General features: G+C 37.4%; 4 protein-coding genes and 1 long non-coding RNA gene across 7 annotated transcripts in view; 2 read left to right on the forward strand and 3 right to left on the reverse strand.

The window, feature by feature from the left end:
- The first annotated feature begins 14,580 nt into the window (after window positions 1-14,580).
- On the forward strand, window positions 14,581-16,480 carry LOC104228785 (uncharacterized). Its single transcript, XM_009781322.2, has 3 exons — window positions 14,581-15,016; window positions 15,647-15,834; window positions 16,037-16,480. Exons 1-3 carry the CDS (start codon window positions 14,581-14,583, stop codon window positions 16,478-16,480), a joined length of 1,068 nt encoding a protein of 355 aa, XP_009779624.2.
- A 15,268-nt stretch (window positions 16,481-31,748) lies between these two features.
- Window positions 31,749-32,495, reverse strand: LOC138876988 (uncharacterized). The gene has a single exon (XM_070156323.1). It carries the CDS (start codon window positions 32,493-32,495, stop codon window positions 31,749-31,751), a length of 747 nt encoding a protein of 248 aa, XP_070012424.1.
- A 74-nt stretch (window positions 32,496-32,569) lies between these two features.
- Window positions 32,570-33,859, reverse strand: LOC104246291 (uncharacterized). The gene has a single exon (XM_070156330.1). The coding sequence runs from the start codon at window positions 33,857-33,859 to the stop codon at window positions 32,570-32,572; it is 1,290 nt and encodes a 429-aa protein (XP_070012431.1).
- A 1,080-nt stretch (window positions 33,860-34,939) lies between these two features.
- On the reverse strand, window positions 34,940-42,977 carry LOC104236132 (serine/threonine-protein kinase PBL35-like). Of its 3 annotated transcripts, none has more exons than XR_011403359.1 (3): window positions 35,985-36,854; window positions 35,808-35,916; window positions 34,940-35,714 (listed from the first exon to the last, which is right to left on the reverse strand). XR_011403359.1 is itself a non-coding variant. In XM_009790019.2 (3 exons), the coding sequence occupies exons 2-3, from the start codon at window positions 35,920-35,922 to the stop codon at window positions 35,323-35,325; spliced, it is 507 nt and encodes a 168-aa protein (XP_009788321.1). In that variant the 5' UTR covers window positions 35,923-36,108; window positions 42,736-42,977; the 3' UTR covers window positions 34,940-35,322. The 3 variants fall into 3 exon arrangements, 2 of the variants coding, with proteins under 2 accessions (XP_009788321.1, XP_070017042.1); XM_009790019.2 differs by adding an exon at window positions 42,736-42,977 and having other exon boundaries at window positions 35,808-36,108; XM_070160941.1 differs by having other exon boundaries at window positions 35,808-36,854.
- Window positions 42,978-71,665: 28,688 nt separating this feature from the next.
- LOC138880773 (uncharacterized) overlaps window positions 71,666-72,089 on the forward strand; it is a 1,104-nt gene continuing 680 nt past the window's right edge. The window contains exon 1 of the long non-coding RNA XR_011403360.1: window positions 71,666-72,089. This exon is cut by the window's right edge and continues 294 nt beyond it. This is a non-coding gene — a long non-coding RNA (uncharacterized lncRNA).

Here is a 72,089-nt window from a genome sequence, read left to right on the forward strand (position 1 = left end):
ATTCATCTGCCATGTATACCACATAAGATGCATCTATGAGATGGTTACATGTGCGATTATTATTAACCTGCAACATTTGAAATTCTCATGATGCCGACCGTTATGAAATCACTCAGTCCCTAATTCATATTTTGTTTATCTTGTTCACCAGCCCATATTGATTTCTATTATTCTAGGGTTTAATTTCTCCCTTCTGGTAATCACGTTAAAGTCACGAACTTATTCCTTGAGATGAGGATATGACTTTATGGCATATACTCTTTTGTTGTCCTAAGGCCTGTCACCTCTCGTCTCTTCATTCACTTGACTAGACTCTGTGATACTGACATTTCTTCTTTTTTTTTCCTTACCGTCGTTATTCAAGTATCACACCTTATTCATAATGCTTCCTTTTCTCTCTTCTTATTACTCTGCTAATATTTCTGCATATCCTTTTTCTTGTGAAAACTTTAACACGACATTCTTTCACTTTTAGCTCTCCTTGCTTCATTCATCGGCTCTTCGAGTTGCTCTAACGTCCTCGCTCTTCTAGGGATGAGAGTCACACTAAGGTAATATTTATCCCATCTAGGCTTTCAGTGCCTATCTTCTGATTTTTTTTCATGCTAGTATTCACATCTAATCGTAATATTCTAGAGTGCACCATATAGGTGTCTCACAAGAAGATCTATTGTCACATTTGTAATACCCTTCAAAAATGTCAACTAACACAAACAATCCATTTACCATTTTAGGTTACTCTAATCCCAGTCAGATCTTGATATTTTGTCCTTTTCTTAAACTACACCTGTTAGCCCCCATAGGGCATAATTGAGATGGGTACGACCAATTATACATTCCTATATTACTATTAAATATAACTCAAAAAGCTTATATTTCTCTGCCTGAATTATAAACACTGTTAACCTTCATTAATTGGGCGCCTCGTACTCTTCTTCATCTTACTTCTTTTGCTTGTTGAAACTTGTATTTATCTTCTGAATCTCTCATTGTCTTTCACCATTAAGGCGGATAGGTATTATTGCCTTAAGGCTTCTTATCAGGAAGCTTACACCTTTCAGTACACCCATGATCTGCCAAAGACCGCACATTTACTTATCGTAGGCATCATACAAAAATCTAATTCCTCTGACTCGGCTCTTTCACAACTATCTCTCTTTCCAACCTTCTTTTCGGATGTAGGTATCGTCTTATTACAAATAAAATAGAATTTGGCAATTTGAATTCTTGTAAGTGAGCTCTACCACACGATCTAGAGTAAGAAGAAAGAGTGACAGTCCTAAATGTCATGTAGCCTCATGCTTATAAGTGTGGTGCACGACACATCCATAAACAAGACTCTACAAGACACGGCTTGTAGACTCCCTAGGATAGAACTGCTCTAACACCACTTTTGTCATGACCCAAATCGATGGGTCGCGACGGGCACCCGGTACCTTACTCAACCGAGTACCAACATAATGTATCTTTTCATGTCATACTATCATAAATAACTGAGCCGGAGAGGATGCCGTGAAATAGGTAGTGTGAGCATGTGATTTTTGCCCTATATGAATTACTCATACAGAATCCCAAGGAAATAGATTTTTTCTTTTAATTATTTGCCCTTTTAGGAATTTTTGTAGAATTTTCTTAATTATTTGCATTTTTCTGTGCATGTTTAATTTTTATTTAAATCATGAAAATACAAAAATACTCTGCATTTGCATTTAGGATTTATTTTTACATTTTTAGGTTAATTAGTAAATTAGTTATTTTATAAAAATAAAAACAATCACAAAAATAACTTACTTTGCATTTTTAACCTTTTAATTTTAAATTTTGTAGTTCTTCTTTTAATTTAGAAGTTAAATAATTTTTGTAAATACTATGATGAGTAATTAGCTTAATTTGGTAAATTATTTTTATTTAAGATTTAATTTAGCTTTTAATTAATTGAAAAGAAAAGAAAAACATTTATAAAAAGGAAAAACAAAAAAAGAAAGGAAATTGTGAATGTGATCTAAAACCTGGAATTTGAGCCATTTTAATTGAAAACCCGCCCCAAATTTTTCCCCAATCCAGGCCCAAGCTCGACCCTTACCTGGTCCAAACCCTTCAGGTGTTAAGACCACTCAAACGACGCAGTTTTGAGTTCAATTAAGTTAAGTTGATCTTAGCCCTTCATTTGCTTTCATCTGACGCTTTGAAACTGTCCCTTTTTTAATTAAATTTGTCCAAACACCCTTAGTTAACCTAGGACTTCTGTTTCTTTGTCTCTCTCAAACACTGTCTCTCACCCACCGCCTGCCACCCGCCGGATTTCGCCACCGGCGGTGTTGAAGCTCCAAATCCCACCAAAATTTAACCACATACTCCTCATAATCCCTTAAAACACCATGCCAGTGTCAATTTCCCCAAAATCTTCACCAGTCGCCTTTAATTTCAGATCTAAAAATGAAACCCTAAATCCATTCCCGTCCTTAACTCATCATTCAAGTGCTTGAGTCCATGTTCTCCCATCTTTGAAGACAATTTGGGCCTGAAACGAGTGTTAGTCGATTGTTCTCACACGAACAGTCGATTAGCACTCATTTTGGTTCAAATCGAAAAAATCGAAGTTTGCCTAGCCTAAGTCGTCCATCCACCAGGTTTTAGGTATTTCTATCTCTCTTGGTCCCTTTACTATTTATCTGTTCCCCTTCTTTTCTTTATCTTCTTCTCCTTTACTTTAAAAAATGAAGAATCTTAGTTTTCTTTTCTTTGCGTTTTATCTCAAAAGTCATTTAGTCTGTCTAATTAGGCATCGTAATAGAGTTTAGTTTTGTTAGGCTTTAAATCAGTATATTTCTTTAATAATTGGTTCTAATTTTTTTGTTTTAGTTTTGTTACATTTCTTAGGGCTATACGAGTTAATATATCTGGATTCATTTAGTCAGAATTATCGTTGTTTTGTTCTCTTTCTTCTTCTTACAGAAGTTGATTTTCAATTTGGGCTCCGTTTGGTTTGGGACCTGCCTTGCACGCAGACAGGCCCATCAACATTAAGCCCAAGGGGTTGTGGTTTTTTTTTGGGATTTTCAGTTTGTTAAAAGGGTTTCGAGCCCGGTTGGTGTTGAAGGCAATTGAGAGGGGTTCAAAGGTTAGTTTAGGAAAATTGGGCAGGGGAATCTTTCACAAACTTCCTGGGAAACTTCCAGGAAGGTGAGGTTCGGTTTAGTTTAACAAACATGCTAGAAAATTAGGGTTAAAAGTGAAAAAATGAAAATTGGGAAAGGGGGAAATTGATAATTGGTAAAATCATTTTTGTTGCTCTAAGGTCATCTATATAAGGTCTGCTTTCAGTAGAATACAGAGATGACATATACTGAAAAACTGAGAAAATGCTGAGCTTTGGACTCTGAAAATACTTAGAAAATTTCATGCATCTTTTGGTGAAAACTAGCTTTGGATTTGCTTTTTAATCTTGATCGTTAGGCAGAATTTGAAAGCTTCAAAGAACTTTTGCTCATCTGGGTTTAAAATGATCTAAAAATGGGCTGAAAATTGGTGCTGAAGTTGCTGATCTATTGTTGTTGCTAAATCCCCCACTCTCTTTGTTTTTCTCTTGACTTTCAGGAATTTCTTGAGCTATGGATAGCATGTAAAGTGTAAACATGCAATTCGAATGTGGATACATGATGAATACAAGTTGTTTTATTGAATCTTACTTCCATGTTCTTCCATTTTATTAATATATTGTAATAGTTTAATCTCATGTGTATTCTATTTGCCTTTTCATGTTGTTGATGTGGTATAAGGGGAATTGCTTCTGGTCTTCGTCTAATTCTGTTGAAAGTTGATGTGATTTTTTAGATTCAGGGTAGTTACATGTTAATCTCGTGGGATTTTTGCTATTGTTTGTATTAAAGAGTTTTTTATTGAGGCTTAAATTTCATACAATTATTTATAAGTCAACTTGGGACCGAATTTAGTTCGAATGCTGTACAGCTTTGTTCTCATGTCATTAGCTCAATCGAATTTAAAACAATACTTCTCTTAGACTGTAGTATGATTTTGTAGCATTTAAAGTTTTATTTTTTCACATCATTATGCATGTGTAATGATGATAATCAATTGGGCTCAAGTGGTCTCCTCAAGTTTTAAATGTTGTCATACTCCCCAATCTTCGTTTTCTTCTGGGATTTGGATTTATTTTGGGTCTGGACCTTGAGGTCACTTGGAAATGGAGAGTTGGATGTCTTACCGTCTTTTGGGCCTGCTATCGAGCCCAGACCCCCATTTAAAAGGGTTGCTGCGGATTATGTACACAACATGCCTGGATCTTTTGTCATTTTTTAATAATTTGGCAATCTGATTTTTACGACTCAAGGAATTTCCACTTGGCCCATTTCTTTGAAACAACTCATGGCCCAATTGTGCTCTCAATTAATAACTCCTTTAATATCAAGCCGTTTAGGCCTAGTTAAAAATGACTCCTTTAACTAGATTGAGGTGTGCCGTATTAGCCAAATATACAATTTATGGCCCTCAAAGGCTAGATCAAGAAATCTTTTTGAAAGAAGTAATTTGAGGCGCGCCATGCCAAATAAAACCCCTAAGCCCATGACCCTCATATAATTAATACTAACTCTTTACAAATCGAGGTGTGCCATCAATTGAATTTTCCATGGCCCTCGCAAACTTTGTTATTAATTTGAACCTTCGTAGTTGCTTTAGGCGCGTTCTTTAAATTGACTTTCTTTTAATTATTAAATTCGGATGTACCATGTGACCCAATTTTAATTCTTAACAATGTTAAATAGAACGTGTCGCGAACCGTGGGTGCATTTCATGTGGCGTGGTTCAAGGCATGTTTTAAATAACGTTGAATCTTCCTAAACGCGTTTTAAAATAATTAAAAGCGGTTAATAAGTTAAAAATGTACAATAGGTTAAAACACATAATAAGTCAGATAATAGGTCAATTTTAATAGTTTAAGCGACCGTGCTAGAACCACGGAACCCCGGAATGCCTAACATCTTCTCCCGGGTTAACAGAATTCCTTATCTAGAATTTCTGGTTTGCAGACTTTTAAATAAAGTCAAATGTCCTCGACTTGGGATTTTAAAATAAACCGGTGACTTGGGATACCAAATAAACTATCCCAAGTGGCGACTCTTAATTGAATAAATAATCCCATTTCGAATAATGTTACTTAATGCCAACTTATACATAAGACAATGAGCCTCTAACACCAAAGTAACCACTCGAACACTGAACAAGGCCATACGATCGTTTACGTACATGACATGTGTCTACAAGCCTCGAAGAATACATAATTTTCATAAAGGTCGGGACAGAGTCCCGCCATACCAAACAATGCACATCTAACTCATACTAACCAAACAAGCAACTCCGAAGCAAATGGAGCGCAACAACATCTTTCGCTGAGCTGATAGCCTACTTGGAGGGCTCTCGACCTGTATATTAGGACCTGTAGGCATGAAACGCAGCGTCCCCAGGCAAAAAGGGACATCAGTACGAATAATGTACTAAGTATATAAGGCATATAAATAAGTACATAACAACCATGAAGGAAATATAGAGTAAATGACTCTACCTATAAGTCTGGATAACTTTGTAAAACACCCTCTTTTTGTCATCCCTAGAGCTTTCCAGATTTTGTATTGAACGCATGGCGTAGCTAGGACCCCTCATGAAATAATTATAGTGTCATGCATATGCGTATGAATGTCATGTCGTGCATAGGTACATGTTTCATAACATCATCAGCCTCTGAGGGAATCCTATCATATCATCTCGGCCATTGTGGACAAAATCATCAACGTATACCAGCTGATCAGGTGGTGGTGCGCTAATGCCATTCTCTCTCCATTCTCACTAATTGCTGCTCAGAAGTGCTTTTCAAACTAATTAGTCAAATACAAACTGCTTCTCACCAAAAGTACTTTTGAGAAAAACACTTTTGAAAAAAAAGCACTTCTCAAAATAAGCTGATTTTTGCAGCTTGGCCAAACAGGCTATAAGTGTATTTTTCTCAAAAGTACTTCTTAGAAAAATGCTTTTGTAGAGAAGCTACTTTTTTCTACTTCTCAAAAACTGCTTCTGCTTCTCTCCAAAAGCACTTTTTTCCTTCCAAAATCTTGGCCAAAAGTGCTTTTGGCCAAAAAAGCACTTTTGGCAATAAAAAGGATTTTTTCCTTCCTATACCATATATGAAACTTTATTACCAAATATGTGCATAGTATTTAACTTACCCGCCTAGTCCACATTTTTCCTACAATTTCTGTACCATTCATTTATTAGGAATTAATAGGGCAGAATCTTCCCTTAATAACGCGCGAAAAATCAGGAAAGAATCTTGGGATTGATTGATTCTACATTAAATTCAAGTTTTGAAACGGAAAGGAGATTTCGCATCTGCGTAATTTACTCTTAAACTACAATTCAAATTTTTTTAAAAAAAGTACGAACAGCTTCAACAAACTGAATTCAAATTGTAGAATTCAAATCTTCGAGATTCAACAACACAACATTGCTATATTCTGTTCTTCGTCGTTTTCAGAAATCAAATTAGCGATCATATATCTGTTCTTCATCTTTTTTTATGTCAATCTAGAAATACAAAAAAATGAAAAAATTTAGAATAATACATCAGCAACAACACGCAATCATGTCCAAAATCGCAATCATGCTACAATTGAATGGGAGTTGGGATAACTATGGCAGATTTAGAGATTTTGAAGTTGATGCCATTGTGGTAGATGAGAATGCAAGCTACAGTATTCTGATTTCTACAATTGCAGAACAACTATTGATTGATACTTCAAAAAAAATTGTAGAAATCAAATACATGGTGAACGACAATTGTCCCCCAATGGAGATTAGGAATGATATGGGGGTTCGTGTGTATATGGAGACCAAAAAGGAGAATAAAAACTTAGGTTCATATCAGTTATGTATAAGTGTACGAGATTTTAATATGGAATTGGCAATCGCCAACGATAAACAAGTGCAGGTTTGTATAGTTCGAAATTGCATAGAATTATGGTTTTACAGTATTATCTACAAAATTACTATATTTACCTACAATTAAACTACAAATCAGTTTAATGAAAGAATAAAGCAATGTTGTTTTCAAAATTATCTACAAAGTTACTACATTTATACGACAAAATAAACTACAATCTATGATTAGAAATTGTTGATTTCAAAATGTTGTCTTCAAATAAAACTCCAATCTATGTTTAGAACAAAATCTAGTCAAATAAAATACAAATCAGTTTAATTATGTACGAAGCAGTATTGTTTTCACAAATTTCTACAAATTGCAATAGTTATAGTACAATTTAACTACAATGTCTGACATCCTAAAATGGATGACTAAAATTTTTTCACTATATCTACAAATTATCTACAAAGATTCTACAGAATTATAATGACACTGTTTATCTTTATTTTGATGCAGGTTCGTCTGGATCCCTAAAGTTACTTGATATGTCATCCTCTCCAGCTATAGAGGAATATCAAAGTGAAATAATAACAGAATCTACACAAACTGCTATTGAAGAAGGACAAGTGTATCAGGACAAGCAAACTGTAGCTGCTGCAATGAAGCACTTTTCTATGATGCACAAGTTCCAGTTCAGAGTTAAAAGATCTAGTCATAGAAGGTATGGAGATATTTGTGAGCGATACTGTGTTAAAACAAAAAATCAGAAAACAAAATTGTTAGAAGAATAAAGAAATCTAGAAAACAATAAAGAATCAGAAATATTCTGAGTCCACAATTTTCTTGTGCGTCCTTAAGGAATTTTAACCCCCTCACATGTTGCCAAGGTAATGGATTAAATCCTCCCAGGATAAAGCGGAATAAACTTTCCTGCACCAGTGGCAATACAAACTGCAAGATACCAACGAACTCAAAGAACGGAGCAAAATCACACTTACGAATTTGAGAGAGAGACTGCGAATTAGGATGCAGTGTATTCAGAAAGAAAGAAGTTCTGGAGTGTTTTTCGTGTGTAGAAAATGGAGCCTTGCCTCAGAATTTATAGGCAATTATCAGAAGAGGCGTCTGGAAAAGGTGACTTTTCAGAAGAATACGTTGTCTGCCGCGGTTCCACTGCGATCGCGGCAGAATCGCAGTCAGATAGGCTCTCTGAATCTTCGGCAAGATTCTGGCGTATTTTCAGCAGTGACTTGGTATTTAATTAATTATTAAATAATTAAATAAATTTTGTCCAAAAAATAATCTCATCGATCATTTGCCAAATCCAAATCTAAAGCCAAAGCCGAGCCGAGCGAGCGACGACGACGACGCGAGGGTTCATTCTCTTCAACTCCTTTTAAGAGCTTTAAGAAGTGATTCTATATATAAGCACACAAATGTGGTTGTCCCTCACCAATGATGGACAAAGTGCAAGACAAAAGTTCACTTTTTCAAATTTTGCATTTTCCCTCCATTTCCAATTCACACTTCTTCTACTTTAAAGCCCAATGGCTTAAAGTCCAACAATCCCCCACATGAATGGGAATGTCTGTATCAAGAAAGATCATAGATGAAAGCTATGTGATTTTGCAAGTAAGAATCTGGATAAGTAGGTTTCCCTTTGAACTTTTCGTAGTGAACATATGTCGGATATACTCGGTCAATCGGTAGATTTGATATCTTTGAACCGTCGAACTTTAGTGTATACCTAGACAGCCATATGTCACACAACCAACCCTTAACCGTCTTTGGGTTCTCATTGTTGTGTTCGTTTTAGCCATGAACACCGTCTGGTCTCATAAGTGCGTAGAGAATTGGCCTTATAGAATTCTCCTTGAAGCGGCTTACACTTCACACTTACGTAGGTGATTCCTAAATGTGTAATCCTTTAGATTGACACTATTTGATAGATACCTCATCAAACTTTGGTAATCATTAAAGAACGTGTAAAGTTCTATCCTTGTTACTGAACATTGTCTTCATCACGAGAATGGACCAAAGATTTTATTTTGACAATGTTGAACCGGTCAATCACAACTTTGTTTGAGCTCCTTGAACCTAGATCTCGGAACATCCAAGATTCTAGGTAGAGTTACCGCCATGTTGACTTGTCCTCGGCCATAGTCCCATTCCCTTAGATGATTTCTCAACTCCCTCTCTAGTTAAGCCTTTTGTAAGCGGATCCGCCACATTATCCTTTGATTTTACATAATCAATAGTGATAATTCCACTAGAAAGTAGTTGTCTAACGGTGTTATGTCTTCGTCGTATATGACGAGACTTTTCGTTGTACATAACGCTCCCTGCTCGTCCTATGGCAGCCTCACTATCACAATGTATGCAAATAGGAGCTAAAGGCTTTGTCCAGAACGGAATGTCTTCTAAGAAATTTCGAAGCCACTCAGCTTCTTCACCGGCTTTATCCAAAGCTATAAACTCTGATTCCATTGTAGAACGAGCAATACACGTCTATTTGGAAGATTTCCAAGATACTGCTCCTCCACCAACAGTAAAAACATATCCACTTGTGGACTTTGTTTCTGTTGAGCCGGTTATCCAATTTGCATCACTATATCCTTTGATAACCGCAGGATATTTATTGTAGTGCAAGGCGTAGTCTTGGGTATACTCCAAGTATCCCAGAACTCGTTTCATTGCCACCCAGTGATGTTTGTTGAGATTACTTGTGAATCGACTAAGTTTACTTATTGCACAAGCTATATCAGGTCGTGTACAGTTCATGATGTACATTAATCTTCCCAACACACGAGCATACTCCAATTGAGACGTACTTTCACCTTTATTCTTTATAAGATGATGGTTTAAGTCAATTGGAGTTCTTGCACTTCTAAATTCCAAGTGTTTGAATTTTTCCAGTACCATTTTCACGTAATGTGACTGAGACAAAGCTAGACCTTGAGGAGTCCTCTGGATTTTAATTCCTAGAATTACATCGGCAACTCCTAAGTCTTTCATATCAAACTTACTAGCAAGCATACGTTTAGTAGCTTGAATGTCGGCAATGTCTTTGCTCATTATTAGCATATCATCAACATATAAGCAAACAATGACTATATGATTTGGAACATTCTTAATGTAAACACATTTATCACATTCATTAATCTTAAAACCATTTGACAACATTGTTTGGTCAAATTTCGCATGCCATTGCTTGGGTGCTTGTTTTAGTCCATAAAAGGACTTGACAAGTCTACACACCTTCTTTTCTTTTTCCGGAACCACAAACCCTTCAGGTTGGTTCATGTAAATTTCTTCCTCAAGATCACCATTTAAGAATGTTATTTTTACATCCATTTGATGGATTTGAAGACCATACAAGGCGGCTAACGCTATTAGCATCCGAATGGATGTAATTCTTGTTACCGGCGAGTATGTGTCAAAATAGTCAAGACCTTCTCGTTGTCTAAATCCTTTAACAACAAATCTTGCCTTGTATTTGTCAATAGTACCATCGTCCTTCATTTTCTTCTTGAAAATCCATTTAGAACCCAACGTTTTGTTACCTGGAGGAAGATCAACCAATTCCCAGGTATGGTTGCTCAATATGGATTCTATTTCACTATTGACAGCTTCTTTCCAATATTGTGCTTCTGAGGAAGACATTGCTTCCTTGAAGGTACGAGGCTCATTTTCTAACAGAAAAGTCAGAAAATCTGGACCGAATGAAGTAGATATCCTTTGACGTTTACTTCTTCTTGGATTTTCTTCATTAGGCATACCATCTGTTATTTCCTCCCGAGGTCGTTTTGACTTTTGGCAGGTCACTTCACTTTCCTTTTTATACGGATAAATAGTTTCAAAGAATTCAGCATTATCTGATTCTATTATCGTATTAATGTGAATCTCAGGATTTTCTGATTTATGAACCAGAAAACGATATGCCTTGCTATTGGTTACATATCCAATAAACACACAATCAACCATTTTTGGACCTATCTTAACCCTTTTAGGTTTAGGAACTTGTACCTTAGCTAAACACCCCCACACTTTGAAGTATTTCAAGCTAGGCTTCCTTCCTTTCCACTTTTCATAAGGAATGGACTGTGTTTTACTATGAGGTACACGGTTGATTATCCGGTTAGCTGTAAGTATAGCTTCCCCCACAAGTTCTGTGGTAAGCCAGAACTTATTAGTAATGCATTCATCATCTCCTTCAACGTTCGATTCTTCCTCTCCGCAATTCCATTAGATTGTGGAGAGTAAGGGGCAGTTGTTTGGTGAATAATGCCATTTTCCAAACAAATTTCTTCAAAAGGAGATTCATATTCGCCACCCCTATCACTTCTTATCATTTTGATCTTTTTGTTTAGTTGCGTTTCAACTTCACTCTTGTATTGCTTGAAAGCATCAATTGCCTCATCTTTACTATTAAGTAAATAAACATAGCAGTATCTCGTGCTATCGTCAATAAAAGTAATAAAATACTTTTTCCCACCGCGAGATGGTGTTGACTTCATGTCGCAAATATCTGTGTGAATTAAGTCTAAAGGACTTGAATTCCTTTCAACGGACTTATAAGGATGCTTAGCATACTTTGATTCCACACATATTTGACATTTGGAATTAATGCAATCAAATTTTGGCAATACTTCTAGATTTATCATCTTCCGCAATGTTTTGAAGTTTACGTGACCTAAACGCGAATGCCATAAAGTGTTTGACTCAAGTAAGTAAGAAGAAACATTCACTTTATTGATAGGAACTGCTATTACATTTAGCTTAAAAAGGCCCTCATTTAGGTAACCTTTTCCTACATATACATCGTTCTTACTAAGTACAACACTATTAGAAACAAAAATACATTTGAATCCATTCTTGACAAGAAGTGAGGTAGACACAAGATTCTTGCGAATTTCTGGAACATGGAGGACTTGATTTAGAGTCACTATTTTTCCCGACGTCATCTTCAACGCAATCTCGCCAACTCCTTCAATTTTGGCCGTAGATAAATTTCCCATGAAGATTATCTCGTCGGGTCCTGCGGGGGCATAAGAAGAAAATAACTCCTTGCTAGCACAAACATGGCGGGTGGCTCCAGAATCTATCCACCATTCTTTTGGATTACCTACCAAGTTGCATTCAAACACCATGGCACATAAGTCCTCCATTTCATCTTCAACCATGTTAGCTTGATTCTTTTTCTTCTTATCATTCTTTGGCGCACGACAATCCACGGCCTTATGCCCAGATTTTCCACAGTTGTGACAATTACCCTTGAACTTTTTCTTGCTTGGGTAATTCTTTGGTCCAGAAGCCTTCTTCCTCTTCTTATTTTGTGGCGCCTCCTCAACAACGTTTGCCCCCATTATTGTCGAGTTTCTACGTGACTTCTTTTCAGCATTTTTGTTGTCTTCTTCTATCCTCAAACGAACAATCAAGTCTTCTAGTGTCATCTCCTTCCGCTTATGTTTAAGATAGTTCTTAAAATCCTTCCACAACGGAGGTAACTTCTCAATGAAAGCAGCGACTTGAAAGGCCTCATTTATGACCATACCTTCAATAACAAATTCATAATTAATAATAAGATAAATCTTATTAATAAAATTATTGATTCGGGTCATACCTTCAGCAAGGAGGTCATGCACAATGACTTGTAATTCTTGGACTTGAGTTATGACTGACCTAGTGTCAATCAGCTTGAAATCCAAAAACCTTGCAGCCACGAACTTCTTAAGTCCGGCATCCTCAGTCTTGTACTTCTTCTCAAGCGCATTCCATAACGCTTTTGAAGTTTCCATGACACTATAGACATTGTACAAGCCATCTTCCAAACAACTTAATATGTAGTTTTTGCACAAGAAATTAGAATGTTTCCATGCTTCAGTTACAACAAGTCGTTCATCATCCAGAGTATTTTCAGCCATGACCGGAGGATCCTCCTTGATGAAATGTTGCAAACTCAATGTAGTAAGATAGAAGAGCATCTTCATTTGCCAGCATTTGAAGTCAATACCGGAAAACTTTCTGGGTTTTTCTACCGGTGCCATAGCATGAGCAGGAGTAGAACGGCTTGACGAGGCAGCAACACTTGTAACAGTAGCACCCGTTCCCGCAATACTTCCATTAGTTTGGTTTTCATTCGTCATATTTCTGTAAAGTTGTAAACAATACAGAACTTGTTAAATCAGTGAAGTTTTGATATCTTCAAACTGAATACCAAACCAAACATACAACACGTAACAATGGTGAAGTTTTTATATACTTCAAATCCGTACGTTTATTATTCCGGCAAAGTTTTTATGTACTTTAAACCGGACAGAAACAATTATAGGAGTAGAAAGCAACAAGGCTTTAGTCTCCAACAAAGTATATAGAAAACAGTTTAATAATCAACACAGAAACGTTAGTAATTTAAATTCCTTAAGCTTGTGAGCGATGTTGTGTTAAAATAAAAAATCAGAAAACAAAATTGTTAGAAGAATAAAGAAATCTAGAAAACAATAAAGAATCAGAAATATTCCGAGTCCACAATTTTCTTGTGCGTCCTTAAGGAATTTTAACCCCCTCACACGTTGCCAAGGTAATGGATTAAATCCTCCCAGGATAAAACGGAATAAACCTTCCTGCAACAGTGGCAATACAAACTGCAGGATACCAACGAACTCAAAGAACGGAGCAAAATCACACTTACGAATTTGAGAGAGAGAGACTGCGAATTAGGATGCAGTGTATTCAGAAAGAAAGAAGTTCTGGAGTGTTTTTCGTGTGTAGAAAATGGAGTCTTGCCTCAGAATTTATAGGCAATTATCAGAAGAGGCGTCTGGAAAAGGTGACTTTTCAGAAGAATACGCTGCCTGTCGCGGTTCTACCGCGACCGCGGTAGAACCGCGGTCAGAGAGGCTCTCTGAATAAACCTGTCACGGTTCCACCGCGACCGCGGCAGAATCGCGGTCAGATAGGCTCTCTGAATCTTCATCAAGATTCTGTCGTATTTTCAGCAGTGACTTGGTATTTAATTATTTATTAAATAATTAAATAAATTTTGTCCAAAAAATAATCTCATCGATCATTTGCCAAATACAAATCCAAATCCAAAGCCAAAGCCAAAGCCAAAGGCGAGCCGAGCGAGCGACGACAACGACGCGAGGGTTCATTCTCTTCAATTCCTTTTAAGAGCTTTAAGAAGTGATTCTATATTTAAGCACACAAATGTGGTTGTCCCTCACCAATGAGGGACAAAGTGCAAGACAAAAGTTCACTTTTTCAAATTTTATATTTTCCCTCCATTTTATTTCCCTCCATTTCAATTCACACTTCTTCTACTTTAAAGCCCAATGTCTTAAAGTCCAACAATATTTGTGGAGAAAAGATCATTAAAAGCAGTGTTTTACTCAAGATATGTGTTTTTTAAACATTGTAGATAAATTGTAGCTACATTGTAGTTAAATTGTAGTTTATGTTACTTTATGTTAAAACAGTGATTTTGTTGCATCTACATTTATAATCTGTATTAAATATTGTATTTTTTTGTAGTTACTAGCTTGTATGCATTGGTGAAAACTGTAAATGGAACTTCAAGGCAACATCAATTAATGATTCCGCAATGTTCAAGATAAGGAGTTTCAACCGACAACACTTGCTCCTTAATGGACGAAACATTCATACAATGCAAACGTACTGCAACTGTAGTTGGTAGCATGGTCATTCCAAAGTATTGTGATCCTAAGACTGTTTACACACAAAAGGACATACAAACTGACATGTTATCCGAACACGGAGTGAACCTAAGCTACATGCAAGCATGGAGAGCAAAGGAAAAGGCTTTACAGTTTTTGAGAGGGAATCCGGCTGACTCCTACAACAAATTACACAAATATTTTTATATTCTTGAGGAGACTTATCCTGGTTCGGTTGTTAAATTGAAGAAGACAGCAGATGAATGCTTCTTATACGCATTTGTTGCTCTTTGTACATCAATAAGTTGTTGGCAACATTGTAGGCCAGTAGTAGTGGTTGATGGGACATTCTTAAAGTCAGCCTATAGGGGGATAATGCTGACAACAAGCACCATGGATGCAGCAGGTAAAAAGTGTAAAAATTTTGTAGTTATTTTGTAGGCAGTCTATAAAATGTAGATACATTGTAGTAATTTTGTAGTTATTTTGTAGCTATTACATGAAATGTAGATAAATTGTCTATATTATGAAGATATATTGTAGTTGTTATGTATTTATATTTTTATATATACTTTTAAAGCTGCCAATTAATATTTTATGAATTAATAATGTAGGTACAATATTGCCCTTAGCATATGTTGTGGTTGATTCTGAAAACGACGCATCTTGAAAGTGGTTTTTTGAGCAATTCAAGCAGGCATATGGTAAAAGACCTTCAATGTGTGTTGTTTCAGATAGGAATGAGAGTATACTGAAGGCAACATCAATTGTCTATCCGGGCATGCCACACTACTCTTGCATGTGGCATATTTGGACAAATATAAGGTCAAAATTCAAGAAGGGTCATCTACAATTACATGAATTGTACTTTTCTACAGCACGGTCATACACTCTGGATGAATTAATGAAAGGATGTCGAAGATTGAAGAGGTAGACCCGCGTGTGAAATCTTACCTATATGATATTAGATATCATAGATGGTCAAGAGTACATGTAACAATGAATAGAACGTGGACAATGATATCAAATATTGCAGAGTCGTTGAACGCTGTAACAAAAGATGCAAGAGAGCTGCCGATATTTGACCTTTTAGAGTATATGCGGACACTGCTAGAACGTTGGACCAACGAGAAGTTATTGAAGGCGAAGGGTATTTTCACATTTCTTGGGTCCAAATTCAACAAAGAATTAAAGAACAACAGAACATTATCTCAGAAGCTTAGGGTAAGATCTGTTTATTTGGTGCAGAAAAATAAATTACTTAATATGCAGTATTTCCAGATTGTAGATAAATTGTAGTCAAATTGTAGATAATTGTAGTTTGTAGATAAGGTGTAGAATATTTGTAGATGATTTGTAGATAAGTTGTAGATAATCTATCTTTATGATTAAGATAATATTTTTTCTGTTTGTTCTGCAATTGTAGGTGAGGGCTTCAACAGATCATATACATACTATGTTAGATGGTGTGAAGCGGTATATTGTGTCTCTAGAAAATAAGAAATGTAGTTGTGGCCAATTCCAACTTGAAGAACTTCCATGTGCGCATGCTTTGGCAGCATTAAGGCACAGGAATGAAACATATGAAAACTATTGCTCTCCGTATTACACAAGGGAGAGCCCTCTGCGTACGTATGAAATACCAGTAAATCCTCTTCCTGATGAAAGCAAATGGAATGTGCCACAACATATTTTGGATGAGCTAGTAAATCCACCGATGGGAGATAAAAGGCAACCAGGGAGACCTCAAAAGGAAAGATATAAAACATATAATGAAACAAAGTCAAAGAAGTACAAGGTGTCATGTGGAAATTGTGGAGGTAAAGGGCATAACAAAAGATCTTGCAAGAATGCGCCCAAGAAGAAATGAATATCATGTAGTTAGAATAGTTATTCAAACTAACTGTTAGTGAGTTAAAGTTAGCAGATTTTTTGTGTAATTGTTTAAGTTTTTAAAGATCATTATGAAGTAGACTACAATTTGTTTATGTGTGTTTAATATGCTTTTATGTATCGTGTCAGACATCTAAATTTGTCTTTGATATAGTGTAATTAAATTTTAATATTTATTATCTACAATACAACCGATATTAAAAAAGTAACTTTAATGTAAAGTGTTTCCAGATTGTAGGTAAAATATAGGTTAAATAAAGTTAAATTGTAGTCTTGGTAATAATTTGTAGATGATTTGTAGATAAATTGTGGATAATATATTTCTATGATTGGAGTATTTATTTCTTCTGTTTGTTGTGTAATTTAACTTCAACTGACAGTTATATACAAATATTACCTAGAACTTGAAGGTATTTCATAAAAATTATGAACATATACAACTACAAAATTATATACAATAACTACATTGAGTGTTTCCAAAATGTAGATATTGTGAAGATTATTTGTAGGCAAATTGTATTCTAACATCAAAATACTCATGTTTAATATAATGAAGATATAGTGCTGTAAATAACCAATTTATATTCAAGTGAACAACTAATAATGAAAGATAAAATAACAAAACAAAAAGGTATGCTGCAATAAAAAAATAAATTTTGTACATAAAGTAGTGTATTCTCCTTCAACTATAAATTGGCATCAACTAAACTAGGAAAACAGGACACTATTTCTTCTTTCTCTAGACTCTAGTCTTCTCATTCAAAGTAGGAGCACCCTTCCTCCTTGCTAGCCTGCTTGTAACCTCACTTTCACTGATTGACCCATCTTCTTGCTTCTTTGTAGAATAGTCCCATAGGAGAGCTCTATAGCGTCTACGGTGTTGGTCGATATCCGAAAGGTCTTCTGAAGGGATTGACAAATCTCCAAGGCTAACATACTCTACAAAAACAGCCACAAATACACCACAATCGCTGCATAAGACAAAACAATTTAATTATTTAACAAATGATTATAAAATAATAATAATTAAACATCTAGAAAGAGAGAATAGTTTTTTTACGGTGATCCTTCCTTTTGTTGTGGAATCTCCGCAACCATCCACTGTATGTTGAGAGGGTCTGTAACTGGTTTCTCAATGTATGCCTTTGTGGTCTTGAAGTCAATGTCTTTACGCTTCCCGTAGAAACCAGTGCAAGATAAATACAGAGGGATAATGATTGAAAACTTATCAACACATGATTCAACAACATTATGATGGTGTGAAGACACCATGAAATCATACACATAAAGTTGTTTGTCCGCTATGTCGAAAACGACCAACAACCAATGGAAATTCTCTACAATGTTCACGGGCATGATGACATAGTCAACTTCATCCCAGGCAACATTAGTAAGAAGTCTATACCCAAGAATATATTATGCAATATCATCATCGGGTTTAACAACCGAATACTTTTTTTCTGGCGGAGAACTTATGAACTTCTCATAGATTTGTTCAATCTTTGACTTGAACAAGCAATCGGTTGTTGTAAACCTAGTGTTGTTGTTGTTGGGGCCATATTTGCCTCTTTTTCTCAGATAATACATAATAACATCAATGTACTGCAAAATAAAATAAAATCTACTATAAGCTACAGTGTAACTACAATTATCAACAAAGCAGCTACACTTTAAACTATAAAGCCAGAATTCAAATAATCTAACAAATAGCTACACTTTAGCTGCTATACACAGCAACACATGGAACACAACCACTACCATAAGGTCTCAATAATATCTACATTCAAACTACAGTTAATATTATAAGTCTTCAACTCGCTCTACAATTTAACTACAAATTAACTACAATCATGAAATACAGATATACCAATTCTGTCCAAATTACCAAATATACAATTTTTATATATAATTCATCATTAAATATGATACATAAGGTCCAACCTAAATACAATCACACTATAAATAATAAGAGCAACATTTATAAGAAATGTCTACATTATATCTACAATTTATAATAAAAGGCATGGTCACATATATTTCATATCTACAATATAACTACAATTATACTACAAAACAGAAGACAAAATATATCTTGTGAATTTATTCTTTGATACTTACCGAGTTATTGAGGACTTGTCCGGGGTGAGCAAGAGAATAAAACCAGTCCTTCTTATCCACCTTTTCAACTCCAAGATCTAACCAAGGCTTGATTTGGTTATCTTTTATGGAAAAAGGAGTCTTCCTCCTGTAACAACAAATAAATGTCCAATAAAAAAAATCACAGAATGAATTACATATTTAAACTTTAAAATGCTGAAATGAAAGTGTCAAATTAAGCATTCATACCTCTTAGATACTTTGTCACTATGGTGGTATAACCACTTGTTGAACTTATCTAACACATCAGAATCTACATTTTAACCTATAAGAGTTGTGAAGGGGTGCTTGAGGTAGAAAAATTTAGGTCCAATAGAGCTGCTGCCTCCAGAACTATATAGAGGTATGAAAAGTGATTGTGCATGTTTCCCCGGTTGCCTGGTTCTCCCCGGATGAATATGGGTTGCTTCATCTGGTATGGGCTCACCATACTTAACCAATTGTGTTAAGTTGTCTGGCAACTCAAAGTCATCCAATGTCACACCCTTCTTATCAATGCCTGATCCTTCAGAAACAACTTCATCCACATGCTGTGCATCTTTACCTTCATTTAGTTGTTTCTCAATGACTTGTTCTGTCTGAGCTGCTACAATCACTCCGTGAATTGGGGACTGTGCATTGATATCTTCAATATCTGTTACATAAAACATAACTTACTTAACAGGAATGTAAAATTGTATAAACAATAATTATTTATTCTGAATGACAGTATGCTATTATACCTGCTTGTTCTACCTCAACTGCTTCTTGAAATTCTGAATATAAGTCAACATGTGCTGGAACATGTTCTGAACAAACTGCAACTTCAATTTATAATTAAAAAAAGGTAAATAATACTAGATAATGCTGCATTGAAAGTTGTAGATATATGTAGGAAGTTGTAGATAAAATGTGAATAATAAAACTATGCTCTATAAAGTTTTATACTAAGTGTATATATTTGTAGGTATTTTGTAGATACCTGTGTTGCTTGTGCTTGCATGCACTTGATCACCAATATTGAACTGAAATTGTTGGTTGTTCACTCCTTATTGTTGGTCATTATTTTTGGTTGAACTACCAGCAAAGTAAAGATTTTATGTTAGTTTGAGTATATTATTTCATATGTCATAATTTGTTTTGGTATATAAATATATGTCAACTCTTACCTTTGCCTCATCCACATCATATCTCCTGTTTATCAAATTCAAAACACTCTTCATAGAATCATCTATAAACACTCGAAGGTCATGGAGTTCCTCAAATACAGCTTTCCTAAAATCCTCTAACTTTCCATCAACCTAAAAGTTAAAAATACAGTTAGTTGGTAATTTTATTCAAATAAATTACAAATCAGTTTAATTATGTACGAGGCAGTATTGTTTTCACAATTGTCTACAAATTGCTACAGTTATACTACAATTTAACTACAATGTGTGCAATCCCAACAGGGCTGACTATAGAATTATATTACAATCTAACTACAATGTATACTACATAAATTGTTATGAAATGTAGATAAATTGTAGCAAATATGTAAATATATTGTATTTAATAATATTACCTATTTAATTCCCCTTTCTAGCTTCGTGAGCTTCTTAGCCACAAATTCTTTGTCCTATTGACAATCTGTATGTTTGGGTTCCAATGTTGGAGAATCAACATTTGGAACCTCTGATGATTGTGCACCTTATTCATCTTCATACTCAATCTTGTTTGGCAGAGTAAGCACTCAAATCTCTTCTCCAGATTCAGTCATGCTTGTGAACTGAATGATGAAAAAAACAGTTAGTTCCACTAAGACAGAAAATGTAGACTAATTGTAGATATTATGAAGGTAAATGTAGCAACATACAAAACTGAAAAAAATACATTAATCCACTCAGGCTTGATCATCTTCTCTTCAAAGGCAGTTAGCCAAATCTACCCCTTAGTAACTGACCATCTTAATATGCGAGGTATTGAGTCAGAACACCTCGGAGCAAGCTCCGTGCTGACGGTCGAGCAACACTCATAAAGCCACACTTGCAAGGCTAATGAGTATCCCCGTATGAGATAAGAATGTATACGGGGATTTAGACGATGCCTAACGGATTCCATAACCTGATTGAACGATTTAATACCCCATGAGTATGACTCAAACTGACCAGACTCTACCAAATAGAACCTAAAGTGGTCTATAAAAGATACATGGTCTTTGTCATAAGGGCAAACAAAAAATTCCAAAAGATAAAGAATGCACAACTTGACTGTATCCTCGTTGTTTACCCAAGATCTATTTGTTACTATGTTTTTCAAATACCACTTCTCTACTCTTTTTTTGTTAGGAAAATAACTATTCATTAACTTGCTAACATAACTAGAAGTATATCCATAATCTGTAAACTGATTCACACAATTTAAACCGATAATTAAACCAAACTCTCTCAATGAAAAATTCAATTTTCCCCCTTCAAGTGAACTGAAAAAAATGATTCATTAGACTTAGACAGTTCATACTTCATCAGAAGATGAATAGCTTGGTTTTGCATGCAAATGGAGGGGAGAGACCATAAATAACCAAAACAAGTATTTTTAAAAAACTTTAAAGCATTTGGAGACAATAACTCTTTTATCTGGCTAGGAATGCTATGATCACACAAAGTGTGAAATCTAAGCACCCCATAATCCACATTATGTGGGGCAAAATAATGTCCATTCTGCACAAAATGATAAATTATTTCACATTAGTAAACTGCATAAAAATAAAGCATTAATCTACATATTATCTACATATAACTACACAATAACTACACAAATAGCTAAAAACAAACCAGGAAGAAAAAATACATACAAATCTGCTTCAAAAAAATACAGCCTACCCACACATATAACTACAAAATACTACAAGACATCTACAGATATATACATTATCTTCAAAAATGCAGGAAGAGAAAAGTAACTACAGCTCTGTTTCAAAATTTAAAAGCTAACGACAATATAACTACAAAACGACTACAAAATAATTATAATTATAAACTGTAGAAAATCACAACTACAAATAATCTATAAAATTAAGACAACTAATCTACAATTTACCAAAACACTTAGAACAGATATTTTTACATCCAAAACAAAATTAAAAAACTGGAAACAAAAATAATAAATGTTTACCTTCACCAAATTTCTGAACCAATTTTGGGAGTTTTTTGGACTGTTTCTTCGTTTTTTGTTTTGAGTAAGCAGGAGACAACTTGGGTTTTTTAACTATTGGAATATTAGGGACATCTTCAGCAAAGTTGTCGTCTACACATACATCTTTCCTCTTTCTTTTGAGTTGTTTGCCGCCTGGTGTAGCACTTCCTCCAGCATCTACATCGTGCATTTGCTTTGTTCTCATCTCGGCACAGATTTGTCTAGGAGATGAACTGTGAGTAGTAGGTTCCATTGTATATGTAGATTTTACTTATTTTTGTGGTGATTTTTGTGTTAAAACACCCAAATCGAAAGAAGGGATATCACCTACTGTAGATTTTTTAGGTATTTTTTGGGGAGATTTGATGTTCTTCATGGTTTAACTTCAACTTGACTAAAGATGAGAACGAATTTTGTAGAATGATAACTTCAATATTTGGTGAATTTAAATGGAGAATAATGAAGAACGTGGGTAGCTTTTGTTCTGTAAAGAAGAAAACAGACGCTAAACGTGGGGGAGTGAAGGGTAAAGGTAAAACGTGGGGGGAGTTACGGGTAAAGGTAAAACGTGGGGAGGGGGGGAGTTACGGGTAAAGGTAAAACGTGGGGAGGGGTGAGGTTGAGCTGAAAGGAAAGAGAAATGTGGGAATATACGGTACTATAATTATGCCTCATATAAATGCCCCATTAATTATATCCATGTTTTAAATTATGGTATATAAATGGTAATTTAGTATACTAAATGTAATTATCTCTAACCTTAAACATTGAGGGTAATATGGTTTCATATGTAGCATAGGAAGGTAAAAATTTCAAAAAAAAAAAGTACTTTTGGCCCAAAAAAAACTTGGCCAAACGGGCTATTAATCACCATCAAGTTCGGTACCAAAGCAAATGAAAAATAAAAATAATAAATTTTGGTGCTAAATTGATCCTCACTAATAATTTGAATTATTATACAAATGGTACTATTGATTTCTTTTGTACACAAGGAAAATTTGCAGAACCTCATTCTTCGGCAAAATCCTGAGCGAGGGCATCTCCAACTTTTATCCCAATTTTTGTCCCCAAAATGGGGATTTCCCCATTTTGGGGACAACTTACTCCAACCATTCCCCCATTGTTTTCCCAAACTTTTTTATATTCTTCTCTCTCTTCTATATTATATTATTATCTTTCATTTCAATTTTATTTTTAATTTTCATTAAACAAATTCCATCGTTTATTTTTATTAATTTGTAATTTCCATAATTAAAACAATTCATAAAATTTTAAATAATATAATTTGTAAGCAATTATTATAGATTGACTAATAATTCAAATAAAAGTGAAATCATTGTGATACAAGATTAATTAAATACATATTACATAACGATAAAATTCATTCGAAATACTAGATAAATATTCAACTTCAACCACTAGTATTCTCCCATAAATGATCTATTAATGCATTACGAAGTGCAAAATGAGCATCTTTGTCCTTAATTCTTCTATGTCGAAATAAAAATTCTTGAAATCGTTGATTTTCATCTACTGTCATTTCTACATAAAAATAATAAATGCACGAAAAATAATTTATCAAAATTATACACCAGAGTTAAGATATAATATTAATATTATAAATACATTACATAAACATAATTAGATATATATATATATATATATATATATATATAAAGAGATAAATTAATAGATTAAATTATAAAATAATAATAAAAAAGTGATTAATAGTAATGGAGGAGATAAATAGTGTACCCATATTTGAGTAACATTATTCATCCTATTTTGGGGACAAAAATGGGGGAGGAACAAGAATGGGGCAAGGTTGGAGATGGCATGAGTGAAACAAAAAGAAAGAATTCTTCGTCAAAATCATGCCTTTCTAGAGCTCTAAAGGTGATTATTTTCGATTTATCTTCGTTCTTTTATATTGATTTATATCTATTTTTGACGTGCCGATCTATTTCCATTTCTAGGGTTTTGGTTTAGTTTATCTTCCCAGAGACCGTACGATATCTGTGATTTTTTAGAAGAAATTTAGAATGTGTTTCGTATTATTCAAAATTTTCATATGGTCTGATTACGAGGGGCGGAGACACAAATTCTGTATATGAGATTCGACATGGAAAATCCGCTTAGGTTGATAATGTCATGCCTGCCCTAAATCTTAATATAGCTTCCTACGTTATTGACGCATGCAATTGGGTGTTTCCTTTTTTGTTCTTGGTATTTTGTTACAAAATTTCAATTCCCCTATTATCATTTACGGATTTCAATCCCTTCTTATTATAATGTTGTATGACCCTCTTGCCACTTCTTTACAGGTTGCTTCAGCCTGTCTTGTATAGGAAAAGAATACCCAGTGAAAAATGATCTTCCTGACGTCACTGTGGAAAGTGATATTTTTGATGTCACTGTGGAAAGTGATATTGTTGATCTCATTGTGAAAAATGATCATCTTGACCTCACATTTGAGAAATTGAGACAGTATACGGGTCAATTTTCTCCAGATAATCTTGTTGGAATCTCTCAATATGGTAAGCTCTACCGTTGGAAGATGCCTGTGTGTTTGAATCAAGAAGATGAAACTACCAAAGATGTGGCTGTCAAGATTCTGTTTGATCCTAGGGTTCTTCGAGACAATAAAGACCTAGTGAGATTTGAGGTTTGTGTCTCTATTATGTGTGTGTGCACAATCTCTTACCTACTGATTCTTTTCCTAGTTTATGCTTAGTATGGAAGATTGCTTGTATATGCTTGTAGGATGAACTTAAATTCTTGCAAGATCCAAGGATTAGGGGCAATCCGAACTTAGTGAAATTGATTGGATATTGTCCGAGAGGATAAAATTCTGGGGGTTGTTTACGATCTCAAACCACGTGACACCTTGTATAACTTTATCATTCAAGGTACCCCTCTACTCTCATATTTATATTTATTGATTTTTTACTATCAATCCAAGTCTTGGTGGATAGAGTTACCCGGTACCTGTGCTAGTAGAAGGTAGCAGGTACCCATTAGAATTAGTCGAGGTGTGCGCAAGCTGGCCCGGACAGTACGGTAATAAAAAATAATATTACATGTTCAACCTTGTCTCGAGTATCTTCTGCTGTTAAATGCATTTCCTTTTGCCATATCGAGGTTTATACTAGTGAGACCATTGAGTAAAAGATTTGTTGTCACTAGAAGGTGGAAATAGCTGTTATATGGGGAAGAGGCCTTAAAAAAAGAGGGCTTGGGGGGGGGGGAGGTAGACACATGTAGGAAATCCTTTTCTTAATCACGGTGACAGGCGAAAAAATTTATTCATGAAAAAAAGGAGGACGAGATGTGCAGACAATGTAATTACTTTTTCTAGTTTTCTTGTTCAGATGAGTTCAAATGGCTGGACAGAGTTAGGGCTGCACCTGCATTAGCTCGCTTGATGAATCTCTTGCATGGTCAGAAGTCACAATACCTGATTCGCAACATTAATCTAGCTCACATAGTGCTCGACAAGGTACATTATTACAAATACGTTTTGTTGTTTCCACTGGGTATGTAAAGTTCCTGGCCGTGTGTTGACATTGTTATTTTGTGTTTGCACACAATATTTCATGAATGAGTAAAAATAGTGTCTGTTCTTTCTCTCCAGGATTTCAATCCCATCCTGTTTGAATTTGGTATGTTACTTGGAAGTAATTTGGATAAGACAGTCAGTCATCGTGAAGCTGGAACTTTTGGCTACATTGCTCCAGATGTTGCTCAATGTGGTACTAGTCCCTAAACCCAGTCATTGTTTCAATCAAATATAACAGTTGTAAATTAGCGTTGTTTTCATTATCTTGTGGAGGTGCCACTTGATTTTATCAATTTTAGAAGTTTGGTGTATTGAAAACATTTCTCATTAAACTTATTGGAGTTGTCGTCCTGCCAAGTTCCAAATTGACCCCTTGTTAATTTTTTGATGTATAAAGGTTGATACAATATCTTTGGAGGAAAATAGGCGAATAATTGTGTTTAAAATACATCATCCTTTCCACTCTTTTTTTCTGTCCTACCATTCTAAGCAAATTTATCCAAAAGTTTCTGAAACCAAGATGATGGTTTGTAGGAAACAACAGTTTGCGATAAGAACTTGCAGGGATTAAATGTGAAGCCCCATAGGAACTTGTAGGGATTAAATTCTAAGCAAGTCCAAGTAAAGCACCATGGAGTTTTTAAAATCATTTCTAGTTTTCTTTTTCCCTTTAGAGTACGACTTTATTCTTCTTGTTTTTAGTGTGCTTCTTTACTTGGACTTGCGAAAAGAAATGGTACTTGTATCTTTCACAGCCCGTCCATTTCGTTGTTCTTTCTTTCGCTGAAGCATCTGTTCTTATGCGCTTTTCATGCTTGTAAAATATGTGCAGGTGCGTGGACTGTCAAATCTGATGTTTACTCATTTGGTATTTTGCTCTTAGATCTTATGAGCAAAAGAGTTATTGATGTGAAAAACACCGTAGCGACTGCAGTTGATTTGTGGGCCTTGAAAGAGTATAAGCCCTGCAGGCGAATCAGGTAGACACATGTAGGAAATCCTTTTCTTAATCACGGTGACAGGCGGAAAAATTTATTCATGAAAAAAAGGAGGACGAGATGTGCAGACAATGTAATTACATTTTTTAGTTTTCTTGTTCAGATGAGTTCAAATGGCTGGACAGAGTTAGGGCTGCACCTGCATTAGCTCGCTTGGTGAATCTCTTGCATGGTCAGAAGTCACAATACCTGATTCACAACATTAATCCAGCTCACATAGTGCTCGACAAGGTACGTTATTACAAATACGTTTTGTTGTTTCCACTGGGTATGTAAAGTTCCCGGCCGTGTGTTGACATTGTTATTTTGTGTTTGCACACAATATTTCATGACTGAGTAAAAATAGTGTCTGTTCTTTCTCTCCAGGATTTCAATCCCATTCTATTTGAATTTGGTATGTTACTTGGAAGTAATTTGGATAAGATAGTCAGTCATCGTGAAGCTGGAACTTTTGGCTACATTGCTCCAGATGTTGCTCAATGTGGTACTAGTCCCTAAACCCATTGTTTTAATCAAATATAACAGTTGTAAATTAGCGTTGTTTTCATTATATTTACATGTTATTTTCATTATCTTGTGGAGGTGCCACTTGATTTTATCAATTTTAGAAGTTTGGTGTATTGAAAACATTTCTCATTAAACTTATTGGAGTTGTCGTCCTGCCAAGTTCCAAATTGACCCCTTGTTAATTTTTTGATGTATAAAGGTTGACACAATATCTTTGGAGGAAAAGAGGCGAATAATTGTGTTTAAAATACATCATCCTTTCCACTCTTTTTTTCTGTCCTACCATTCTAAGCAAATTTATCCAAAAGTTTCTGAAACCAAGATGATGGTTTGTAGGAAACAACAGTTTGCGATAAGAACTTGCAGGGATTAAATGTGAAGCCCCATAGGAACTTGTAGGGATTAAATTCTAAGCAAGTCCAAGTAAAGCACCATGGAGTTTTTGAAACCATTTCTAGTTTTCTTTTTCCCGTTATAGTACGACTTTATTCTTCTTGTTTTTAGTGTGCTGCTTTACTTGGACTTGCGAAAAGAAATGATGCTTGTATCTTTCACAGCCCGTCCATTTCGTTGTTCTTTCTTTCTTTCGTTGAAGCATCTGTTCTTATGCGCTTTTCAAGCTTGTAAAATATGTGCAGGTGGGTGGACTGTCAAATATGATGTTTACTCATTTGGTATTTTGCTCTTAGATCTTATGAGCAAAAGAGTTATTGATGTGAAAAACACTGTAGCGACTGCAGTTGATTTGTGGGCCTTGAAAGAGTACAAGCCCTGCATGCGAATCAGGTAGACACATGTAGGAAATCCTTTTCTTAATCACGGTGACAGGCGGAAAAATTTATTCATGAAAAAAAGGAGGACGAGATGTGCAGACAATGTAATTACTTTTTTTAGTTTTCTTGGTCAGATGAGTTCAAATGGCTGGATAGAGTTAGGGCTGCACCTGCATTAGCTCGCTTGGTGAATCTCTTGCATGGTCAGAAGTCACAATACCTGATTCACAACATTAATCCAGCTCACATAGTGCTCGACAAGGTACGTTATTACAAATACGTTTTGTTGTTTCCACTGGGTATGTAAAGTTCCTGGCCGTGTGTTGACATTGTTATTTTGTGTTTGCACACAATATTTCATGACTGAGTAAAAATAGTGTCTGTTCTTTCTCTCCATGATTTCAATCCCATCCTGTTTGAATTTGGTATGTTACTTGGAAGTAATTTGGATAAGACAGTCAGTCATCGTGAAGCTGGAACTTTTGGCTACATTGCTCCAGATGTTGCTCAATGTGGTACTAGTCCCTAAACTCAGTCATTGTTTCAATCAAATATAACAGTTGTAAATTAGCGTTGTTTTCATTATATTTACATGTTGTTTCATTATCTTGTGGAGGTGCCACTTGATTTTATCAATTTTAGAAGTTTGGCGTATTGAAAACATTTCTCATTAAACTTATTGGAGCTGTCGTCCTGCCAAGTTCCAAATTGACCCCTTGTTAATTTTTTGATGTATAAAGGTTGACACAATATCTTTGGAGGAAAAGAGGCGAATAATTGTGTTTAAAATACATCATCCTTTCCACTCTTTTTTTCTGTCCTACCATTCTAAGCAAATTTATCCAAAAGTTTCTGAAACCAAGATGATGGTTTGTAGGAAACAACAGTTTGCGATAAGAACTTGCAGGGATTAAATGTGAAGCCCCATAGGAACTTGTAGGGATTAAATTCTAAGCAAGTCCAAGTAAAGCACCATGGAGTTTTTGAAACCATTTCTAGTTTTCTTTTTCCCGTTATAGTACGACTTTATTCTTCTTGTTTTTAGTGTGCTGCTTTACTTGGACTTGCGAAAAGAAATGGTGCTTGTATCTTTCACAGCCCGTCCATTTCGTTGTTCTTTCTTTCTTTCGCTGAAGCATCTGTTCTTATGCGCTTTTCATGCTTGTTAAATATGTGCAGGTGCGTGGACTGTCAAATCTGATGTTTACTCATTTGGTGTTTTGCTCTTAGATCTTATGAGCAAAAGAGTTATTGATGTGAAAAACACCGTAGCGACTGAAAGAGTACAAGCCTGGGTGTTCACTTGTGCACCAAAGTCTTGAGGATGATCCAGACTTTGATCCTCGTGATGGACCTAAAATGACAGATCTTGCAATGCAGTGTTTGGATGAAAAAGAAAAGAAGCGACCACTAATGAAAGAGGTTGTTAACCGTCTGGAGGCTTTACATGTTGTGCAACAGCATGCAGAGAGAAAATGAGTTCTTTCTTAAGATGTTAAATGTTAGACGTTAATATGATATATCAGGCTTCCCTTCCAATTAATGCCCAGTGATGCATGTACTAAGTGGATCAGTTAGATAGTAGGTTTACAGTGGATACTAATTTGACCCTTTCATTTTGATGGAAATGCTGGTAAACTTGTTTGCTGAAGCCAATGCAATGCGCTAGCCTTGTTACCAGCATACGATTGATAATAGGGCATTTAATCTCTCTTTTCAATAGATTTAGAATTCTATTGTCATGTCCACTTTGTGTGTTTCTTAACGTTTTTTTCCCACGTCTATGCTATCGGACGTTAACTGGAGCTAAATATACCCTTCTTTTGAAAATTCTTTGACTCGTTAATCCAACTCCTTCCTTTGACAAGACAAAATCTCACCATCCTATGTGAAAGTCCAAATTGTGTTTAGTCTTTTATGTAATGAAAAATCCCCTCCCCCCCGCTGCTCTTCTTAATTTGCGGCATCAAATCAAGGCTCACAAAGGAAGAAGAAGCTAGATTAAGCTCAAGGTATCCTACCATTTTTTCTTAAATCTCCAATAAAAAATGTGGCTGAACTCACCCCCCTTCTTGAGACACTTCCTTCAACAACTACCCACCCTACCTTTTAAGAGTGTGTGCGCGCCTATATATCTATTGATATTGAAGTGTAAATGGAGTAGTACATTATGGATATCCATATTATATTCATATTATCCATTGAATAACTCATTTTTTATCCGTTTTAAACATGGACCGGATCGGATAATTTATCCATTTTTGCATTGTCCGTTTTCGATGGGCCCGTTTGCCACTTCTAAGCTTATCGTTCCAACTAGCCGCCCTTTTCCACCACCATGTGGAACCATTTCCTTCCTTCCTTCGTAACCATCTTAGCCATATCACCGTAACTAGGGGTATACAAAGAAATCGATAATCCGAATCAAATCGAAAAAAAATCGATATAGTTTGGTTTGATTTGATTTGGTATTGAAAAATAAAACCCGACCATAATTGGTTTGGTTTGGTTTTAACTAAAAAAAAGTCAAACTGAAACCAAACCAACCCGATAGCATATTTATATATTTTAAAAAATATTTTATACATATAAATATTTATTGTAATGTAATTTATAAATATTTCTTAAACTTTTTCACAATTTTATCGTTTAACGTATTATATCAAGTTTAGACTTAACATTCTTGAATGTTAAATTATTTTTAAAGCTCATAAATGCAATAACTCAAACAAAATTCATATCAATACTAATGCTAACAAAAGAAATTCAATTGAATATTGAAAATGACGATAGTGTTGGATAATTATTTTAGTTTTACATTGGTTTATAATGAAAATGCATAACTTAGTTTATCTTTTCCTTTAGTGCTTAGTTATGTAATTAATATTAGTACTTATTAGCTATACTTATTTTAGCATAACCTATATAGTATTTTTAGATTATGTTAAATTTTATTATAGCATATTAATTAGTAATATTTTTTTATGTAATTTTATTATTTTATCTTGTTATTGAATATTTTAGTATAATGCTATGACATTGATTTGGCTTGACACCCCTAACGGCAACCATTCAAATATGATCACAGATCTATCAAGAGTTTAACCAAATCTTGACAGCATTTTGCGGACGCATTTACCTAATTCAAGATGAATGATTTTTTATAAGATCAATCCCCACCGCGAGAATCCCACGACATCCAGATTAGACACACTGGTGGTGAAATTTCACTTTAACTAGTCAATTATGGGTAAAGCATTTCTTTTTCTATTTTCACGTCATTATTGCATATTAAAAGGTCCACTTATTTTTGAGAATTATTTTGAAAATAAAAGGGAACAGTCTCAAATTTTTAATACTACAATTTATAAGTGATACAAATATCTTTAAGAATATGAAGTAGTATATACGGTAAGTAATTTTTTTATTTTATTTTTAATTTCTCAAATTTGATTTATCTAAGCTAGTTTTTGCTGCATATTATTCCCAAAAGACTTCTTTCTCTATTTGCCTTTGAAACTACAAGTATACATAATGTTTTTTAACACATCATATAGACTGGTACACTTCATTTTTTATGAATTTTCAACCACTAAAACTGGACCACGTTACTATTAAAGAAGATAAAGAAACCTTTTTCTATAGGACACCGTGAATTTAGACAGACTAGTAACGGTGCAAATTTCCACTTTTTACCCTTCAATAATGGCAAAGTTTTGTTTTACTATAATTATTAAATTAATTAATATTAATGACGTGGCAAGATATGATAGGAGTAGTTTGCTGGGCGAATCTATCTATAGAACCGAAGCGGTGGGTGATCACAGTGGCGGAGGCAGGATATTTGCGAAGGGGGTTCAAAAATTTTAAAAATCAAATACACAATGAAGCTAGCCAACCAAAACCAAACCAAAAAAAAAAAATAGATGCTAACAGATTTTATTAATAGAAAGAGAAGTTCTCAACACAAAGATAGTGTTAAGATAAACATATCATAGTAACAAGACTTTCAAAAGAGAAAATACAAAAAACAAGTCTTGTATTAGTTACAAGGACCTAATGACTAATGAGATCAACAAAAAATAACTAAGTACATTATTACAACTGCACTCGACGGGGTTTCATATCTTGAAATGTTTTAATAATAGCATCATTAGAAATACTATCAAACACAATTTTTTCTACATAAGGCACCAAACAACCGCTAAAGAACTCATCATTCATTCGACTTCGTAAGTCATTCTTGATAAACTTCATCGCCGAAAAAGCTCTTTTAACGGATGCGGTAGCAACGGGCAGAAGCAAAGCAAGTTTCACTAAGCGAAATACAAGAGGATAATTTGAATGCTTCTTTGTCTGAACTAATCTTTTTGAAAGATCACAAAGTCCATGTAGATCGGAGAATCTTTCATCAACATCACGAACATCAATAATATAACTTGCAAGTTGATTCTCAAGAGCACCCATACTAAATTCATCAAAGTCATCAGGATATAACTCAGCCATTCTCATTATTTTCCTGATGTCAAAACTTGAAAATGAGTTAATTGGATTCAAACAAGCAATTCCATGAAGCAAATGAGTTGTCACTTCGTCAAAACGTTCATTAAGTTCTTGAATTTGCCAATCAATAATTTTGCAAAATACATCAACCCGATAATGATGTAAGACTGTACAGTCATCAGGTTTACGACGTGATCTTAAAGAACTAACGTATAGCTCATCAAACCGAGGTATCAAAATATCATATTTGATACAAAATGCAGATATATCCGCAATAAGAGAATTCCATTCCTCTTTCCTTAACTTTTGCAACCTTTTCTTTGCTACTTCAACAAGTAGCATGGCGTTTGCAATGTCTTGCTCTTTTTTTTGTAAGCATTTATTGAGCTCATTTGTGATTGCTAAAATATCTCTCATCAAATGTAACATGAATGCAACCTCAAATGTTTGACAAGCCCTGAGATATCCCATTGCCTTGGCTCTTTTTCATCTGTAGAATGTGCATCAAGAACAAGCAATTCAAGAACATCGAGAATAGAGCCAAACATCAGAATAAAATTATTAAAAGATTTAAAGTGAGATCCCCAACGAGTATCACATGCTCTTGAAAGACCAAATTCTTGATTCAAGCCCCGACCAGTTGTAAGCTCACCCATATCTAATGCCTCTTGAATTCTTTCTTTTTGAGATTCTCGAAATTCATCCATACGCTTAAACGAAGATCCTAATATATTCAAAATATTGGAAACCAATACTACAAGTTCCCCCACTTGAAGACATTTCTTAGAAACCGCAACAAGGGTAAGTTGGAGTTGATGAGCAAAACAATGAATGAAATGAGCCGATCTACTTTCTCTCTTAATCAACATTTTAAGACCATTAATCTCACCTTGCATATTGCTTTCCCCATCATAACATTGTCCACGCACATATGATAGACTTAAGGAGTGTTGATCAAGTAAATTAACAATTGCACTCTTCAAAGATGAAGCACAAGTATTTTGAACATGAACTACATCAATAAGTCGCTCCATCACAAATCCCATTCTATCAACATACCGTAAGACAATCGCCATTTGCTCTTTGCGGGACGTATCAAAAGATTCATCAACTAGCAAGGCAAAGTAATCACCATTTAGTTCCTCAATTATAGCTTTAGTTGTTTCTATCTTACATGCAGTTACAATGTCTTTCTGAATTATTGGAGAAGTCATTTGATCATTTTGAGGAGCATGTTCCAGTACATAATCACGAATGTTATCACATACTTTTGCATACCATGAGAGAGTTTGAAGAAAATTACCCCTACTAAGTGAAGACTTAGATTCATCATGACCTCGAAATGCTAATCCTTGAGTTATAAGAAGCCTTACTACATTAACTGAAGCAGTTAAGCGAATCCAATACTCATGCTTAAGTTGATTAGATTGCCTTTCAAATGAAGATTGAATAGACCGTTGTTGCCGCAAATCTTGGCATTTCTTTTTTGACTCATTGTGAATGCTACTCGATCCATGTTTATCAAAACTTTTCTTTTTATGCCAACTCTTAAACCCTATACTTGAAAATACATCACCTCCGCCTTGATGAATATTATTATCTTTAAATAGATAACAATACAAACAATAGGATGCATCTTTACTTACACTGTACTCCAACCAATCATGATATTCATCATCAAACCATTTAGGATTAAATCGACGCATTGATCCAGAAAAATTTGTTTTAGGAAAGTTATGAAGCCGAGGTTGACAAGGACATTGTCGAAGGTATTCTCTCCTAATAATATCACGATGATTTGGATGGAAGTCCAAGATTTGAGTTCTTTCCCCCGGATCAAACTTTAAAGAATCCAAATCAAATTCATTAGAAGATGGTACTTCTAAATGGTTTATATTCTCCAACTGGATAGGTTGAGTATGAGAAGCCAAATTTGGTTTTGGTGCTTTGGTAAAATACCTCTTCACTGAATTTTGAGACTGAATTACAAAGTAGGAATGTAGTTAGAACAAAATTACCTAACCATTTTATCAAACAACAAGTGTGCATTACTGTAAAAATAAAATTGCAGAAGGAAAGTGTTATAAATCATAAGTAATAACTTATAATTTATCTGCTGGTTGCCAAACGGATTTCTAAGCTATGTTTCAATCCAATACTGAATCTAGAAAGACAGAAAGGTCATTTACATTTTAAGTTCACCATACACTAAAACCAAAAAAAAAGGTTCACCATAAACTCTTTCTTTAATCTTCTTTTATCTTGTTTGAATATGTTAAAAAGACAGAGAGGTCGGTGACAGAACAAGATTCATTAACCTAAATTTAAGAATCAACAATAAAACATTAATAAAATTCTGAAAAAGTTAGAAAGAACAAGTAATTTACCTGGGATGCCAATGCCATGATAGATGAAACGCCGGCGACAGGGCGGCGACTAGCAAGGCAATGGAGAGAATTGAGACGCGTCTGGTGAGGCAGAAAGATCGAAGAAACAAAGAGCGGGTGGCACCAACGAAGAGAGAGAGAGATTTAGGGATTTTTTAACCCAAAATCCCTAAATTATAAAAAGAGAAGCAGTCACGTTTTTTGGGGGAAACGGACTTAAAAGAGAAGACAAGAAACGACCTCGTTTAAAATTAAAAAAAAAAAGAAAAAAGTTCTGAAGTGAAAAGAATTAGATTGTGGCTGACTGGAATTGAACCTGTGACCTGCTACAAAATCTGAACCCCCTTAACTACTAAGCCAAGCTTTTGCCTTGTGTCAAGGGGGTTCAACATATTATATCTATACGAAAATATTAAAAATTACCCTATATAAACAGTGTAATTTTCCGACGAAGGGGGTTCGGATGAACACCCTTGCGCCCCCCTAGATCCGCCCCTGGGTGACCAGTTCTCCTCCTATCTACTTAGGACATCCTTGTTCTCCTCTCAATCTCTGTTGTTCACAAAGGTAAGTATAGATCTGATCTGGATTTCTTCATTCCTTGTTCAAGTGTTAATACTTTTCTTGTCTACTTTCGGGAAAAAACCGACTTATGAATCTCAAACTGTGTGAAATTTCAGAATCAATCTCAAATCTTTCTGTCTCGATTGCAAAAAGTAATGCGTTAATTACAAAAACTGGCAAAATAGATGTGTCGCTAAAGTCTTTCCTGGTTTCTTTGTTCAAAAAATTGCTAGACACCCACGCCTCTGGTTCAATCGCTGTAAGACATCAATTACTTGATCAATGGTTGGACGCACACTCTGCTCACGATGGACACAATCCAATCCCAGTTGTGTTATTGCTCTCGCATCCTTCTTACTGCATCCATTGCTTATAAGTCTCTCATGGACAACATGCCCTTTCCTTTTGTTTTTTTCTTCACACCAAAAAACAAAATTATACTCCTCCTCATCTGCTGAATTGTCTTTTTCCTTTCCAAGCCACTGCTTCAACTTCTTAATCCGGCTATTGTCCTCCGGTCTCTGTCTTACAGTAACATCTTCCCATTGACTGACCAACTGTAGAATTATGATCCCCATACTGTAAATATCGACCTCTTCTGAGGCTATACCTACATATTATCATAGATAGTTTAGCAAAAACGTGATGTTTTTGAGATTAAAAAAAACATCTAGCAAATATCTACAACAAAAAGTATCCTTACCATGAGCTACATAAAAAGGGTCAGCATATCCAAAACTGAAACGACTATCATTTTCTGCGCCTGCAGCTGGTTTCACTGTCCCAAAGTCACACAGAACTCCATTCAAATCCTGCATGTAAGTTTTATCAATCAGTCCATAGATATAGAAAACAAATAAGTTTAAGAAAGTGTAGTTACGTCGTCCAAAAGTATGTTGGCAGTTTTAAATCCCTATAAATCAGCGGGGGATCTTGTCTGTGCAACTGTTGCAGCCCCAGTGCAACTCCCCTTAGGACATTAACAATTTCTCCCCTACCTAAACCTGTCAAGAGTTGGAAAAAAATTGCTTTATGAATTCATGTAATTGAAACTTGTTGGAAAGCTCAACTTGCACATTCTGAATATAAATGTTGTAACTTTATGCATTAAAACAATAGATTTTGCCTTTTCCCTATTGTTGTCTAATGCTAGTTTCAATGTTTTTGAAATCATTCAGTTTCTTTTAGCTTTACTATGTACTTTCGCCGATAGATACCAACTACCAAGACAAATAATTGGGAGTGGAAGATCATATGTATTAGCTGCCGCACCCGCATCGGATCCTCACTATTTTTGGAGGATCCGACACGCACCCATCGATATTTTCGGAGAGTCCGAGCAACATAGCTTGATAGAGCTATCCTAGTGTCAAGCTTAGTGCTATAACATCCTAAGAGAAGTTGCCCCACGTTTGCGAAGGAACCCAATGATGCCATAACTTAATTTCAGGTTGAGGCTGTCTTTGCCAGTTCTCTTAATGTGAGTGGTGGAGTGGTTGGATGTTCTGCAAGATAGGAAAGGTTGGTGTCAAGGTGAGTGAGGGGTGTGGAGAGGAAAGCAATTGAGGAGAACCATATTTGCGAGATGAGAGCCCCTGCGGAGGAAAGAGGCTGCTTAATGTTTTGTTTGGAGATTGAGCTGCATCAGGCTAGTATCTTTGTTAAACTACTAGTAAAATGGAGCAACAATTTGAGCCTGAGATGAGCTCCAATGGAGAAATCTGGATATCTCACACGAAAAGAGAGAAGAACTGAGAGTCTGATTTGGGGAAATTGAAAAACTGATTTCTATTAACACTTCATCAGTGTATATATACACGTAGCTAACTATACCAAAATATCGGTAACTATCTGACTGACTAATACCACCTAATTGACAGCTAAGCAACTAACTAACAAACTGCTAACGCACTAGTTCAGCTATACAAGTATATAAATACATCTCAATGATCTGAAACTGTTTATGAGGCCCTTTAATGTCTCACCTTTAGCCCTGCAAAAGTTGTTGCTCTAGCTCTATGTTTGCAGAAAAATGTCTACTCAGGGGTCTGAAATATCAGGTGCTAACATTGTCTCATTTTTCGCTTAATTTTTACCTACTTCCTCTCTTATGTTCTCCACACTTTGATTTCTTTCTTTTGTTGCTCCTTTGCTGCACTGCAGATAACTTTCCACTACAGCAATTTGTCCAACTCAGGTAACACATTAAGCTTACACCAAGCTGCTAAAAGACGAATATTTTTAAATTTCAACCTAGACTGTGAGTCCTTTTTTCTTTCAAAACTTCATAGGTTTATTTCCCTTCCAAATGGTCCGCTAGATGCAACCAGGTATGACCTATCAAATCTTCTTTCTTTCTGTGCTCGGCCTGTTGCGGAAGCCAAATGTATATAGTGTGAATAAGTCACAACTACTATACCAAAAATTATAACAGTCACCAAATAATAAATAAGACAATAAAGCAACAATAAAAGGAACACCAGAATTTACGAGGTTCGGCTAATTTTGCATACTCCTCGGACACAACAAATATTTTATTCCACTCCAAAAATACAAGTGAAATAATATACTAAAGAGAGATACAAATGCCTTAAGAAGATAAGAAGGCAAATGAGATGTGTGTATAAATCCTAAACATTAGACCTCCTTTTATAGGGAAAAAATCCCAACCAATTTGGTCTTCCACCGATGTGGGAGTTTTGGCATTCAACAAATCTCCACCTTGGCAAAATTCCACATCTTCAATTTTCTCTCAATAACAAATTTTGGTTATGTTCAAATCCAAACAATGTTGAAACTTGATCGCAGTCACCACTTTTGTCAGCATATCAGCAGGATTCTCTGTAGTATGAATTTTCTTCACCGTGACTCCACCTTCTTCAATGATATCTCGTACAAAATGATACCGAACATCAATGTGCTTCGTCCTTGCATGATAAACTTCGTTCTTTGCTAATTGAATAGCACTTTGACTATCACAAAAAATTGTGATACTTTTTTGTTCAACACCAAGCTCCTTTAGCAATCCTTGAAGCCAAATTGCCTCCTTTACAGCCTCTGTAATAGCCATGTACTCTGCCTCTGTTGTAGACAAAGCAACTGTTGACTGCAAAGTAGACTTCCAACTGACTGGTGCCTTTGCAAAAGTAAACACATAACCAGTAGTTGATCTTCGTTTGTCCAGATCACCCGCAAAATTTGAGTCATAATATCCAACTACAGACTGATTGTCTTCCTGCTTAAAAACTAACCCAACATCTACAGTATTATGAATATACCGTAGAATCCACTTCACAACTTGCCAATGCTCCTTTCCGGGATTATGCATATATCTGCTAATAACTCCAACAACTTGTGAAATGTCAGGTCTCGTACAGACCATTGCATACATCAAGCTACCAACAACATTTGCGTATGGTACCTTTGACATATACTCTCGTTCAGCTTCATCCATTGGCGACATATTAGTACTTAGCTTAAAATGGGGAGCAAGTGGAGTACTAACTGGCTTAGTCTTGTCATCTATGCCAAAACGTTGTAGTACTCTTTTCAAATATTCTTTCTGAGATAAACAGAGTTTCTTTGAACGTCTATCTCTTATTATCTCCATGCCAAGAATTTTCTTTGCCTCACCCAAATCCTTCATCTCGAACTCCTTCTTCAGTTGAATCTTCAACTTATCAATTTCTTCCGAATTCTTGGAAGCTATCAACATATCATCAACATATAGGAGAAGATATACAAAGGAACCATCTTTAAGCTTGTGCAAATACACACAATGATCGTATTTGCTTCTCTTGTACCCTTGCCGCAACATAAACTCGTCAAATCGCTTGTACCATTGTCTAGAAGATTGTTTCAATCCGTACAACGATTTTTCAAGTTTGCACACCATATTTTCTTTTCCAGCAACTTTGAATCCTTCTGGCTGAGTCATGTAGATTTCCTCCTCCAAGTTTCCATGTAAAAACACAGTTTTTACATCCATCTGAACTAGTTCCAAATCCAATTGTGCTACCAAAGCCAACATAATTCTAATGGAGGAATGTTTTACAACTGGAGAAAACACTTCATTGTAATCAATTCCCTCCTTTTGAGCATATCCTTTGGCCACCAATCTTGCTTTGTAGCGAACATCTACTTGGTTAGGAAATCCTTCCTTCTTTGCAAATACCCATTTGCACCCAATTGCTTTCTTTCCCTTCGGGAGATTGGCCAATCTCCATGTATGATTCTGATGAAGGGACTGTATTTCATCATTCATGGCAATCCTCCACTTATCTTCTTCTGAACTTTGGACTGCGTCTTTATAAGTGGTAGGAACATCATCAGCTACAATTGAGGTTGCACAAGCAACTGTCTCTATGAGACGAACAGGTTTCGTTATTGTTCTTTTTGGCCTGCTGGTTGCTATTGATTCAAGTTGTTGTTGAGGTTCCTGAGTTGGAATCTCCTCTACTGGCTCTCCTTCCAGAGGGTAATCTTCATTTGTTTCCTCCTCTGCTTCTTGTGTAGGAAAAATAAATTTTCCCTCAAACTCCACCTGCTTAGAAGCACCTTCATTTTGTTTGGTATCTTCTGTTACCTTATTTACCATAGCAGATTCATCAAAGGTAACATCCCTGCTGAATATTACTTTCTTTGTCATAGGACACCATAAGCGATATCCTTTGACTCCAGAAGTAATTCCCATAAAAATAGCCTTTTTTGCCCTTAGATCCAATTTTGACTCTGTCACATGATAATATGCAGTTGAGCCAAACACGTGCAAAGAGTCATAATCTACAACAGGCTTTCCATACCATTTTTCAAATGGTGTCTTGCCATCAACAACAGCAGATGGTAAGCGATTGATGAGGTGACATGCATATGTAACTGCCTCAGCCCAAAATTCTTTGCCCAAGCCAGCATTGGACAACATACACCGTACCTTCTCCAGCAAGGTCCGGTTCATACGTTCTGCCACTCCATTCTGTTGTGGTGTATGTCTGACAGTGAAGTGTCGGACAATGCCATCATTTTCACAAACCTTATTGAAATGATCATTTTTGTATTCACCTCCATTGTCTGTGCGAATACACTTGATTCTCCTGCCTGTCTGATTCTCCACCATCGTCTTCCATTTGAGAAAAATTCCCAACACTTCATCTTTGCTCTTCATTGTATACACCCATACTCTTCGGGAAAAATCATCAACAAAGGTTACAAAATAGTGCTTCCCACCCAATGAAGGTGTTTTGGAAGGACCCCAAACATCAGAGTGTACATAATCCAAAATGCCTTTAGTATTATGGATCGCTGTACCAAATTTAACCCTTGTCTGTTTCCCTTTGACACAATGCTCACAAAACTCCAAGTTGCAAGCCTTTACTCCTTTTAACAATCCTTGATCTGATAGAGTTTTCAAGGATTTTCCTCCAGCATGTCCCAAGCGCATGTGCCATAGCTTGGTTGCTTCTGCCTCTTTGTCGTCACTGGATGTCACTGTCGCTGTCCCAATAACTGTACTGCCACGATAGCGGTACATATTATTATTCTTCCGATTAGCCTTCATTACCACTAGTGCACCGGAGCATACTCTCATCACTCCATTTTCTGCAATGATTTTGAACCCTTTTGATTCTAGGGCTCCCACAGAGATGAGATTCTTCTTCAAATCCGGTACATATCGAACATCTGTTAATGTTCTGATCATTCCATCATGGTTCCTTAATCGTATTGAACCAATGCCATATGAGGTAAGAGGGCTGTTATCCGCTGTGTGGATGACTCCATATTCTCCTTCTTGAAATTCCATGAACCAGTCCCTGTTGGGACACATATGATAGCTACAAGCCGAGTCCATCAACCATATGTCTGATGATGTTGATGACTCTGTTGTAACTAATGAGAAGTCTGAATCATCACAATCAGCTACATTTGAATCCATAATGGCCTTTCCATTGTTATGTTTGGCCTTATTCTTCAACTTCGGACAGTCTTTCTTCCAGTGCCCCTTTTCTCGACAAAAGGCACATTCATCTTTGCTGGGTCTGGATCTTGACTTGGATCTTCCCTTCTTTGTCCTCGTTTGATTTTGAGGACGACCCCTCACAAATAGTGCTTCTCCTTCTCCGCCCTTCTGTTTTTCTCGCTTTCTTTGTTCATAGCTGTACAAAGCCGAACAAACTTCTCTGAGAGAAACTTCGTCATTTCCATGGAGTAGAGTAGTTTCAAGGTGCTCGTACTCATCAGGAAGTGACGCCAACAACATCAAGGCCAAGTCACCATCATCATAAGTTGTATCCATATTTTGCAAATCTGTGACCAACTTATTGAAACTGGTGATATGTTCATTCATCGTGGTACCAAGAACATAGGTGAAGTGAAACAGTCTCTTCTTCATGTACAATTTATTTTGACTGTTTTTCTTCAAAAATTTATCCTCCAGTGCTTTCCATAATTTACTTGCAGAAGTTTCCTTTGTGTATGGATATTTCTGCTCTCTAGCAAGGTAGGATCGAATGGTACCGCAAGCAACACGGTTGATAATTCTCCAATCTTCTTCTCCAATAACATCTGGTTTCTTTTCTTCAATGGCCAGATCTAGCCCTTGTTGAAAAAGGACATCTAGAACCTCGCCTTGCCACATCCCAAAATGTCCGGACCCGTCAAAAATTTCTACCGCAAATTTCGCATTTGACACAATTCTTGTCATAAGCGAAGATGCCAATGATGACGTATTGTTGACACTTGATGTAGATTCTTCTTGTTTATTGTCTCCCATATTTGACACAAATATTATTTAATAGCTGACGACACAAATCAAGATTATTTCCTTTCTGATGTAGAAGATCAGACTAAGCTGCAACCACAGAGCATACTCAGACAGAACCTTGACTCAGTTACCAAGATAAATCTTTTCTGATGTGGAAGATCAGACTATGCTGCAACCACAGAGCATACTTAGACAAGTACCTTGGCTCTGATACCAATTGTTGCGGAAGCCAAATGTATATAGTGTGAATAAGTCACAACTACTATACCAAAAATTATGACAGCCACCAAATAATAAATAAGACAATAAAGCAACAATAAAAGGAACACCAGAATTTACGAGGTTCGGCTAATTTTGCCTACTCCTCGGACACAACAAATATTTTATTCCACTCCAAAAATACAAGTGAAATAATACTAAAGAGAGAAGATACAAATGCCTTAAGAAGATAAGAAGGCAAATGAGAGGTGTGTATAAATCCTAAACATTAGGCCTCCTTTTATAGGGAAAAAATCCCAACCAATTTGGTCTTCCACCGATGTGGGAGTTTTGGCATTCAACACAGCCTTCCAATTGCTAGCACAAAATACTTCTTTTACTAATCGCAGTAAATCTCACTCGACCTCAAACATATTAAGAAACATGCTGCAAAGTTGAGATGCAGCTGCACGGTGTAGCAGAAGGGATTGCATCTTCAACTTCCTTCTTTCACATGTAAAACCTACAGCACTTCTTTGTGCCCCTTGTCTTTTTGATTTAATGAGTCAGAATAGCCTCATATGGAGCAATGCAACAATAATATGCAATATTAAATGGAGCTCCAAAAATGAAGAGTATAAAATTATTTTAAATAGATACTTAGTCCGAAATTTACCTCGGAATCTGGAGAGTAGATCTCCATTTGCCATATATGGCGTAACCCGATAGGATTTGTCGTCTGTCTCACACACACCTATCAGCCCAATGATGTTGGGGTGTTGAAACTGGGACAAATGATTTGCTTCATGTGGTCCTGATGTGTCTGAGTACTCCTTAATAGCAACAGGTCTTCCGTTTAGGTCCGGGTTTGGTGAGTGCATTTGTCCCCGGAAGACCCTTCCCTGCCCTCCTTGCCCAATCTGGTTCTCCAGTCCATTTGTGAAAGCCTGTATCTCTTCTATTGTGAAGCGATGAATATGTGCTAGTGCCAGCGGGAGAACAGGTGCCCCTTGTGGTGCTGCTGGTACTTACTCTATTTCCATAGGCACTTACTTTCCCCCCCTCTTCCTGCACAACAATCACAATGTGAAAAGAAAGAAAAAGAAAATCAACATAAAGCATGCATACACAGCAGCTCAGAAATTTGGAATATGTTTGTGATGCCCATTGCCGAGTATAAGTCACTTCATGACAAGTCACTTCCTTCGATTCAAAAACACTGATTTTCTCCCCGACAAAAGCTTAACCAAATGTATCTGAACTTTTCAACAACAACAGCAAAAAAAAATAAAGGCTTTAAAAGAAACACGCATTTCTAGTTCTAGCAAAGGTTGAACAAAAAGGGTATAAGAACATACTCAGGTTGTAAGTTAGTGAATGTATTTTTGTCATTATTTTATCCAAAAAAATAAAATAATAGTACAATGATTTTTAAATAAAGAATGCATGTTTGGTTTTTATTAGCGACAAAAAGCAAGGAAAGTGAAAGACCTTAAGTCCGCCGCCGGTGGAGTCCGATTCTTTTGGAAACGATGAAAAAGTGTTGTAAAGGCGCCCTCCCAATAAGACAAAACTATTATGGTACACACTGTATATTTATAATCTAGCAAATGAGTAGCTTAGTTTTGTAAAATTGCTATTTCCTTTGGTATATTTAATTGATATTTTTTCTATTTTCACACATATTAAGCTTAGTGTTTGGACATAAATTTAATTAAAACTTGAAAAAAGAGTTTTTGAAGTTGTGTTGAAAAATAATTTTTGAAAGTTGAACTTATGTTTGGACATGCATTTTATTTGAAGAAAAGTTGAAAGTTTTATGAGTGAAAGAAAAATTTTCACCCAAAAAGTGACCTAAATCAGTTTTTGGGAATTTGAAATTTTTTGAATTTTGTTCTTCTCCAAAACATGATCATATTTTATAAACAAACAATGTTTTTAATTTTTTTTTGAAACAATAAAGCCTAAATCTATGGCCAAATGGGAGCTAAGAAATTAACCTTTAACATCGATTAACAATACCATATTAACATTTATTATCTCTTTAATTGGTTTGTTGGAAATATAACAAATACTTCAATACCTTTTACTTTAAGGGATACTTTGAAAAAAGAAGCTAATTATATCTGAAAAATTCAAATGTTGTGGACCAAAAAAGGCCAAAAAAATCAATTAAAGCGAATTGGATGTAATAATATCAAATTAATAATGTTAGTTGGACAAAAAGAAACACGTGAGCAGATTTCCAAATAAAATATTTCTCTCTCCTAGCATTACTCAATCACATAGTTCAAAAAAGATATGCCTTAAGTCATTAATCTTATAGGGATTTTCTTAATTGAAACACTTATCGATGCGTTCATTAATGCAGAAAATCGAGGAAATGGATTCAAACATACGTTAAAGAACATTAAGCTAGTGTTTGACAACAGATTTTTAAATTTGTTTTGAAAAATTTAATTTGGGTGAAGTTTGGTTTGAACATGAAAATGTATTTGGACATCAGTTTTCAAAACATATTTCACTTTTTGTTTTAAAAAAAACATGAAACATGACTTATACCCACAAGTTCTAAAAACTATTACAAATACCCAACAGTACCTTCATCAATAACATTTATTATATTATCGCAAATCATAGTCCTGAACATAAATAAATTTGGTACAAAATTATCATTTTTATACTGAACTACATGATACACTATCAGATGACCGAGAAGACGAAGCATCATTGTTACAAAATAATAAATGGTGAGTTATTTTATAAAATACTAAAGTTTGGGGCAATTTTTAGAAAATGTAATAGTAATGTTTTGGGCCTTGAGCTGGTATTGGGATTTGAATTTTTGGGAATTTGCTAAAATATGGATAAAAGTTATGAACAAACATGTATTTGACAAAATCTATGACCAAACAAATCCTAAGTATCAATTATTGTTATTGCTATCTTGTTGTGACATTTATCCAACTAAAAAAATATTAACAGAAAGTTGTTTATATCATTATTCATTGAAAAAAATGAGTTGGCGTAAATCTTCAAATAATTAGATACTTACTACTACTATTTAACAAAGAGTTAGAAGGTCTTACAGTAATAAAGAGTTAGAAGATCTAATAATTATGTAATATGTTAAAAGCAATACTCCACTTGTTGCAAATAGTATGATTCAAAAAGTAAATTAAGTCCAACTTTTCGTTTGGTAATGTGTATATTGTTTGACTCAAAAGATTTGTAACTCTTTCTAAGAAAATCAATCAAAAGATGAAGGGGTAAATCATAGTCGAAGATAGTAATTTCTAGAATCGTTACAGCAAAAAGATAATATATATATATATATATATATATATATATATTAGAGAGAGAGAGAGAGAGAAAGAGAGAGAGAGAGATAGAGAGAGAGAGAGAAGAAGGTCTTTTTGTATATCTTCCGATCTCCCCTATTACAAGGCCTTAATCCCTCTTATATACTCAGGAGTTTTCGCCAATCGTAGGGATGGCGACTTAAGGAATATTTACTATGACAAATGTAGCGACGTCGCGAGGACGTTTCCCCTTCGCCTCTGGATCATACCCTTGTACCGACCCGTGGATTTGCGATTGCCTGTCGTGCTAGTTGTAGGCCGTGGTTGATTCAATTCAGATACATACAGTTAGTCCCTCCGCTCGTCGAGGTCGCACCGGGGTGCGTCCTTGGTGAATGGACCTGATGCCACCTTTAGGAAGAATTTGAATCGTCGAAATGTTATAACGCGACTGATAAGAGGCGGTGATCATTTTTGGCGGGATATTTAGAGGCACACGCCAACTCGGGTGACGTCAGCTCCTGCATGCGTCATCATTATTTGAATTTTCGAGGCAGAAAGGCTGATGGTTTGGCGCTTGGTTTCCTGAGTTGATTTGAAACCTGCTGCCTCGATTCTGGCGCCACCCAACCTTATAAATAGATGCGGGGTTCAATTTTATCAAAAACTTTAGCCAGTCTTGAGAGTTCCCTAATCTTCTCCTTCCGTTTTCACATTTCCTCATTTTCGTTCCTGACCGGAAATCTTCTTCTTTCTCTCCATTTGTGTGGCTTGCTTTCTTTAAACAAAATCATGTCGAGGTCTCGTCGCACTAACGAAGATGTTCCTGAGATTGCTCCGGTGAGCGCAGTACCTTTTTTCGATAGCGGAGAGGTGGAGATGGAAGATGGTGACAGTCCTCTCATGGTGGAGGCATTATTACCGAGGCATCCCTTGTCTCGGAATGACTTCCCCAAGGATCCGCCCATCACTCCAACCCCCATACTTTTGGAGACGGATCAGACTCACCTAGATGCTCTCCGCATAAAATACAGCATCCCCGCTCATGTAGAGATGACTCTAGCGGAAGGGGATTATGTTGACGTCCATAGGCCCGAGTATTGTGCCTTTTATGAATACCCTTTTACGATCGGCTGCACCCTTCCTCTCTTTCCTTTGGCGGTCGAGTTCTGTAGGTTCTATCATATTTGGCCGGCTCAACTCACACCATACACACTCAATGTGCTTCTGCTGTGAGCACGTGATTTTTGCCCTATATGAATTACTCCCACAAATTCAAAACAAAATAAATTTTCCTATTATTTGCAATTACGTAGATTTTTGTAGCATTTTTCGTTAACTGTTTGCATTTGCCTGCGCATGTTAATTTTGTTTAATTAATGAAAAATATAAAAATATGTTGCATTTGCATTTAGGATTTAATTCTACATTTTAGGATTGATTAACAAATTAGTTGTTTTATAAGAATGAGAAAAATCACAAAAACTAGTTTATTTTTGCACTTTTTAATTTTAATTGTGAATTTTGGTAGTTTTCGTTTAATTTGGTTTTTAAGTAATTGTGGTAATTATTAGTTAAAGTTAATTAATTCAATGTGGTAGGATTAATTTGAATTAGTTTAGGTTTTATTTTTTGTTTTCTAAAAGAAAATAAAAAGAGAATTTTTTAAATAATTAAAAAGAAAAGAAGTAAGAGATCAGATTTTTTGGGCCTTTTTTAAGTCCAGGTCTCCAAGCCCAAACCAAACACCCCAGTACCCGGTTATACCCGCCAAACCCATGCCCAAACCCGATCCAAAACCGGTCTCCCCCACTAGTGAATCAAACGACCTCATTTCAATAATAGGAGATCCAGACCATTGATCTGCTTTGATCGAACAGTCCGGAAGTGAGCTTGGCATAATATAAGACTGTCCTAACAAACCCACCCCCCTTTCCTCATCATCTCTCTCACCCTCTCACTTCAGAGATCAGGTTCAAAACCCTAACGCCGCCACCATTCCCATCGCCTTGAACCTGGCGCCTCCTCCTCCAATCACGCCCAAATCGATACCCCAGAACGCCCTCACTCCTCTCGTTCCCAGTCCCTAACTCTTTTCCCTCGAATCACCCTAAACCCTTCGAATCTTAAATCAAAGATTGAACCCTAAAATCCCAAATCTCCAATTCAGGATCTTATTGAAGATTTTAGGTCCATTCCGACTTTATTCGTGTGTTTTGGTAAAAAAACACACGATTAATCTCGGATTGGTCCAGAATCTGAAGAGTTCGAAGCGTCAGTCTATACTTCTCATTCGTTCAAGGCTCTTAGGTATTTTCCCATTTCTTTCGTTGTCTTTCCCTCAGTTTTCCTCTCATTTTTCTATTTGTTGCTTCTGTCTCTTCTTCTGGATTCTTCTCCATTTTTTTGGTTTTTTATGGGTCGCTTTGTCATGCATGTTAGTTCTAAACCTCTTTCTTTAATTAGTACGTTTTAGTTTGTTAATTAGGTTAGTTCTAGTTCAGTACTTGGACTTTGAAAATTATTCAAATAGGCTTCTGTTTTTGTTTCTCCTCAGAATATTTGGTTCATGCCTTTAGGTTTAGGCTGGGATTTGAATTAATTCAGCCCAGGATCAGCTTGACCCATACTCATAGGTTTCAGCAGTAAAAAAGGGTCATTAAGGGGTAATTTGGGTAGTCTAGCCTAGGGAATCTTGAGTGTAACTGAATAGGAAGCTTCAGGGAAGCTGGGGAGGGGGACTAATTTGAAGTTCTGAAATTTAAATAAAGGACCCCTAAACAAAAACAAAAATTAGAGAAGGACTAAAGGGCAAAATTGAACATTTTATAGCTTCCCTAATGCCTTGACTATAAAGGCACCTTTACTTGGCATTGAAAAGAGGAGGAGAGGAAGGATTCAAAAACTGAAATAGCTGCACTGAGAACTCCCTGCATTTTTCTGGACGAAAACTACAAAGTTTTGCTGGTTTCTTGGTTTTCTGATCCTCATCGCTTAGTTAAAGTTGCTGAAAATGACTAGGTTTTGCTTTGGATCGAATTGGTTTGAGTTGGGAATTTTTAAAAGTTTGGTTTGAAGCTTGCTGTGGTCACTGTTCGATTAAAATTATTTTTTGGACTGCTGCACATCATTTGTTGGTTTGAAATTGGTTTTGCTGGTTATTTCCTGCTGCTGGGTTCTGCTGTATTGCTGCTTGGCTTCTGACCCCACATTGCTTTATTTCCTTTCATATTCTAGGTATACTTTAGCCCTATGAACATCACTTAAGTGTAGTTTGAAGTGTAGATTTGTGAAGTTAATGAAATTTGATGCTGTTGTTCGAGCTTCATCTGTTTTCCTTATGATTTCATTCACAACATGTAATATTTAGGTGGGAGATGTTCTGATTAGTATGTTTGTCAATGAGCATGATGTAGTCGAAATCTAGAACATGTTGGTTCATTAGGTGTTGATCAAATTCTACATTCATTGTCGAATTTCGTTGCTCTATGTGCTCATCTCTGTCTTTACCTTTGAACCTGGCTTGTACTGAGGGAATAATTTTTGAGTTTAGCTCTTTTAGTTTACACGAGTTAGAATCGAAATCATTTTTTCATTCAAGTTATAATATTATGTCTGTGCTAGTACAGTTGGAACCAGTGGATTGTTTGGTGTAGATTGCTGGTTGTTGCCCTGTCCAGTAAAGGCTGAGATATAACTTCTTGTTAGGAATATATACTAGCAGATTTTTTTTAATTTCTGTCACTTTGAGGATATGCATGCTGATTGGTTAAAATGATGATGGATATGAATGCTGGATAATAGAAAGGATCGCTGTCCTATTGTACTTTCTGTATAGAAATCCATTGAGGTTAAATATGCCATGGTATTTGTGTAAAAGATGATCAATATTTGTTTTAAATTTCCATGCAATGATATGATTTGCAACTGTGGATTCGAGCGCCTCATGTTTTGTGTCATGTGAAGGCTCGATCTCAGGACCCAAACCTGCCGGAGCTGGTTCGTCCTCCGATTTGGGTTTTCTTTCGGGCCCAGCGTAATGAAATTGGCAGTTTGGAGCAGCCTTGTGTCATGTAGGCTGTTGGGCTTCACGCTAAGCCCAAACAGTTGCTTTATATAATCAACCTATCCTTCTAACGGACAATCGTTTTTAGTTAGCCTGGACAATAACATAACTCTCGCTCCATTAATGATTAAGTAATTAAGTTTTTTTTAAAAAAAAATAGTTGAGTCAAGTCGTTAAATAGGATATGGTCGTGGCCCTCGAGAGTTTAAATCGGAATCAAGGGGTGCCGTGCCAAACAAAATGACAATTGCACGGCCCTCGCTTTAATTAATCTTGTTTCGATCCTTAGAATTCGAGGCGTGCTATTTAGCGGATTTTCTATGGCCCTCACAAAGTTAAAAACTATCCAGACTACGAGGAGTACTACAAGAGAATGATGCCTGATAACCTCCTGTAAGAGAACGAGCAGTTAGAGAGCCAGAAGAAGACTAACCTTGAAGAATTAGAAGTAATCAACTTGGGAAGAGAAGTAGATGTGAAAGAAACTAGAATCAATATCCACTTAGAGGCAGAACAGAGGGAAGAATTGGTTGACATCCTCCGACAATACGTCGATGTGTTCACTTGATCATATGACGACATGCCTGGATTAAGTATCGACATTGTCTCGTACCGGTTGTACATTAATCCGCTAAACCACCAGTCAAACAAAAACCTAGAAAGCCAGATTTGAGTTTGAGAATAAAAGAAGAAGTCACTAAGAAGATAGAAGCAAATGTGGGGAGAGTTACCAATTATCCTACATTGTTGGTAAACATCGTACCGGTACCAAAGACAGATGGGAAGATCAGGATATGTGTGGACTATGGAGATCTCAAGAAGGCTAGTCCAAAGGATGATTTTCCTCTACTGAACATTCATATCCTTATCAACAATTATGCAAAGCATGAGTTGCAGTCATTCATTGATTGTTTCGCCGGGTACCACCAGATCCTGATGCACGAAGAAGATGTAGAGAAGACAACGTTCACTATGCCATGGGGAGTTTATTATTATAGAGTCATGTCGTTCAGCCCCAAGAACACCGATGCTACTTACATGAGGGCCATGACAACCCTCTTTCACGACGTGATCCACAAGAAAATCGATGTATATGTGGATGATGTCATCATCAAATCTTGGAAGAATGCTAAGCATTTGAATGACTTGAAGAAATTCATCGAACGTTTGCGGAGGTACACTTTGAAGTTGAATCCTGTGAAATATGCATTAGGAGCCCCCATCAAAAACCTGCTAGATTTCATCATCAGCAGGAAAGGGATAGAGTTGGATCCTTCAAAATCTAAGCCATTTAAGACTTGCCTCCGCCTATGAGCAAGAAGGATGTGATGAGCTTCCTCACCAGAGTAAACTACATCAACAGGTTCATAGCCTAGTCAATGGTAATCTGTGAGCCTATCTTCTAGTTGTTAAAGAAGGATGCCGCTTCAAAATAGATGAAAGAATATCATAAATCTTTCGACAATATTTGTCAAATCCACCAATGTTAAGCTCCTCCTGAACTGGGGAAACCACTGTTGCTATACCTGTCTATTTTGGATAATGCATTTGGATATGTGTTAGGACAACACGATGAGACTGGGAGGAAGGAGCAATCTATCTATACCTAAGCAAGAAGTTTACACTGTTTGAAGCTAGATACACTTTGTTAGCACGGACCTATTGCACTTTGACTTGGATTGCTAAGAAGTTAAGGCACTATATGTCGGCATACACCACACATATTATATCATCACTCGATCCGCTCAAGTACATCTTCCAAAAGTCGATGCCTACAGGAACGTTGGCCAAATGGTAGATTCTTCTCAATGAGTTCGATATTATGTACGTAACCCAAAAATCTATCAAGAGACATGTATTAGCCGACCAACTCACGGAAAACCCATTGGACAAGGATTATGAGCCACTCAATACATACTTCCTAGATGAAGAAGTGTTATTCGTAGGGGAGGACATTGCAGAGTCATACCCAGGGTGGAGAATGTTTTTCGATGGAGCAACAAACTTTAAAGGTGTAGGGATTAAAACAGTCCTGATTTTTGAGTTAGGGTAGCATTATCTGGCTTTAGCTAAGATAAGGTTCCATTGCACCAATAATATGGCATAGTATACAGCGTGCATCCTTGGGATTAGGATGGCAGTCGATATGAATATTAAGGAACTTTTGGTCATAGGAGACTCTAATCTATTGATACATCAAGTTCAAGGCGAATGGAGAACCAAGAATATTAAGACCTTCCCAAACCTACACTGCGTGAAAGGGTTGTGAAAGAAATTCACCAGGATTGAGTTCAAACATGTTCCCAGAATTCAAAATGAGTTCGTCGATGATCTTCCTTGTCATCGATGATCCAGCATCCATATAAGAATTACATCGACCCCATCGAGATAGAGGTTTGGGATCAGCATGCATATTGTTTCCATGTAGACGAAGAGCTAGATGGTAAGCCGTGGTACTACTACAACAAGAGGTTCCTCGAAACAAGAAATATTACCAAAGAATGCCACCAACGATCAAAAACAAGCACTCAGAAAGCTAGCCAACCACTTTTTCCTTAACAGGGAAGTCCTGTACGGGAGGACCCCGGAATTGGGTCTGTTAAGGTGTGTGATGCTGCAGAAGCAACAAGACTACAGGAAGAAATAAACGCAGGAACATGCGGACTTCACATGAATGGTTTCACTTTGGGCAAGATGATTTTAAGACTCGGATAATTTTGGATGCCCATGGAAAGCGATTGTTTCCGTTACATACAGAAGTGTCACCAATGCCAGATTCACGAGGATTTCATCTTGGTTCCACCTAATGAGCTGAACGTAATGGGTTTTCCTTGACCGTTCGCCGCTTGGGGCATGGACGTGATTGGACCTATAGAACCTGCCGCATCAAACGGACATCATTTCATCCTGGTAGCCATCGACTACTTCACCAAATGGGTCAAAGCTTCTACATACAAAGCCATTAGAAAGAAGGTGGTAGCAGATTTCGTCCATAACAACATAGTCTGCCGATTCAAGACCCCAAAGTCATTCATCACTGACAATGCACCCAACCTCAATAGAGATCTCATGAGGGAGATTTGTGAGAGGTTAAAAATCGTCAACTGTAATTTCATAGCCTACCAGCTACAAATGAATGGAGCAGCTGAAGCAGCCAACAAAAACATGAAGAGGATCTTGCGAAAAATAGTGGACAATCACAAGCAGTGGCACGAGAAATTATCCTTCGCTTTATTTGTTTACCGGACCACTATGAGAACATCCACCGGAGCAACACCATACATGTTGGTATATGGTACCAAAGCTTTGATACCCACAGAGGTCGATATACCTTCTTTAAGTGTCATTCAAGAAGCCAAGTTGGATGACCCAGAATGGATACGAGTCGGGCAGGAGTAACTTATGCTCATCGATGAAAAGAGAATAGACACAGTATGCCATGGTCGGCAGTAGGATGGCTAGCGCATTCAACAAAAAGGAAAAACCTCGGCAATTCACATCGGGCAGTTGGTTTGGAAGAAGATATTCCCTTATCAAGAAGAAGCCAAGGGAAAGTTCGCATCGAATTGGCAGGGTCCTTATGTGGTCCATTGAGTGTTCTTGGGAGGAGCATTGATCCTATTAGAAATCAATGGCAGATTCAACACAAAGCCCATCAACTTAGCTGCAATCAAGAGATACTACATTTGAAGACAATAGAATTAGGGTTTGGTTGTAATGGAACTATGCCCGACCTGACTTCCTACGATGGGATACGTTCCCACGTAGGGTTCGGTCTCTCTCCAATATCTCCTTTCTTCTTGTGTAATAGAAAATCCAAATAGCATCTTGTATGTACTTAGAACTACGCCATGACTTGATTTCCTTTAGTAGGAAAACGTTGGCAATCCATATCGGATTCAGTCATCTATTGTAATTGAACTACGTTTTGGCCTGATTCCATTTGGGTAGGTGGGCAGTCCGAGTAAGACTCGACCACTTCATTTCTATTTCATATCATTTTGCATCTATTTTAATCAACTACGTTTTGAACTAATTCCATTTGGATATTAGGCTGCATGAGCCATGCTCACTCATCATCATAATTCATTTATTATTCTATTACCCTCGAACTACGTTCAAAACTGATTCCACTCATATACATAGGCAACCTAAAAAAGGTTCGATCATAAACCTAGGAAAGCCTTTGTAATACATTTGTTTATATTAGGACATAATCGCAACATCAAGGAGCTACATCATCAGGGGCATCTCCAGGAATCGACATCAACGGGACAAAGCCATACAGAAACAATGTTCACATCAGTGGGAACTTCTAAACATGGCATAATCTGGAACGACGGCACTTGCCATAAAAATTAACAATTTTCAAAATATTTTCTAGAAAAAACTATCATTCGACCTACCGAACTTCGTGGAATAATTTACCAGCTCCGGGCAAGGACAGGCTTGTAATCAACACAAACTGACACCCCCTCCTCTACTAAGAATTTTTCTTTGAGTGCAGGACAGACAGAAAAGGAAGAATGCTGGGGCACACTCGGAACAATGATGTACCCGCTACTCTCTCATGAACCCTTATCTCTTTTTCATTTATTCAGTTCATTTTCTCATACGATTTAACACTAACTTCAAGTTCATTACAAGTATTTCGGAGCCAGGTCTCCGATGCAATCGAAGCCATATGTACAAACCATCTGGTCAACCAATCAGAGCATCTTGTACATAACAAACTACCAACCCGGCTAATCGAAGCCATGTATATTGCAAACCTTCTGCTCAATCAATCAGAGCACCTTGTACAAATAGATCCTCCGGCTTTGCTAATCAGAGCCCTATATATAGAAAATTATTCGCTTCGCCAACAAGAGCACCTTGCACAGACCACCGTCAATCCACCATATCGAATATTGCAAGTAGATAGTTGCAAATTTCATTGCTAACTTCGCCAATCGATGGATGGACCGTCCCATCCCGGCATATGTTTTGTCGATCGATGGCCACAATTTAGTTTGCTGTCAAGAGTACCTATTGGGCATGCTCCTTTATTTCTCCATTTATCTTGAATGTTTTGACGTTTTCTTTATGCAGCTTACATGCATTTTACATTTTCAAGTCAAATACTCCAATCTTGCGAAGATATTTACATTTTAAGTCAACTACTCCTAACGGGCGGAGATATTTACATTTCAAGTCAACTACTCCCATCGCGAGGATATACTCCCATCGTGTGGAGACTTAATGCTCCGAAAGCTGCAAAACGATACACAGCCCGGCTAACAATCAAGTCAAATTCAAAGGCCCATCCCTAGAATCCCAATTAATGCTCCAGAGCTTGGAGATTTTAGATTCAAATATCTCGTCACCTCGATCCCAAATAACGGCTAGCTGGCAACCAATCATCATCATTCCTGCATTATTTACAATATTTCTTAACATATCTGCATTACGATATATGGGTATGTGTGTACTTTGCTTTTTCAGGATCAAACATCGGGACGTGGAACTTCTTCTAAGAAGCAAACCAAGCTACAATGCTATGAGGAACGACAAACTCGTAAGCGACCCAAGGATACAAACTCAAACTCAAATACGATCAGTAGAACTCTAAAATAATCAAATTTCTCAAGTCTCATTATCAAGCAGCAATCCAAAAGTCCTTCTAGGTGCCAAAATCTTCTTGTCTTGCAGTATCGTCAACTCCTACAGACACTGCCTTTTCCAAATCATCATTTCAGAACTACATGAGGCCTGATCCCTATTAAGCCCAAGGTCTCTAGGTAATTCTAAGCCAAAATTTGACCCCAATTTTTTCAAATGAAATTCCCTGAATTTTTCCTTAATTTTTCCTTAGTCCTATAACTCATAATCTTCCTCAAATCCATATGCTATTCTTGCAATGAATTCCTAAAAGTAGGGAAAAAATTGATCATCGTTTAATTTCTTTGCCCGAAAACTCTTTCATTGTCTCCAATCAAAGAGGGGCAGCTGATGATGTTCAATTTTGACCCTCCCTTTTAAAATTAAATTATTTATATTTAATGATTTGCTATTAGTTTAGTTGTTAGTATGTCTTGCAATCCTATAACTCCTTAAAACATTTTTAAGTCTTCTATTAATCCTCATGTTTATGTGACTGCTTAGTTATACATTTGAGTTTCACTAGATAATTGTTTCCTTAAAGTGATTGACTTAAGTATTAAGGAGTTTCTGTGGTTAATTCCACATGTGTTATGATAGCTATTTCCATGTTTACTAACCTAATTTAAACTATATCCTTAACTGTCTTCAAGGATTGTACTTATGCTATATCACCTCTTGGATTACCTATGCTTTAACATATCGAAAACTGAACTTCATAATGTTGTTTGTGTTATCACACTAACTAGTTTGCCTGAACTGAAATCATCCATGTTCTTATGATCTATGTTTACCGTGAAAATGGTAACAACAATTAAATTTGTACATGGAATTCTAAAAATATGTAATCTATTTTTATGCTATTTGTTAGAGCAGATGATGCTAGGAATATGAAGTTTAACGATGAAATGCAAACAAATACGAGGTAGTAATCAAATCGAGGGGCTTACTGCCCTGGATTCGAATTGGTTGACGGAGGACATTGGGGTCGATACCTGGGGTCGATCTCGAGCTATTGGGGTAGTCAGGGATGGGATAAAAGTTAAGATATGATTAAACAAGGCTCTTTTTGGTCGATACCAAGTAATAAATGCACAATCGGGGGGATGGCAGATGCTAAAGTGGCCTCGAGCCAATAAGAACAAGTGAGTTAGAGAGAAAAGGGAGAGAGAGAGAGAGAGAGATTATTGATCTTGTGGAGAAATAGTTGGAGCAACATCAGCCCATCACAAAGTAGCGAGGGTTCCTTTTATATAGGAGGGGAACTCGGCTATAGTACAACATGCATTAATTACAAAGCATGGAGATAGGACGGCTAGACGCGGCGCTTCGGCATAGGCTTTCGATAGGCCAGCTTTGTCAGACTTAGCCTCGTGCCTTGGAAGCTTCCTATTCTGTTCCGGCCTCGACCTCCGTCTTCTTTGAGTCAAGCCTCGATGAGCCCCGAGGGAGGGGACTAGGTCATGGCTCCCCGTTCTCGGGGTTTCGAGGCATTCTTCCGAAATGACTTGATAGCGAGAAATTAAGTCCTCTAATTTCTCCGTGTACAAATAGTCTCCGTGTTTCCCAGAATGAAGCGATGGGAAATGATTCTGACACTTGACTTCTCGAGCTTCTTACAGCGATGTCATACCAATGATGCAACCTAAGGCGCGAGCTTTTGTGGCGACCGGGGTGTCCCATGGACTTGTGCATTTCGACTTCATTCAATGTACTGCCGATTCCCGTTCTCTAAGGTGAATGTACCTCCATTGATTCAGTTTTTCAAGAATGCAATAACTGCATTTGTCGATCAATCTTCTAAAGCCTCGATGACCGTGTCTTTACCCTAGACCAATCCTGAATTGATCTGATAAGCTCGGGCTGTCGGGACCTCCGAGCTATATGGAGATAGTATGCTGAGTTTTTGGAGCTTTCGAGAGTGGTATCCTAAGCGAAGGTCGACTTCGGGTATCTGGGGGCCTGCTCTGAACTTGATGTAGATAGCTTTTCAAAGCGTAGTGGATAGACTACTGTTGAGAGGTTGACTTATGCTTAGGCAATGCCTCGAGATCTCTGAGAGCTTTCCCGATAAGAGCTTCGCGCGCTTATTTTTCCTTTGAGAAAGGGAAATCATGAGATTAGGTACTACCTCGAGTTAAACGATGGCGTTGAATGCTTCTCGAAGCCTGACTTCTCTTTTTTGGCAGAGATCCTCAAGGTTGGGCACTCCCTCGAGACTGGATATAATTTATTTGACTATTTGAGGCCTAACTTCTTGTCGATGGATGCCTCTGGGGTCGGGTATCGTTCTGAGATCTGTATCGAGGCCGTTGGCCTCCCGGTCTTACTCTGGACAAGCAAATCGCGGTTGTTTCTTGCATATATGCGGAGTGGCCCTTGTTTCTTTGGGAGATCTCATCATTCTGGATAGCTATCCCTCCGCCTTGGCATCGGGTTCTTTGTCTCTTCAGGTGCAAAAAGTGTGGGAGCACATTTTTGCCTTAGTCTATCGATTCTACCATAGCTATGGAAACTACCTCGGGGCCGGCTCGGCAGGGAGAAGAGAGTTCTATGCCCAGCGTTCAGGATCCGCAAGTGTTCCCTCTAAAGACTGTGTCTTTGATAAGAGAGGAACATCTGGAGATGGTGAGGAAATATTGCGGATCGAGAGAGGGGATAACGCTGCAGGCGCTTACCCTGGGTGAGAGCATTACGAACTCTGCTGATGGATTCTTGAGCGTATACCTATATCCCTTTGCATTTGGCCCCTTTTACAGGGTCGTGCTTGATTTCTTTTTGAAGTATCATGTTACTTTGGCACAGATACATCTGTCGTTTTGGCGAGTGGTGATGATGATGAGGTCCTTTACAGAGAAGTCTAGGCTTGAATTCACGCTCAGCCACCTTGTCAGGATGTACTGGCCCTTTCACCACCGAGGCCTATTAACCTTGCGGTGTCGTTCGTACATGCATTTTTCTATTGATGATGAAGGAGGTGAGGACCAAGAGTGGATCACTCGATTCGTCCGGGTCCGGACGGCTGACATTATCCCCGTGGAGCTTTTGTCGTTTCCCGAGGGTTGGAATTATGCTTGTGAGTGGAATGTCTGGCGCTTTCTCAGATTTTTCTTATAGTGAAAATCGGTTGAGTAATTATGTTTCTCCCCTTTTGCAGCAACTTCGTGGATGCTGGGCGAAGTTCTCGATCTACCCAGCTGGGTCCGGAGGTTAGTGACCCATTCGACCTGCTACGAGCTTAGGTGGCGAGTTGTGTCTCGTAATAGATGGGAAGAGAAATACCAAGGTATGCACGTACGATGCCTTTACCTTGGTCTTCGTACATTTGAGATGACACTTTCCTTTTTCTTTAGCGCTGGCATTGCCATTGCAGATATCGAGCGGCTCCTTAGGGGGAGGATGTGCTCTTCCGGAGAGGGGAAGTAGTCGTCGGCCTCTGAGCTGAGGGACGATGGCGACAAACGGGTTTCGTACTTGCAGTGTGATGGAGCTTTTAGTGGGGCTGAACGGGCCCGTGTCTTCGAGGAGAGGGCATCGTCCGAGCCTGCGGTTCCCGGGGTGTTTGATTCCCAAACAGCAGTTCCTCCGAGTGAATATGATTTGCCCGAGGTTGGTTCTCCTGGGGCCGAAAGGGCAAGATCAACAGGAGTGTGCTCTGACTTCGAGGAAGTCCACCGGCTTCACTTCATGATGCGTTTAGGCGCAGTTCTTCTGTATTTTGCATCCTCCTTTTCTTATTGAGTTTCCTTTTGCAGGCCTTGGATAGCCTCAGGCCCGAGCTGCTCTGTGAAGGGGCTAGGCTTTGGAAAACTCTAGATGAGGGTGAGTCCCTTAGGCTCCTTAGCGAGGAGAAAGAGGTTGAGTTGTTGCATTGGCGATATGAGGCGTACTAGAGTTCAAACTACGAGCGCTATTTGATGGAGCAGGCAACCTTTCATAGCACGCGCTTTGCTCTTTTTGACCCTTATGGTTAACTCTTTTACCTATCTTAGCTTCAGAAGAGAACGGAGGCATTGGAGTACCTTAAGGGTGACACTGACCGCGTCAGGAATGCTTGCGACGAGCTAAGGGCTCAGGTGCAGGATCAAGCTTTAGAGGAGAGAGGTGACTTGGCCAAGGTTACTGCCTTCGAGGCCCAACTCCGCTTGGCTTGTGACAACGCTATAGTTCAAGCGGATATGATCGAGAAACTTGAGTTCGATCTCTCAAAGATCAGGGATGAGATAATCAATGCCCGGGCTAAAGAAGCATTAAGCCGAACCAAGGCTGATCAAGAGATGGAGATTTGTATAATGGACGTCGTTGATGCCCAAGCCGAGCTAAAGAGGGCCCTTGACCGTAAGAAGAGGATCGAGTAATATGTTTGTTGCAGATCTCGAAGAGAGGTACTCGAGGAGATCGGCGCAAGGGGTTTCATTTTCTCAGAGGAATTGGCTCGAGCAAGGTCGGACGAGCATGACGCTCGGTTACTTCTTGCTGATGTCACGGAGAGCAAATCCGGCGCTGGCAGGCTGTAGCCCTTTGGAGCGGAGTGTAGATTTCGTTTTTTATACTTGTAGAGCATATTTGTAGATGGAGAGTGCGCCTTTTGCGTATGTAAGATAAGAGAAAACTTGAAGCTTTATTTCTTCTACATCTCTTTCTGTATTGCTTTTGACCAGGAGGGCTGGTTTCGGTGTTTGGTGGGATCCTCGTGGGTTCGAAACTAATCAGGCAGGCCCGGAGACTTTTAAGTGCGATTTTTGACATGAACAGGTATTGGTGTCTCCGCGCTTTTCTGTTTAGGCTTAGTCTCCAAGTCAAGCCTTAACTCGAGCTTGCCTGACCTTCAACCTTCTGTGCCTGTGTGGGCGGATAGTAATTGTTCTTGTTTCTTGCCCTTGGGCATTTGCTGTTTCGACTATTTTGGGTCCAGTCTCCGAGTCGCATTGTGACTCAAGCTTTAATTGACCCTCAAGTTCTTTCCTGCTCGCATGGGCGGAAGACGATGGCTTTTTGTGCTTCGGGTCGAGGTGACCTTACAAGTGCGTGGCCCGGAGGCTCATTTGGCTGGCGACAATGGCATTTTTGTCATGCCCTTAGGCATATTGCAGTTAACTATTTTGGATCCGGTCTCCGAATCGGGTTATGACTCAAGCTCATTTTAATCGTAAAGTTTTCAATTTTCAAGCTAGAAACAGTGGCTCTTACGATGTTTGGTCATTAAGACCTTTTTAGTGTGCGGCCCGGAGGCTCGTTTGGCTGGCGACAATGGCTCTTATGCTTTTACCCGTTGGCTTTTTTGTAGGCTTTGTTCTCCTCTCGTTGAGTATTTTTTGAAATGATTTTGCCTGACCCGTCATCGGTTCTGGAAGAACCTCGATTTCAAAGTCGTTAGCGGCGATGTTCAAGCACCTCGGAAGGTTCTTAGCTCGTAGGTTTAGTAGCTCGAAGCCTTGTGATTTGGAGCCGACATGGTCGAAGCTCTTTTACCTGTTGAGGGAAGCATGTTTTAGCCGGTTCTTTTCGAAGTATATTCGAAGTAATGGCCTGCAATTTTGTTAGCGATAGTCAGGCATCCCCGAGTCGCGTTAATTTGGCTGGAGCAGCCGTTTTGACCGTAGTCATATGCGTTTGGCCGAAGCCATTTTTGATCTCGAGTGATAGTTTAGGCATCTACACCGAGGGTATGCCCTTTAGGGATTCTTACCAATGCGACGTATAGCCTAAACTTTGGGATTGGGTTTTTACGCCTGTAGTAAGGTCTTACAAAAATTTCATGCGTGTTGAGGTCTTACAGTTTGTCATGCCTGTTGAGGTCTTACAGTTTGTCATGCCTGTTGAGGTCTTACTGTTTTTGTTGCTATGTATAATAGATCTGGTTATGCCAAGTCTGCCCGCTCGGGGTTTTACAGTTTCAGGTTTTCCAGTGCATGACGATCGGTGATAGTCTCCGAGTCATCGAGTTTGCTTAGACTCGAAGGCCGTTATTCGTGAGCTTGGAGCTTCCTCGTTGGGGCCTTATGAGCCTGAACTTCCGACCTTGGGGTCGTGCGGGTGTCAAATTGTTAACGCTAAGTCTCTGAGCCTTTTGGGACGCATTCGATGGAGGGATCCCTGCCGAGAGTATGCTGAAATTTCCTTTTCTGAAGCAAGAGATGTTGAAAGATATTCTTTATTGCTTGGCGTAAATATATATTTTTCATCGTTGTGATTTCAGCCCATGCAGGCACGGCTCCTGGTTTGTTTGGTCCAGTACATGATTCCTTATCGAAACTTAGTCTGTCATTCTCCGGCCTTCTGAGCGGACGGTGCCTCCAAAAAAAAGAGGGGTGCTCTTCGTCGTTTGATTGTAGAAGAAGGACTGTGATCTTGTCGGATCCTCCTCAGGGGCATGTCGCTCTGCTAAGTATCTTGCTGGTGAAACCCTCTTTGGGGCAGAAGTCCAGCCAAGGGGAAAGAGCGTGCAACTCCAGTTAAGGCCTTGAAGGCTTCGGGTAGAGTTAGATCCTCTAAACGCCCTAACCCGGTGTCTGCATACGGGTTAGTGAAAAAATAACAAAGGAGTGAAGCAGTTCTTCCTTACCGCGGGACATGTAGGTGACGTTTCGAGGTTAGGTATGTTCCTGCCATTTCGGGGTGTGGACTCTAGTACAGCCCTCTGCTATGTTTAATCGGGCTTGGCTGAAGATGTGGTTTGCTTACCCTTTGACTCTTTCGAGAGTGGAGATGTTGGTACTGGCGGTGTGTCACGTGATGCAGGATTTCTTCTTGCCGCGTGTCGCTTCCTGCCGATGGTTTTAATTCCATCCCTTGTATGGAATTTTTTCCCTTTTGGCAAAGTGGGGACGACCTTATCTTCGGTCTATGTGTCCGAGGTCGTCCGAATAAGGTGTCCGTGCCTTGCATCTCTTTTGATGACATGGAACTCGGTATTCTGGTCTGGGCTGGTCATGCTGTACTGCGAGGAATGGCCTTTCCCCCATAATGTGGTGATCGCCATTTGGAGTCTGTCAAGGATTCGGGAGGTGGTTATGTTTCGACTCGATGGTCCGACAGTGTTGATCGAGTCACCTGAACTCATGAGCATATGTTTTATCAAAAATGGATCGAGTAAGGAAGAAGGTTATCAGTACATCATTGCGAGATCGAGACGAGGTCTTGGTATCCTCTTTGCTGACTTTAGGGGCGTCTCTGGGGGTATACCCCTAGGCTTTCCTTTCTTCGGTGCTGACAAATTTTGCTCTCCTTTTTACATGTCCTTGGAAAGGGTCGTCGTTCCTCCATCACCGTGGTGATGCGCTACGGTCTGCTTGTTTCGTTCCTCCTGGCTGCCTTTCATATTGGGGGCGAACTTGAATTCGGTCGCTCATCAGTTCTCGGTGGCGATTTTTACGGAACTACTTGGCGTCTTTCCTTCGGAGCTGGTGGCTACCTTTGGCCTTACCGCCGCACTTGCTATGTAGTTCCTGCGTCAGGCTATGATTTCTTTGGGGGGGAATTCAACCAAATTGATCCGAGCCATTTGACGTCCCCGGTTTCGCTTATGGCAAGCACGATGATTGGTGTAACTATGTGGAAATTGTACTCTGGTGGGAGAGGCGCCCTTGCCGTCCATGCGTCCTCGTCAAATCTACTTTTGTTAACAATTCCTTAAGGATATTGCCCTCGGGCCATTCCTCGATCGTCATGAGGTAGATTGCATCTCGGGGCGTTCCTCCTGTCTGTGACGCACGAGCGGTACCTTGCTCTGTTTGGCATTGGTTTCTTTGCCAGGAACCTGTTTGGGTAAGTTGAGCCCGAGGAGACTCCCGGACGGGCATCCATGACCCTGGTTTGTGACCAATGCCGGGTACGGGCATCTGACCAGGTCTTGACTGGGTACCTGATCAAGCTTTATTTGAACTGCCCTGGAATCGTCGGGCTTGGTTTGTTTAGGCTTTGAGTGAAGGCCTGTATTTCCTAGTCATCCAAGACCGAGGGTAATCCCATTCATTCTATCGAGAAATGAGGTGCGAATCCCCGTAGCGTTTCTTTCTCCCTTTGCTCGGCCCTGGATGCATCGGGCCTTCTCATCGTCGTTTTGATAGCGCTGGCGTACGCCTTCATGAAAGAGTCTTACTGTACAATATGCGAGTTTATAGGATCGGGCGCTAGGTTGTGACGCCACATCATGGTCCCTTTCGAGAATGTTTCCCTGAGCCTCTTCAATAAGAAGGGCTCGATCTCATCATATTTTGGGTCGTTGCCTTTTCCTGTGCACGTATAGGCAGTAATGTGTTCATTGGGATCTGAGGTCTCGCTGTTCTTAGGGAGTTCTGGCATTCTGGACTTCTTTGAAATGGGTTCAGGGGCCACTTCCTTGGTGAACGGCTGTTGCATGAACTTCCGCGAACCCGATTCAACCCTTTTGGAGAGATCCCCAAACCTCTTTGCTATGGAAGGGTCGGCTACCGATCCGTTATTGCTTGACCTCTCGGGCATTTGCTCGGTGGGGGGAGCTGTTTCCGTCACTACTATGCTGGGAGTTTCCGGGTGGCTTTATAACTGAGCGATGCCCAACTGCTATGCCTACAACATTTCAAGAATAACATGAAGACTAACTTCCTGTTCTTCTCGGGCTGGGGTTCTTTGGGCTTCCTATCGGTCGCTATGCCATACGCTCCTGTCGGTGTGTGAGGTTTCGTCGACCTATTGTGCGCCCTGTGAATCCGCGTCTGTTGGAACTGGTCCGGGTACATCATTAGGATTTTGTGGTTGCGCTCCGGCAGCTGGAGCAGCCACACCATTTTCCCCGTGGTTTTCGAGGTTGTCATTCTCGATTCTATTCACCAGACAGACATTTTGACCTGAAATGAAGAGATCTTGGGCAAGAAAAAGTGTGAAAATAACTTGTGTTTTTGGGATGGAACTAGCAAGAAAATAATCGCTATTATTTTCAGCCCTACGATGGGCGGCAAACTGTTTACTATGAAAGTGGTAACCGCAATTAAATTTATAAATGGGATTCTAAAAATATGTGATCTATTTTTATGCTAGTTGTTATAGCAGATGATGCTAGGAATATGAAGTTTAACGATGAAATACAAGCTAAAATGAGGTAGTAATCAAACCGAGGGGCTTACTGCCCTGGATTCGGATTGGTTGACGGAGGACCTCGGGGTCGATCTCGAGCTATTGGGGTAGTCAGGGATGGGATAACAGTTAAGATATGATTAAACAAGTCTCTTTATGGCCAATACCAAGCAATAAATGAAGAATAATCGGGGGGATGGAAGATGCTAAAGTGGCCTCAAGCCAATAAGAACAAGCGAGTTAGAGAGAAAAGGGATATATATATATATATATATATATATATATATATATATATATATATATTATTGATCTTGTGGAGAAATAGTTAGAGCAGCATCAGCCCATCACAAAGTAGCGAGGGTTCCTTTTATATAGGAGGGGAACTTGGCTATAGTACAACATGCATTAATTACAAAGTATGGAGATGGGACGGCTAGACGTGATGCTTTGGCATAGGCTCTGGATAGGCCAGCTTTATTAGAATTAGCCGTGTACCTTGGATGCTTCCCCTTCTGTTCAGGCCTCGACCTCCGTCTTTTTAGAGTCGGGCCTCGACGAGCCCCGAGGGAGGGGACTCGGTCGCGGCTCCCCGTCCTCGGGGTCTCGAGACATTCTTCCGAAATGACTTGATAGCGAGAAATAAAGTCCTCTGATTTCGCCTCGTACAATATAACTCCCTTGTAATAAACACATTAGCCTAGTCATAGATCTCATATTGCAACCCTGTAGCCTTTAGAGAATATTATTACGTGCATGTTTAAGTATTTTCTTATTCTAACTTATGAACCACTTGTTTGCCTCTTTATCTGAAGAGACTTATGTTTGAGTTGTTATACCATTCACTTAGAACTGTATTACCACATAAAGAAGAAGATGAATCTATTTTCTTCTAAAAGGTTTAACAACATGGAATTTGGAACATAAGTTGACTGTGATCACTAGTAAGCTTAAGGGAAACTCATGAATATTTGTTTACCCTATTTGGGAGAGATACTGTGGCATGCTTGGTTGAATACCTTGACTTCTAATAACTATTGGTATGCTATAAACTTAGTTAAAAGTCCCTACTAGTTTGGACCTATCAGTAGGATTGGTAAGGTTAAGAAACATATTTGTTCCACCTCCCTAAGTCATTTAACTTAGTGTTTCAAACTTGAGCTAGTGACCGCTATGACCTTTCTTATTTACATTTGTGATTGGTCCCTTTAAGTGTTCTGATGCATTCTGTTGGATAGTGTAAATACCTGCAGCAACCAACATTCTTATGTCTGAATTAAAGTTGATAATGTTCATATCCTTATGCTCTGCTGTAGTATTATGTGAAGCTTTTGTGACAATATGTATTACCTAAACCTTTGTCTCAACTGTTGCTACCATGTTAGTTATTAGAGCGATTTCCTCATTTATCTTTAAACCGTTGGGGAAGAATGATTGTGAGTAACTAAGAGTATTTGGGGTGGGGCTTAGTTTGTGGATGAGATGTCCATCCCTGATACAAGCACTGCTTGTGGTCCTTGAGACCCTTATGAACTCTGAAGTACCAGGGATTCCAAGGATACGTTGTTCACGAATAAGTTCTTACCCTAAGCTTTTAGGCATTGACAATATAAATGAAGTTTGGTCTTCACTCTAACAATGCTTGCTTGTTATAGTATTTTTGGGCCTCATAATTAGCTTTACTATACTCTTAATCACACTTGAATGATATATTTTATTGGGCCTCATGACTAATGTCTTTCCTTTCCTTTATTGCATATACGATCGAACTGCGCTTGTTAGAACTCAGGCCCAAGTTCTAGCCTAGAGCCCAAGTCGCTGAAGTCTGCCGCTTATGTGTTCGAAATCTGCTAGGTCTATATTTCTTTTGGGCCTAATTGCTGAGTCCAGTTCCCTTTCCTTTCCTAATTTTTAGATAAAACTGAGCTCGTTATTTATTTTTCTTTTATATATATTATGACACTAATGATATTATTGAATGTTTTACTGTGCTTTAACATCTTAGTAACCTAGGCTAGACAAAGACCATAGGTAATTAAAAGAAAATCGATGTCTATCCTATATTGGCTAAAGAACCTCAATATACTTGTCACTCATTTCTGGTATACAATTTTCCTCTTTATTCATGCTAACCATTTTAATGAGGTTCCATTTTGAAGTTTAAAACAGATTTGGAAAGAAAACAACTCTTTTCCTAAACAGCAATAAAAGGATGACTATGAAGTTAGTTTTCTATAAACAAAGATCAAATATAGTGGGTTATCAAGCCCCAACAAATTTACTTCATAACACAGCTTCAGATTGAAACCAATTCCCAAAGGTATATTCAAGGCCCAATTTTCCTAAAGTCTTTGCTTTACTAGATTTATACAAATAGCTATATTATTCCAAAATATAAGGCATTCAAAGTATCGCCACATTTTACAAATCTTTTCAAATCTTGTAGATGTAAACATTACAAATCTTTTCAATCTTGTAGATATAAACCTTTTAAAAGAGTTTTACAAATCCAACCTATGTTCTCCTTTCAAAATACATATACTATGTTCTTTTAAATGATAGACTTTAAACAAAGATATAGAGTAAGCCACAAACTTTTAAGTACTAATTAAGTAGAATATAGACATCTAATTTCTTAAACCTAGTCTAAGTCCTATGGAGCTACTTCAGGTAAATTTTAGGGGGTGTCTAACACTTCCCCTTAGAAGAACAAGAACCCTTATCCAAATCGCATTGGTTAGAAGACTAATAGGATAATAATATAATTAATGAATAGGCACCCTAGTATACCTATAAATATTAGGTGGCAACTCTTTTTCATTAACAATAGGAAAATCACTAGTTGAATCTTGGTTGGACTCGTATAAAATAGGGTACAATAGTAACTGTTGATGATTTAATGATGTTAAGCACATATCTTCTCTACATATTGAGCTGTTAAACTAGCATGAAACATGTGCATACCTTCTCCATATGCAATTATTGATTAGTTATATGATATAATATGTGCATCTTCTCTATATGCTGAATTGTTAGTTGGTTAAAATGCTTGTGCATATCTTCTTTATGTACGCTGTGGGCTTATCTGTACTTCAGGATTAGTTTTCCACAATATTGTTGTGTGCATGTATATGTTATAGAGCTGTACATGTTAAGTAAAGTGAGTATCTTTTGACCTATAACCTCGTCACCACTTTATCGAAGTTACTCTTGATACTTACTGAGTATATGGGATCGGTCACTTCTGCACCTTGCGTGTAGATGTTGGAGCTGAGCTGCTTTGGATGATGAAGCCTAGCATTGATGTCGTACCAGCGATCCAGATTCCAGCTACCACTTGTTTATGGTAGCTTAAGACTTATAATTCTATTTAGGTAAACTTCAAATAGATACTGTATTTATTCTTTGTACTGTAGTTGTATTCTTTATTTTAGTGTCTCATGGCTTGTACTACCAATCCTTAGGATATTGTATGGAATTCAACCATCTTATTTATTGATTATTGATGATTTTTCATTCGAGTTGTGTTAATCGTTGTTTGACTTATCTGGCGGGTCGTGTTAGGTGCCATCATGACGGAATTTTAGGTCATGAGAAGATTATTTTGTAAATTGTGCTACAAAGGCTAATTGGTCTATACTGAGATATATTTTGTAGGTTCTTACCTTCTGGGATATGAATAATATAAGTACTATTAATATCAGGCAGTATTGTTAGAGTGGAAAAGGTATCCATACAAGTTTTTTCAATGGCACTTCTTGTTTCATTCCAGAACTTTTTTGAAAAAAAAATAGGATGTATACCGTCAAGCCCAGTTGCTTTCAGAGGTTTAATAGAAGAAATTGCTTTTTTGATTTTAGCATAAGTCAAGGGCCATGTCAAGAGCGTTATGGTCTCTTTCTGACAAGACGTCAAAAGTAATGGGGATAGGTAAGAGATTGATAGGACAAAAATGAGTTAGGTAGTATAAATATTATCAAAATGTCATAAGATAATATTACATATATGTTCAAGGTCAAAAGTCCAATTACTGACAGAGTCGTGCAAACCTAGTATTCTATTCTTTTTACTCCTTTGAATAATCGATAGATGAAAAAAATTTAATATTAGCATTTCCTTCATTGAGCCATTGTACTCTATATTTAATCGTTCAAATCTTTCTATTCTTAAGAATTTGATTATAGAGAGCTATTAAATTTTTATCCAGGTCTAAATGAAATTAAAATTTATTATTTACATTCAAATTTGGATTTCGATCAAGGATAGTCTTTTTTGTTTAAAAATATTTCCAAAAATATTTTTATTCTAGAAACGCACATGTTTGATGAACGATGCAATTGCACTAGAATAAGAATTGTTATTGTGTTAGTGGTAATTGGCAATATTGAAGTCGGGGTGGCTAACCGTATAGTTTCAAATGGAAAAAACAGGTCTCCTCATAGGGTTTAGAAAGTTAGGTAGGTAGGATAGTGGTCTAAGTGGGCACATAGAAAATGCAACACACTCGTGTTTGGGTGCAAAGCTAGCCAATCCAAATTGGCCAAAAAACTTTCCAATTTCCAAAATTAGGTGTTATTTGTTTCTTTTGTTGGACCAAGTCAATTTGGGACAGGTAAAACCTAAGTCAATCATGTCTATATTATCTATGCATTGAATAAAAGTAAAAACTCTATTATTATTGATAGGGCTTCCTCCAAACTTCTCGGAGGTAGTTGTGACTTCATTAAAATCTTCACAAAGCAGCCAAGGTAAATAATGGTTCTTTAGTCAACAGTTTCAAGATTATTCAATAATATGTTCCTATTTGTAGGGGCAGTACTAACATATACAAGGGATAATAGACATGGATTGGAGGATGAGGTTACCTGAATGTTTAACATATATTTTTTGATTTGTGATGGTGATCGGATCTATTGCAAGCTCAGCACTTATCCACGCAAGAGCCACTTTTTCACATGAGATCCACTACTCCAGAGATTTTTTACACTAATCTCAAAGAAGTTAGTAAATTAAACAAACTCCATGAGGCAATAATGGTTCTTCATTCATGTTTCAATCAAGCAGATGATTATAGGATGGTTCCTGTCCACAATGTCCTTGAAGTTCCTTGTAGGAAAATTGGGTCCACCCATAGGGGGTGCTTTAAGGCCCAATAGGGTTACTAGTTAATCCTAATATTCCCTATATATGTACATTAAAGAATACTTTAAGCAGTATTTTCCACGCGCTCTTTCTCTCTCTCAATTAGAAATAAGGGTTTAGACTGTGGAATTGGGGGTTATTCCAACATACCGTGACAACCATCACCGATCAGTAATTCCAGTCGCGGTTCAATCTGCCTTCCGCTTCTGCACCACGAAGAACAAGTAAGTTCTCGTTTTACTATTTATGCGCTATCTAATATGTTTAAATTAATGTGTTCCTTCTTTGGTATCAGAGCCATATGCTAGTTTTTTAGTCCGGGAATGTAATAATACTGTTCTAATCTTTGTGTAGATTTAGAACTATGTGTTAATCCATGTTGAAATTTAAGTGCAATTGATTAAAGTTATTCCGTTAATCCGATTAATTTTTTTTTCTTCTTCCAATTTTGAAATGAGTTTTCAAAATAGAACAAAAGAAAGTAGAAGAAACAGAAAGGCCAATGATTAATCAGTAACGAATTTTTTTTCATTCTTGCCATCATCAGAACTGAATTAGTTAATTGATTTGCCCCAAAATTCCTTTATGGCAAACTATCAAATCTAACAATTAAGAAATCAGTTTTCTTTAGTCAGTTCTTTTATAAAAGACAAATAAAGATTTTATTATCAAGTTTGCCTAATGGCCGCCTGACTTCTACTGCCAACCACCGTCGGAACTCCGACGACTAGCGGCCATAAGCCACAACAAAGAGTATGAGAGGCCATGATTTCAGTTTTCTCTGAAAATTAGAATTTTGAAGCTTAGTGCTTCAATGGTGAATGGTGGCTGAACATAGGAAAGATGAGAAAGTTAAGTTTCTCTCTTTTCTAAAAGGGTATGGATAAATTCTTTTTTTTTTTAAAAAAAAGGAGGGAACGAAAATTTTCAGATGAAAAAGTCTTCTGAAAATTTTCATTAACGATGGTGGCGGCGGCTAACTACGTTGCAGGAGTAAGAAATTATTTTGGGCTAAAGGAAACCCTACACTTCAATAATTTTATTTAAAAAAAAAGAATTAATTTCTGTAATTTGTTTTTGTGGGCAGATTCATTAATTGGGATAAAGGCCCACTTCATGTTGTCTTGCAATTTTTTTAAGAGCAAAATTTAGTGAAAATGGCGTGTAGTAGCCACTAAATAAGGGTGTATTTAATTTTTATCCACTATTTAAAATGCTTATCAAAAATAGCCACTACTAAGGGGGAAAAGACACAATTACCCTTTCTCTATTTCTTGTATAATCCCAAAATCGACGAAAACCCTTATTTCATTCGTTCAGAGTTCTACGCTTCTTCATCTTCCTCGTATGCAAACTGCAATCTCAGTTAAACTTCTGCTCCTTCATCTTCTCTGTCATTTTCCGTCATCTTCATCTTCATCTTCTCCGTCTTCTTCTGTCCTTCATCTTCTCCGTCATCTTCTCCGTCATCTTCGTTTTTCTTTATTTGTAAGTTGGTTCAATGCCGTGTGAAGTATGTGTGAAATTTCAAAAATTGGCATTATATGTTGATTCAGTGTAGTATATTTTGTGTGATTCTGTTTTTGATAAATTTTTAGTGTGTGAAATTTGAAATGTGTTTGTGGTTGATTCAATATATTTGATTATGTAGGTATATTTCATAAAAATAGTCGTAGAAATTCATAAGCTTACTGATTATGAATTTTCAGTTAACTGTGTTCATTAAATGTAAAGAAGAAACGACATTAAATTTTGTAGTTGGAATTCAAAGTTAAGGACTGATTGTCCTTAACTTTTGCACATGAAACTTGAAGTTAAGGACAAAGTGTCCTTAACTTTGGATGTTGAAAGTATATGTTAAGGACTGTATTTCCTTAACCTATGCACTTACAATTTAAAGTTAAGGACTGATTGTCCTTAACTTTTGCACATGAAACTTGAAGTTAAGGACTAAGTGTCCTTAACTTTGGATGTTGAAAGTATAAGTTAAGGACTGTATTTCCTTAACCTTTGCATTTACAATTTAAAGTTAAGGACTTATTGTCCTTAACTTTTGCACATGAAACTTGAAGTTAAGGACTAAGTGTCCTTAACTTTGGAAGTTGAAAGTATAAGTTAAGGACTGTATTTCTTTAACGTTTGCACTTAAAATTTAAAGTTAAGGATTGTATTTGCTTAACTTTTAAACTTGAAATTTTAAGTTAAGTCCTAATCTTTGTTTGTTTTTCCTTCTTTTCTAGTGTTATAATGGAATGTGATCATTTTTTTGATTTTGACGATTGGCGTAATTTTCTGGTATATTGGAAAAGAGATTTTCAATATAAGGAAATAATTAAAAGTTTTCTGTCGAATAGCCAATGGAAGAAATTGAGGGAAAATATTTTTGGCAACTTCTTCAGATTACAAAGTGTGAAGTTCTCGGGTAAACTTATGCACTGTGTATTGCTTTCTGAAATTGTTAGTAATGAACCTGATTCGATGACCTTCAAGGTATTTGACCGCGATATTAAGTTTACTCGTGATGCATTCCATATTATTACTGGTTTGAAGTCTTATTCGTCGCTTGACATGAAAGGTTTAAATGAGAAAGAGAATAGGCTTTTAAGAGTCTATTTCCCTGGAAAGGACAAAATTGAGTTGGCTGATTTGTATAGTTTTATTTCTAGTCGCCCACATGGTACAACTTCATCATTTGCTGGCAGTGATGATGATGCTTTGAAGTTGGCAACACTCTATTTTGTTGAGTCGGTTTTGATGGGCAAGAGGAAAAATAGGAATGTGTCGGAGCAAATAATGAAAATTTTTGACGATGATGCACTTTGAGCTTCC

The sequence above is a fragment of the Nicotiana sylvestris genome, chromosome 1, assembly GCF_000393655.2.
Source record: "Nicotiana sylvestris chromosome 1, ASM39365v2, whole genome shotgun sequence".
Lineage (NCBI taxonomy): Eukaryota > Viridiplantae > Streptophyta > Magnoliopsida > Solanales > Solanaceae > Nicotiana > Nicotiana sylvestris.

Coding starts and splice junctions, on each gene's coding strand:
- LOC104228785 (XM_009781322.2), top strand. CDS start 14,581: ATGGACGAAACATTCATACAATGCAAACGTACTGCAACTGTAGTTGGT. Junction 15,017..15,646: donor AAGCACCATGGATGCAGCAG/GTAAAAAGTGTA, acceptor CAAATATTGCAG/AGTCGTTGAACGCTGTAACA. Junction 15,835..16,036: donor CATTATCTCAGAAGCTTAGG/GTAAGATCTGTT, acceptor CTGCAATTGTAG/GTGAGGGCTTCAACAGATCA.
- LOC138876988 (XM_070156323.1), bottom strand. CDS start 32,495: ATGCTACTTGTTGAAGTAGCAAAGAAAAGGTTGCAAAAGTTAAGGAAA.
- LOC104246291 (XM_070156330.1), bottom strand. CDS start 33,859: ATGCGTCGATTTAATCCTAAATGGTTTGATGATGAATATCATGATTGG.
- LOC104236132 (XM_009790019.2), bottom strand. CDS start 35,922: ATGCAGGATTTGAATGGAGTTCTGTGTGACTTTGGGACAGTGAAACCA. Junction 35,715..35,807: donor CCCTTTTTATGTAGCTCATG/GTAAGGATACTT, acceptor GATAATATGTAG/GTATAGCCTCAGAAGAGGTC.